This window comes from Ranitomeya imitator, chromosome 8 (assembly GCF_032444005.1).
Source record: "Ranitomeya imitator isolate aRanImi1 chromosome 8, aRanImi1.pri, whole genome shotgun sequence".
In the NCBI taxonomy this organism is placed as follows: domain Eukaryota; kingdom Metazoa; phylum Chordata; class Amphibia; order Anura; family Dendrobatidae; genus Ranitomeya; species Ranitomeya imitator.
Window position 1 is genome coordinate 166434263 of NC_091289.1, and position 69634 is coordinate 166503896.

The 69634-nt window shown below is 41.8% G+C and overlaps 1 protein-coding gene across 1 annotated transcript; it reads left to right on the forward strand.

Moving 5' to 3' along the window:
• The first annotated feature begins 391 nt into the window (after positions 1-391).
• LOC138648235 (histo-blood group ABO system transferase 2-like) lies at positions 392-40662 on the forward strand. Its single transcript, XM_069737790.1, has 6 exons — positions 392-699; positions 4597-4725; positions 13942-14058; positions 27842-27892; positions 34873-35001; positions 36674-40662. The coding sequence occupies exons 1-6, from the start codon at positions 632-634 to the stop codon at positions 37356-37358; spliced, it is 1179 nt and encodes a 392-aa protein (XP_069593891.1). The 5' UTR covers positions 392-631; the 3' UTR covers positions 37359-40662.
• The last annotated feature ends 28972 nt before the right edge of the window (positions 40663-69634 follow it).

A 69634-nucleotide genomic window follows, 5' to 3' on the forward strand; every position in this document is an offset into this window, starting at 1 on the left:
CGCCGTACATGAGAGCAATTTGGGCAGGGGCCCCTCGGGGCCGGATAAACTGTCCAGATTGCCCTCATTATTAGCTGCCCTGCAGGGGCCCCCTGGAGCCTCTGGGCCCCGGTGCAGCCGCACCGGTTGAACCGGCGGTATGTCCGCCCATGGTTTCAAATACATACACTTTAAATTAGGAATATATTTTAGATGTGCCTCAGGTTAGGCGAGTAAAGAGTAAACCAGATTTATTTGTACTGATTCTACTACGTGTGGGGGGTGGGGAGCGCCGTTTTGCAGTTCACCTCAGGCAGCAGAGAGGCTAGGTTCACCGCTGCACATACGTGACACATACCTCCCGTCGACTACACACCCTTTAGCCAAGCTACAACATGTATGCATAACATTCAGTTGAATCACTAGGAGGAGGAGGAGAAGGTTCTACCTTGGCCTCGCCGCTGCACGAGAAAACCATTGTCTTCTGAAATCCTGAGAGTCGCTCATTGTAACTGCCCACATCAATCATTCCTAGAGCTCAATAATTGTTTGCTCTAACTCTCTGAGAGCTGTACATCGTTTTACCCTTTGCATATAAGAAGATGTAACTCTGACACTCACCCAGAATACATGCACAGAGGCTGGTAGGAACATGCCGTCACCCAGGTCTTATGTCATTGGAGCCCTGGTCGTTTTCATACTGTTTATATTGGGATTTTGGTAAGTAGTTTCTCTATATTATGGTTGCCTTTTTTAATTATTAGTTTGCATGTATTCTCAATAAAAAAAAATATATATAAACTAGATGGCAGCCCGATTCTAAAGAATCGGGAGTCTAGAATCCATATATACTTTATTTATTCAAATGTAAGAATAATACAATTAATAAATAATAGTAAGAAAGAACAAAAATAATAGGCAGTATATGGAGAAAACACCAAACAAAAGTTCAAAATTGGTGTGAAAATGTCACTGAACCACTTCACAACTAAATATATATAGTTTTGGTAAATGGTATTATCATTTTTTTGACGAAATTCGGCAAGAGCTTGAAGAGCAACGTCACTGGGCCCGCCTCCACGCAGTAGAAACTTGCTGTGAGGTAAAAATTCAAAAATCACACGAAAATGGCGGGCGGAGTGTGTCACAGTACGGCACGTTTCTGATTGGTCGCTCGCAGCAGGCGGCAACCAATCAGACACTGGACACTGTTGACGTCACTTATCTCCGGACATTAGCTCCGGACATTAGCTCCGGACATTAGCTCCGGACATTATCTCCGCACATTAGCTCCGCACATTAGCTCCAGACATTAGCTCCGGACATTAGCTCCGGACATTAGCTCCGGACAAAGCCACGGAAGTTGGCACAAATTGCAGGAAGTAGTATTCTAGGCAATTATATCTAATATATAATTGCCTAGAATACTACTTCCTGCAATTTGTGCCAACTTCCTGTCCGGAGCTAATGTCCGGAGCTAATGTCCGGAGCTAATGTCCGGAGATAAGTGACGTCAACAGTGTCCAGTGTCTGATTGGTTGCCGCCTGCTGCGAGCGACCAATCAGAAACGTGCCGTACTGTGACAGACTCCGCCCGCCATTTTGGTGTGATTTTTGAATTTTTACCTCACAGCAAGTTTCTACTGCGTGGAGGCGGGCCCAGTGACGTTGCTCTTCAAGCTCCTGCCGAATTTTGTCAAAAAAATGATAATACCATTTACCAAAACTATATATATTTAGTTGTGAAGTGGTTCAGTGACATTTTCACACCAATTTTGAACTTTTGTTTGGTGTTTTCTCCATATACTGCCTATTATTCACTGACTGTTATACTGAGAGACTGCCGTTTATTAACCTCTTCTTTGCCACATTGGGTATATTGCTCTATTATTTGCCACATAAGGACATTGTCCATTATTGCCCAGCAATTTCTTAAATAACAAGAATTGTCAAGAGCTGGTAAGTGCAGCCATTTTTTGTTCTTTCTTACTATTATTTATTAATTGTATTATTCTTACATTTGAATAAATAAAGTATATATGGATTCTAGACTCCCGATTCTTTAGAATCGGGCTGCCATCTAGTATTAGATATATATATATCTAATATGTAAAGCTGAATGTGTGTGTGTGTGTGTGTATGTCCGGGATTGGCATCTGCACCGTCGCAGCTACAGCCACAAAATTTTGCACAGTCACACGTCTGGACCCCAAAAGCGTCATAGGCTATGTTGAGAGGCGAAATTTTAACCCTGCGCTTTCCAATTCACCAAACAATTTTGTCCCTATCTACATAATGGGGAAAAAGTGAAAGGAAAAGTGTTGGAGGCGTCGCAGCTACAGCCACAAAATTTTGCACAGTCACACGTCTGGACCATGAGAGCATCATAGGCTATGTTGTGAGGCGAAATTTTAATCCCGCGCTTTCCAATTCACCAAACAATTTTGCCCCTATCTACATAATGGGGAAAAAGTGAAAGGAAAAGTGTTGGAGGCAAATTGACAGCTGCCAGATGTGAACAAGGGGGACTTAAAGAATGAGAGCGATGGCGCCAAAGAGTATATACCGTACAGTTGCTAAGGTGGGGCCCCGACATGGGATACTCACCACACACATGGATATGAAAATACACACAAAATGCGCCACACACTACCACGTGCTTGAACACATATTACCCTCAGCACACATTTCACCACACATACACCAACCTCGCCACATAAAAGTCGAAACACAAAAGTCGCCGCTCAAAACTCGCCACGCGCAAAACTCACCACATGCAAAACTAGGCTCACGCAAAACTCGCCACATGTGCAAAACTCACCTCATGGGAAAACTCGCCACACGCAAAACTTGCACCCGCGGAAAAATTGCCACATGCACAAAAGTTGCAACACATGCTAAAGTTGCCTCACACAAAACTTGCACATACTCAAAAGGCACCACACATAAAACTCGCCACGTGCAAAACTCGCCATGAGCAAAAACTTGCTGCACACAACTTGCTACACTAACCTGTCACATGCAACTCGACACACAAAAAGTTGCTACATGCATGTCGCCACACAAAACTCATCTCACAAAAGTCGCTACATGCATGTCGCCACACGTAACTCAGCACACAACTTGACACACGAAACTCGCCCTAAAACACACACAAGTCTGGTATTATCCTTCAAAAATAAAAATCTGATTAATAAGCAGACAAACTACAAGAGCAACAAATGTACCATATAGGAAATCCGGCAGCTGTCAGTCACATGACCTGTCTATTATGTGTATGTGTGAGCTAATATATACTGCCAGGGAGGAGGGCTTCCTGTTGGCTGGGGATTTATCAGGCTGCCAATTTAGCTTACAAATACTGAGGTAAAAATATTGACCAAATAACGTGTGAACGAGGTCTAATACAGGAGGAAATGACACACATATATATACTATGTACAGGGGAGATAACACACAGGTATATACTATATACAGGAGAGATGACACACAGGTATATACTATATAGAGGAGGAGATGACATACAGGTACATACTATATACAGGAGGAGATGACATACAGGTATATACTATATACAGGAGGAGATGACATACAGGTATATACTATATACAGGAGGAGATGACACTCAGATATATACTATATACAGGGGAGATGACACACAGGTATATACTATATACAGGAGGAGATGACATACAGGTATATACTATATATAGGAGGAGATGACATACAGGTATATACTATATATACAGGGGAGATGACACACAGCAGGTATATACTATATACAGGGGAGATGACATACAGGTATATACTATATACAGGAGATGACATACAGGTGTATACTATATGTAAGGGAGATGACAAACATGTATATACTGAGGTGAAAATGAAAAGGTGTGAGTGCAAAATGAGAGGAGTGAGGGAAATAGTGGAGTGATCGGAAAATGACAGATGTGAGGTCGAAATGACAAGTGTTAGGGGGGAATGAGATGAGTGAGGGGGAAAATAAGAGGAGTGAGGGGAAAATGAGAGGTGTGAGGGAGAAAATGAGAGATGTGAGAGGGAAAATGAAAGATGTGATTGGGAAAATGAGAGGCGTGATGGGAAAATAAGAGAAATGAGGTGCTATAACTAACCACAGATATTTACTATGCCCAGGCAACGCTGGGCTTTTCAGCTAGTATATATATATATATATATATATATATATATATAATTCTTTATGGTGGTTTCATCCATTCTGTTTAAGCAGGAGGCTGATTACATACCTGCATATTATTATTATGCATTACTTATATAGTGCTATCATATTCCACAGCAATTTACAGACATTATCATCGCTGTCCCCATTGGGGCTCAGAATCTAGATTCCCTATCAGTATGTCTTCGGAGTGTGGGAGGAAACTGGAGAACCCAGAGGAAACCCACACAAACACGGGGAGAACATACAAACGCCTTGTAGATGTTGTCCTTGGTGGGACTTGAACCCAGGACCCCAATGCTGCAATGCTAACCACTGAGCCACCATGTTGCTGCATATCAATAATGGTGGCACATATATTTGTGAAATACATGTTATTCTACCACAGTTTTCCTTCATTTCTGTCTCTCTAATTCCAGCATGCAGAACGAAGACTTAAAGTTTCCATTTAAACAAAAAATAACTTTTGATTGGTCAAAGAAAGCGGAGGAGTCTATAGAACTGGAGCACTGTATGAAGAAACTGCTTGAAAATGCTACAAATAACAGGTAAGTCACCAGGTCCGGCTCCAGGTTTTTGAGGGCCCCGGGCGTAAGAGTGTCAGTGGGCCCCCCCTTTAACACATACCACAATTCATGATGCACAGATACAGCAGAGAAATATAGGTGTGGTATAATGCCAGATTTCACTTCTTACATTACATGAGTGGGGCTTCATAGCCGGCGCTCCTCTGCTGGTTTGTGATGACTTGCTGCACAGACTCATGGCCAAAGCTGCTAATTACAGGCTATGCCTGACCCCTGTGGCATGTTGTTATGCTGCAATAACCAGCGAGATTGTTTATTTTGTGTTTTTTTTTTATATACCTGCAAAATCCCATTAAGCCGGTTTCACACGTCAGTGGCTCCGGTACGTGAGGTGACAATTTCCTCACGTACCAGAGTCACTGACACACGTAGACACATTGAAATCAATGCATCTGTGCAGATGTCATTGATTTTTTGGGGACCGTGTCTCCGTGTGCCAAACACGGAGACATGTCAGTGTTCGTGGGAGCGCACGGATTACACGGACCCGTTACAGTCAATGGGTCCATGTAAAACACTTACCGCACACGGACATTGTCCGTGTGCAGTCCATGTGCCGTGCAAGAGACAGCGCTACAGTAAGCGCTGTCCCCCCACTGGTGCTGAAGCCGCGATTCATATCTTCTATGCAGCAGCGTTTAGTGTAGAGAAGATATGAATAATCCTTTTTTTGTTTGTTTCTCGTGTTTAACATAAAGATCCAGGTCCCCAACCCCCTCCCACCCCATGTGCGCCCGCCCACTGTTATTAAAATACTCACCTGGCTCCCTCGCTGGCTGTCGCTGTTTCCTGTCCTGGCCGCACCTTCTACTGTATGAGCGGTCACGTGGGGCCACCGATTACAGTCATGAATATGCGGCTCCACCTCCCATAGGGGTGCCGCACGTGTGCCACACTGATGTGCCACAGAAACACATGGGCACACGGACATGGATAATTCCGGTACTGATTTTTCCGGTACCGGAATTATCTGGACGTGTGGGACTGCCCTAAGTTTTATTCCCTTTAAAAAAAATTGCGTTCATGTCAGTTCCTTAAAATAAGAAAGCTACTGCCTCCAGCTACCATCCAGATGTCAATACCGTGCACAGGAGTATTTAAAGGGCCTTTATTTGTGTCTACAGATAGTAAAGGGAGGATTTCAGGCAATAAATCTGCATTATGGGATTGTTAATTAAGCAATTACCTAACTTCAAACTGGAGTTTCTTGTATAACTACACAGAGCTATAGGGCAAAACTACTGTAAGCTATGTGCATAGCAACTGTGATAGCGCGACACTCCCAGCCAGGCACCGCCACAGGGCTGGATGCAGTACACGCATTTTGCAGGGGGGCCATATCGCAGGTGTGCAGGGGGGGCAATATCGCAGGTGTGCAGGGGGGGCCATATCGCAGGTGTGCAGGGGGGGCCATATCGCAGGTGTGCAGGGGGCATATAACAGGTGTGCTGGGGGCCATACCACAGGTGTGCCGGGGGCCATATCGCTTGTGTGCATGGGGCATATAACAGGTGTGCAGTGGGGCCATATCGCAGGTGTGCAAGGGGGCCATATCGCAGGTGTGCAGGGGGGCCATATCACAGGTGTGCAGGGGGCATATACAGTTATATGAAAAAGTTTGGGCACCCCTATTAATCTTAAGCTTAATGTTTTCTAAAAATTGTTTTTTTGGCAACAGCTATTTCAGTTTCATATATCTAATAACTGTTGGACACAGTAATGTTTCTGCCTTGAAATGAGGTTTCTTGTACTAACAGAAAATGTGCAATCTGCATTCAAACAAAATTTGACAGGTGCATAAGTATGGGAACCTCACCAGAAAAGTGACATTAATATTCAGTAGATCCTCCTTTTGCAAATATAACAGCGTCTAGTTGCTTCCTGTAGCTTTTAATGAGTTCCTGGATCCTGGATGAAGGTATTTTTGACCATTCCTCTTTACAAAACAATTCCAGTTCAGTTAAGTTTGATGGTCGCCGAGCATGGACAGCCCTCTTCAAATGATCCCACAGATGTTCAATGATATTCAGGTCTGGGGACTGGGATGGCCATTCCAGAACAGTGTAATTGTTCCTCTGCATGAATATCTGAGTAGATTTGGAGCAGTGTTTTGGATCATTGTCTTGCTGAAAGATCTATCTCCTGCGTAACTTCAACTTTGTCGCTGATTCATGAACATTATTGTCAAGAATCTGCTGATACTGAGAGGAATCCATGCGTCCCTCACCTTTAACAAGATTCCCGGTGCTGGCATTGGCCACACAGCCCCAAAGCATGATGGAACCTCCATCAAATTTTACTGTGGGTAGCAAGTGTTTTTCTTGGAATGCTGTGTTTTTTGGCCGCCATGCATCACGCCTTTTTGTATGACCAAACAACTCAATCTTGGTTTCATCAGTCCATAGTACCTTCTTCCAAAAAGAAATTTGCTTCTCCAAATGTGCTTTTGCATACCTCAGCCGACTCTGTTTGTGGCGTGCTTGCAGAAACGGCTTATTTCGCATCACTCTCTCATACAGCTTCTCGTTGTGCAAAGTGCGTTGTATAGTTGACCAATGCACAGTGACACCATCTGCAGCAAGTTGATGCCGCAGCTCTCTGGAGGTGGTCTGAGGATTGTCCTTGACTGATCTCACCATTCTTCTTCTCTGCCTTTATGATGTTTTTCTTGGCCTGCCACTTCTGGCCTTAACAAGAACTGTACCTGTGTTCTTCCATTTCCTTACTATGTTCCTCACAGTGGAAATTGACAGGTTAAATCTCTGAGACAGATTTTTGTATCCTTCCCCTGAACAACTATGTTGAATAATCTTTGTTTTCAGATCATTTGACAGTTGTTTTGAGGAACCCATGATGCCACTCTTCAGAGGAGATTCAAACAGGAGAACAACTTGCAAGTGGCCACTTTAAGTAGCTTTTCTCATGATTGCATACACCTGGCTATGAAGTTCAAAGCTCATTGAGGCTAGAAAACCAAAAAAAGTGCTTTAGTAAGTCAGTAAAAAGTAGGTAGGGGTATTTAAAACAAGAAAATGATAAGGGTGCCCATACTTATGCACCTGTCCAATTTTGTTTGAATGCAGATTGCACATTTTCTGTTAGTAAAATAAACCTCATTTCAAGGCAGAAACATTACTGTGTCCAACAGTTATTAGATATATGAAACTGAAATAGCTGTTGCAAAAAAAAAAATTGTTATAAAACATTAAGCTTAAGATTAATAGGGGTGCCCAAACTTTTTCATATAACTGTAACAGGTGTGCAGAAGGGGGGGGGGCATATCGCAGGTGTGCAGGGGGCATATAACAGGTGTGCAGGGGGCCATATCGCAGGTGGGGCCATATCACATGTGTGCCGATGGCATATAACAGGTGTGCAGGGGGGGCCATATCGCAGGTGTGCAGGGGGCATATAACAGGTGTGCAGGGGGCCATATCGCAGGTGTGCAGTGGGGCCATATCACAGGTGTGCAGGGGGCATATAACAGGTGTGCAGGGGGGGCCATATCGCAGGTGTGCAGGGGGCATATAACAGGTGTGCAGGGGGCCATATAGCAACATCACATGGTACAATATCCAACAGGTCAGTGACTGCAATGTGCCAACTAGTGACATGGCAGCAACCTTCAATGGGGGCTCCTGGGATGCAGGTTGTATGGAGACAGATAAATAGGTGATGGAGAGAGATACAGAGTAGACTGAATAATATATAGAGTTGATATAAAAGAAGACAGACTGGAGAGATGAATGCTCAGCACTGAGCTCATAGAAGCTGGTACCTACCAGGCCTCTCCTCCTCTCACTGGCAAACTTTGTGGCCGGCTCCTGGCAGGTCGGCTGGTGTGCAGGCAGTGTCGGTGGGCAGACACTCCGCTCCCGAGTGCGGCTCTCTGCACGTTTCCAACCGTCTTCATTGCCCTGGAGAGACGGGGGGCCCACTCACGCTGTCTGGGATACAGCGTGCTCAGACTACGCGGTGACCGTCCGCCGGACTGTGTGATGTCAGGTGGAGGAGAGTGCTGAGGCTGGAGAAACCGGGAAATGGGCAGGAGGATCATGAATAGTGCCTGCCACTCCCAAGTGCGGCTCTCAGCACGTTTCCAACCATCTTCATGATCCTCCTGCCCTTTTCCCGGTGTCTCCAGCCTCAGCGCTCTCCTCCTCCACCTGACATCACACAGTCTGGCGGACGGTCACCGAGTAGTCTGCGCACGCTGTATCCCAGACAGCGTGAGTGGGCCCCCCCATCTCGCCAGGGCCCCAGCACTTGCCCGGGTGTGTCAAGTGCTAATGCTGGCCCTGTAAGTCACGCATCAATATAATAAACTGTGTTATCTATAAATTAGTAATAAATTGTTGAAAAAATAAAGTGACAACTTTTACTGTCACTAAACAATCTGGGGCAAATGGCAAGTAGCGTTTGTGGAGACACAAGATGGACAGGTGTTAGACGCCACGTATGGAATCAGCGTAGTTACCATTGTTACTGGGAGAACTGTCATTTTTGGGGCACTATTGTTGCCATTTTAACCCTTTTCTTGGCCAAAAGAGCTTTTATTTTTTATCTTTCTTTTTTATTCTCCTCCCCGTCTTCCAAGAGACACAACTTTTTTTTTCAGCCACAATAGACGTATACATTTGTTCTCAAAAGTTTTCATAACCCAGCAGAATATTTGCTTTCTTGGCCTTTTTTCAGAGAAGATGAAAGATAACATCAAAACTTTTTCTCCACTCATGGTTAGTGGTTGGGTGAAGTCATTTATTGTCAAACTACAGTGTTTTCTCTTTTTAAATCATAATGACAGCCCAAAACATCCAAATGACCCTGATCAAAAGTTCACATACCCCATTTCTTAATGCCGTGTATTGCCCCCTCTAACATCAATGACAGCTTGAAGGCTTTTGTGGTAGTTGTGGATGAGGTTCTTTATTTTTTCAGATGATAAACTGCCCACTCTTCATGGCAAAAAGCCTCCAGTTCCTGTAAATTCTTGGGCTTTCTAGGATGAATTGCGAGCTTGAGATCTCCCCAGAGTGGCTCAATGATATTGACGTCAGGAGACTGAGATGGCCACTCCAGAACCTTCACTTTGTTTTTCTGTAGTCAATGACAGGTCGACTTGGCCTTGTGTTTTGGACCGTTGTCATGTTGAAACGTTCATGTGCGTCTCATGCGCAGCTTCCAGGCTGATGAGTGCAAATTTTCCTCCAGTATTTGCTGATAACGTGAAGCATTCATCTTTCCTTCAACTTTGACCAAGTTTCCTGGGCCTTTGTAGCTCACACATTGGCTCTCATCAACACTGATTGGCTATCATTGCAGGTGAGGGCCTGCTACAGGCCGCTATTGCTTCCATCTTATCTTAGGATAGGTCATCATTTTCTGATTGGCCGAGGTCCGGCACCCTCGCTGATCAGCTCTTATCGGTGTCGTCAGCGGCCGCCAACCATAAGAGCTCACTTGCCTAGCTGATCTGTCTTCTGGTAGTGGCTGAGGCTTGGTGTTGCACATCTCCCTCTATTCAAATCACTGAGAGGCGGATGTGTAGTACCCTGCGATGGCCACTATCAGAAGGAGGAGCAGCTACGCAAGTGAGTACCTCTGGCCGACACTAATAACAGCTGATCGAAGTGGTGCCGGGTGTCGGACCCGGCAATCAGGCATTCATGACCTATTCTAAGGATAGGTCATCAATGTAAAAGTAGTGGACAACCTCTTTAAGTTGCCCATTTATTTTGCTTGGCTGTCTTCATTTGTCTCAGAGACTTAAACGTAGTCGTAAAAGGCATGCTGCTCTATTCAAATCAAAGACGCAGGACCCCATTCTGCTAATTGTAGAGGTTGCAGAGGTGAGACCACCACCAATCTATCAATTGTTGCCTATGCTTCGCATTGTTTGTATCTTATTATAAGAGGAATATCATTTTAACTCGAAACCACAAAATATTTAGTTACTAAAATAAAACTAAAATGAGTCGGAGCACATGTAGGCATAAATGCAATGTGTAGGTGCACATTCACACTGTGGCCATTTAACAGACAGAACCTAGGATAAAAAAAAACAAAATGAGTAAATACCCTGTCGTAAGTAAGTTGATGAATAGTAATAGTATATGTAAATAACATAGAAGACTTAATTGACACTATGATAATCAAAACAACGTAAAAGCCATCCAACCACGACAAGGTGTACCCAATCAGGATGGTCCCAAACTCTAGTATCGCCCTCTTTATGTTTCAGCAGACCTCAAAATAGATGGGGGCAGAGCAGGACGCAGACCTGACTGTTCTGCACATGCCCATGGAAAGCTATATAGAAAAAATGCACAGCCCAAAAGGAGGAGCCACGTCTCTGTATGCACAAAGTGTAAAAAAAACTGTAGTTCATTAACTTGACAAAAGAACTCATCTCTGTAAAGTTTAGATTAAAGGGGGAAATGTAGAGTCCCTTGAAGACTGAGCATATTGATCACCTGTTCTACAATCTGCTCTTTGATAAATGTATTTAATTATTAAGTTCGACATATTGATAGTTAAAGTGAGTGGGAATAATTTACTGTTCATTATGATGAGGAAATAGATTGAAGCAGCTTTGTTCAGCAGCTGTTAATTAATTCTATCTATGCAATCACTAGTCAGGAATGATTAGCTGGTGTGTAGGTTTGTATTGACGCTAATTGGAGAGTTCAGATGCAACTTGTAGAAAACAAACATAAAAATGGAGTATTAACAAGTGGCACATGGTCTTAGTATATTAAAGCAAGATACTAAGACAAAGTGCACATGGAGTTTGTTTAGTATTGTTTTCGAGTGAGTCCGTTCTACAAACACACCTGAAAAATTGTTGAAAAACACCCCAAAAACTTTATCCATTCATTTCTATTGTAAAACCTCTTTGCTGGTCATATGCTTGGTCTTTTGAGTTTTTTCTTCTGCTTCTTGCTTTGAAAAACACCTGGTGGGAGAAAAAGTGCATGTCACTTATTTAAGGAATGTTCACACTGAGTTTATTTTTAGGAGATTTGGGAGCAGACACTGAGCTGAAAATTCTCCATATCCTGTTCAAAAATGTAAAACCTCTCAATATGTTGGAGTTTCCGCTCAGTTTTCTCTCCAAAAACTCAGCAAAAATACTCAGACCCCGATTCATCAAGCATTTTACACGTCAGTCTTGATAATAAAACATGGTAGAGGTGCGAGGCATCGGCTTCATTAGGCGGCACATGTCTCTTAATGAATTAGGTGAGGCACAAAGTTGGTTAACCTGCCTGTGTGCTTTGACACAAATCTTACTCCTGTCACGGACTTGGAGTAGGATGTGTGGCATAAAGAATGAAGCAAATCATCAAGAATTTGATGAGCGGGGTTGCCATATCTTGTCATGGCCCCGTTACGCCCCAGATCCAACAACTTTGCCAGTTGAGTAAAAAATTTACGTGAAAATGCCCCAAACCAAAAAGTAACAATATAATGGGCATCACTTGTATATTAATGGAGTGATAACTAAAATACACTTAAAACAAATGTTCAAATTTGGGAAGTGTAACCATTCCTTGTACGTGTCTTTTTTTCTTTTTGAGAATTTTGACAATGACTGATCAATTATGGCAGATAAAGAGGCAAATTTCCCAGATAATAGATATTACAAAGTTGTTTATTTTCATGTGTACTATTGATTTGAGATAAAAATTAAAACGACGGTTATGCTTTAAGCATCTCCTGATGGAAAATGTTCCGCTAGCACCGCCGCTTCAGGAAAAAGACTGCTGACTTTTTCCTAAAGCAGATAAACCTAGGAAAACCTTGCAGGTCTGCCAGTGTTTCACAGACGTCATGTGGACATGTACTTGTGGAATTTAAGGAGTTTTTGTTTCCCGATGCGGTTTTGAAGAGTTTTTCAAGAATTTTTACTGTTTTCTTTCCTGAAGCTTTTGCTGCAGCCTTTTTGATTTTACTCACACATGACGTCTTTAAAACAAAGATAAACACGGATGTGTGAAACCGGTCTTAGGCTGGTTTCAGACTTGCATTCGGCAGGGCTGCGGATGAAAGCCTTCTTCCTCCGTTAAGCTTCACCCACTGCCGCGCCTCTTCCTTCAGCTCCATCTACGTCTGCATGCGTCCTGCATACCCTATCTTTAACATTGGGTACGCAGGCCATGCAGATGTATGCGGATGCCTCCGCATGCGTCTTTTTGAAGACCCCTCTCTACATACCCTTTAATGGACAAGTGAGTCAGTTCACATGTATTGATGTTTAGGTTTACCATTTTACTTTAACTCAAATTTTAAAGTTTTAAAAAGTTTTCTTTTTTAAAGGGTCACTTTCATTTTACACTTTTTTCAATCGCACATATCAAAATAAAAAAACCTCTTAATATATCTTATTAGAAAATAAACTTTTTTCTCTAAAACTGATCATTCATTCTCTAAATTCTTAATTCCCGGGTAAAATCTGTCTTAAGTGAATGTACATTTTCCCATTATTAATATATGGAAAGATGGCTGTGATCGATGAGAAGAATAGCAGAGCTGCAGTAGCTTCAACAGTGATTTGATCAAAACTACAGCAAGAAGTCCAGGAAATAATCCAGTTTTAGAATCAGTCTCTGCACCCATTTTACGATGCCCTCAGAGTGAAAAACAAAAAGCTGGTAAATTCCTTTTATATCTAATTAACGTAGCTAATAATAAATCCATGAGAATTTACCTTTAAAAACAACTGAAGCTTAAACAAATAACCATATATTTGAATTAATTTGCTTTTATTATTGAAGTATACCAATTAACATATAGTATATTATACAAATTACATAGAGCAATACCAGGATGCCCCACAAATGCCCAATCACACCAGTATATCACTGTGGACAATATCTGTGTAGTCCATATATTTTGACCATAATATCTCCTGTAGGACCAGTAAGCTCGGTAGCTCCAACCGACGCAGACGGATGTCGCTAGAAGAGGTCAGGGTAGAGATGTAACGTTCAAAGTTTTAGAAAATTTTTCAAGAAAGATATGAGAAAACCCGAAATGGAAAGTTGTCAATCAATTTATACTTTTGATGGAGTAATAACAAAGGGACAGAACAATACAGACTTCTTCACCTATAGCTTCGTCACAGCATATTTACAGCTTTCAATAAGAGTTTTCCTTTCATTCCCTCATTCGCAGCATTCAGAAATCCGAAATACAAGAACCACATATTGATTGTTCACAGAAAGTGATGGAAAAGTTTATAGAACTGGAGCACTGTGAGAGGAAACTACTTCTGAACGGTGGAAATAACAAGTAAGTCCAACATTGATATAATAAACTATGTGCTGTAAATAAGTTAGGAATAAATGAATAAATTGAAAAAAGTCAACTGACAATTTAATGTTACTGTCCCTACATAATTGTCAGATACCTTGAAGGCTAGAGAGGTGTTAGACACTAATTATGGGAGCAGTATGACTAACATTGCAATTGGAAGACCAATGGGACATACCAGTACGTCCAATGTCAATAAGGAGTTAAAGATCTCTCGAAAAAAAAAAATTGATGCCCTATTCATGAGATTGGCGATAAATGTATAGTTTTTGGCGGTTTGATGGCTGGAAGCCCAGTGATCTCGAGAACAATGAAGCCGTATCCTCCGTGTGAATGATCTGCTGCCGGAAAGTGTGTGTATTCTGACTCCATAACTAAGCTGAGAGTGTAGGGCGCTTGAGACACTGTTTCTATGGCTGTCTCTATGTACATTTACTCAAGTGATATCGTTAGATAACTTGAACTTGACGGCATGAGGCATGTATGAAGATTCCAGAATAAGATTTATTTTCCAGCTGAATTATTGTGGTTCTGCACACATGCAGTAGCTAAAATAGATTTTTTATGAACCTGAGCTGAAAATACATGGGCTCCTAAAATGGTTGACAGACAGTGAATGAAGAAGGGAGGGGTTACTGACATCGGAGACAGAGAGAGAGGAAGGACAAACTTCTAAAGAGGGCAAACCTTATGGCAGAGCAACGAAACAGCACAATATACAAACACAATGATTTTGAGTATCATTCCAAATACAGATATTTATTTTGATTCACATTGATAATTTTAAGGTTTTATTGTTCTCAACGCATTCCACTATGTAATGAATAAAGATTTGCAACTGGAATATTTCATTCAGTGATATCTATAATGTGGTGTTTTAGTGTTCCCGTTATTTTGTGAGCAGTGTGTATATATGTGTGTATATATATATATGTGTGTGCCTTTAACAACACACACTGGATGTCTCCACACCTCCAGCCACAGACACTAAGTGAGAAACTCGGTGTTACAGAACCCCCAGGACCAAGAATATGTTATGCAGTATATATTATGTATAATAGGTTCCATGTGAAATGCATCAGTCCACAGGCTGCGCCCCTGGTCAGAGGGGACAAGATATTCTCCTTCTGACCTCCCCCACCTTTGTAATTCCCACAGTAAATATCAGCAGGCTCCGGCGCCCTGCGGCTATTGTAATGTATGTCTGGTCTGCTTTTTCTATTGGCCTGCCCTGTGTATCTGTGTTATATATTCTGTGTGCTGTGAATAAAGTGTGTTCTTTTAGACTGGAAATACGTGGAGTAGCAGTCAGCTTTTATATGCTCTCACGCAATCAAGGAATTCCAGCCAGCGTCCTTCATTCAGAATCCAGCAAAAGCAGAGTGGACCTCCTGAAACACGGGGCGTGCTGTAAGAGGTACTACAGCACAGTAGACCCCGTTACACTCGGCCTCCATTTTATCTGCCAAACCACACCCCTGGGATTTGGGATATGTGAGCAGTCCTTCCCATCCATCTCTTATGACCACTCTTAAAACCTGGCCCTGGAATGGCCTGATACCTCTCTCAGCACTATAAGGGCTGGAGCATGCTTCCCAGCTCACATCACCACAGCTAATAGCCGCGATGACACATATCTCCCCTCAAAGACTCGTCCGGCGACCATCTTACAATATATATATATACATATATATACATACATATATATACATTCATACACACACACATGTGATCAAAATTGTTGGTACCCCTCGTTTAATGACAGAAAAACCCACAATGGTCACAGAAATAGCTTGAATCTGACAAAAGTAGTAATAACTAAAAAATCTATGATAATGAACAAATGAAAGTCAGACATTGCTTGTCAACGATGCTTCCACAGACTTAAAAAAAAAATTAAAACTCATGAAATAGGCCTGGAAAGAAATGATGGTTCCCTTAACTTAATATTTTGTTGCACAACCTTGGAGACAATCACTGCACTCAAACGATTCGTGTAACTGTCAGTGAGACTTCTGCACCTCTCCACAGGCTACGTGTGTACAAGCATATTCACATAAGGTGCACATATACAACGACATGTAAAAAAAATGAACCTACACATGCATTTACACATAGCGTCACATATATACAGTACAGGCCAAAAGTTTGGACACACCTTCTCATTTAAAGATTTTTCTGTATTTTCATGACTATGAAAATTGTACATTCACACTGAAGGCATCAAAACTATGAATTAACACATGTGGAATTATATACTTAACAAAAAAGTGTGAAACAACTGAAAATATGTCTTATATTCTAGGTTCTTCAAAGTAGCCACCTTTTGCTTTGATGCTGCTTTGCACACTCTTGGCATTCTCTTGATCCAGACTACTGGATCCCATGATAAATCCCTGAGTGGGAACAAATGCGTCGGGAGGTGATATTTTTTCCTAATAATATCCCCATAATCATATAACTGCCTCTACGTCCTGATGAGCTTCACATAGGGGTTTCTAGCAAACTTTTGTGAGAGAGTTCCAATTTTTCTAAAAATAGTCAGTTTCGCGACAAGGTAACATGTGACTCGCCCTGTTTGTATTAGTAGGTGCATACCACAACATGTTTTCTTAGTTTCTTGTCTGCAGGCTTAACTGCACTATATATACACACTTTAATGAGTCTGTGAATAGACGACTAGTGCAAGCTTGAAGCCTCAGCTACAAGTGCATCTCACAAAATTAGAATATCATCAAAAAGTTAATTTATTTCAGTTCTTCAATACAAAAAGTGAATTTCATATGTTATATAGAGTCATTACAAACAGAGTGATCTATTTCAAATGTTTATTTCTGTTAATGTTGATGATTATGGCTTACAGCCAATGAAAACCCCAAACTCATTAACTCATAAATTAGAATACTTTATAACACCAGCTTGAAAAATTATTTTAAAATCTGTAATCTTGGCCTACTGAAATGTATGTTCAGCAAATGCACTCGATAGTTGGTCGGTGCTCCATTTGCATCAATTACTGCATCAATGCGGCATGGAGGTGATCAGCCTGTGGCACTGCTGAGATGTTATGGAAGCCCAGTTTGCTTTGATAGCAGCCTTCAGCTTGTCTGCATTGTTGGGTCTGGTGTCTCATCTTCCTCTTGACATCTTCTCTATGGGATTAAGGTCAGGCGAGTTTGCTGCCAGTCAAGCACAGTGACACTGTTGTTTTTAAACCAGGTATTGGCACTTTTGGCAGTGTGGACAGGTGCCAAGTCCTGCTGGAGAATTACAATTCCATCTCCAAAAAGCTTGTCGGCAGAGGGAAGCATGAAGTGCTCTAAAATTTCCCGGTAGACGGCTGCACTGACTTTGGTCTTGATAAAACACAGTGGACCTCAAGCAGCTTGGATTGTGGGCTCTTCACTGTTCCTCCAGACTCTGAGATCTTGATTTCCAAGATCAAATATTAATATGACTGTGTCTGGGTAGAATTTACCACTAGAACCCTGATAAGGCTTACAGGTCCTTCTAAAAAAATTAGCATATAGTGTTAAATTTCATTATTTACCATAATGTAATGATTACAATTAAACTTTCATATATTATAGATTCATTATCCACCAACTGAAATTTGTCAGGTCTTTTATTGTTTTAATACTAATGATTTTGGCATACAACTCCTGATAACCCAAAAAACCTGTCTCAATAAATTAGCATATTTCACCCATCCAATCAAATAAAAGTGTTTTTTAATAACAAACAAAAAAACCATCAAATAATAATGTTCAGTTATGCACTCAATACTTGGTCGGGAATCCTTTGGCAGAAATGACTGCTTCAATGCGGCGTGGCATGGAGGCAATCAGCCTGTGACACTGCTGAGATGTTATGGAGGCCCAGGATGCTTCAATAGCGGCCTTAAGCTCATCCAGAGTGTTGGGTCTTGCGTCTCTCAACTTTCTCTTCACAATATCCCACAGATTCTCTATGGGGTTCAGGTCAGGAGAGTTGGCAGGCCAATTGAGCACAGTAATACCATGGTCAGTAAACCATTTACCAGTGGTTTTGGCACTGTGAGCAGGTGCCAGGTCGTGCTGAAAAATGAAATCTTCATCTCCATAAAGCATTTCAGCCGATGGAAGCATGAAGTGCTCCAAAATCTCCTGATAGCTAGCTGCATTGACCCTGCCCTTGATGAAACACAGTGGACCAACACCAGCAGCTGACATGGCACCCCACACCATCACTGACTGTGGGTACTTGACACTGGACTTCAGGCATTTTGGCATTTCATTCTCCCCAGTCTTCCTCCAGACTCTGGCACCTTGATTTCCGAATGACATGCAAAATTTGCTTTCATCAGAAAAAAGTACTTGGGACCACTTAGCAACAGTCCAGTGCTGCTTCTCTGTAGCCCAGGTCAGGCGCCTCTGCCGCTGTTTATGGTTCAAAAGTGGCTTTACCTGGGGAATGCGGCACCTGTAGCCCATTTCCTGCACACGCCTGTGCACGGTGGCTCTGGATGTTTCCACACCAGACTCAGTCCACTGCTTCCTCAGGTTCCCCAAGGTCTGGAATCGGTCCTTCTCCACAATCTTCCTCAGGGTCCGGTCTCCTCTTCTCGTTGTACAGCATTTTCTGCCACATTGTTTCCTTCCAACAGACTTACCATTGAGGTGCCTTGATACAGCACTCTGGGAACAGCCTATTTGTTGAGAAATTTCTTTCTGGGTCTTACCCTCTTGCTTGAGGGTGTCAATTATGGCCTTCTTGACATCTGTCAGGTTGCTAGTCTTACCCATGATGGGGGTTTTGAGTAATGAACCAGGCAGGGAGTTTATAAAAGCCTCAGGTATCTTTTGCATGTGTTTAGAGTTAATTAGTTGATTCAGAAGATTAGGGTAATAGGTCGTTTAGAGAACCTTTTCTTGATATGCTAATTTATTGAGACAGGTTTTTTGGGTTATCAAGAGTTGTATGCCAAAATCATCAGTATTAAAACAATAAAAGACCTGACAAATTTCAGTTGGTGGATAATGAATCTATAATATATGAAAGTTTAATTGTAATCATTACATTATGGTAAATAATGAAATTTAACACTATATGCTAATTTTTTGAGAAGGACCTGTATAAGAAATGGCAAAATTGTTAAAAATGATCCAACCAAAATTCTTGAAACTTCATAAATGAAATAAAAAAATATAATTTTTTTTTTCAAAATTGTTCAGAAATTTTTTGGGCAGCAGAATTGGCATTTTAGCAGGAAAATCTTTTGTACAGTGGATGGTTGCCAACTACATGCATGACCAGGTGACCACTATGTGCTTCCTGAAGAGTCAGCAATTTTTTGTGTGCAAGGCCCCTGGGCTGTGCAGGTCAGAAAGGGAAAAACTGTTAAACTGTTTTAAAGGGGATCGGTGTAATAAGAGAAAAATATCAGTTTTCTAATTGGTGAATCTTTTTGCACAGTGTACTGCTACCAACTAGTGAAGAGCGAGTATACTCGTTGCTCGGGTTTCCCGAGCACGCTTGGGTGATCTCCGAGTATTTGTTAGTGTTCGGAGATTTAGTTTTCATCGCCGCAGCTGAATGATTTACGGCTGCTAGATAGGCTGAACACATGTGGGAATTCCCTAGCAATGAGGCAACCCCCCCATGTACTCAGACTGGCTAGTAGACATAAATCATTCTGGAAAACCCGAGCAACGAGTACACTCGCCCATCACTATTACCAACCTCACGCATGGCCAGGTGACCCCTATTTGCTCCCTGCAGGGACAACAAATCCTCGAGTGTTCGGACACTGCCCAGGGCATGTCAAAATGGGAAAAATTATAGCACTGGATTGTTTAAAATATTCAAAACTAAATTATTTGAATTGCATAAGTGCAATTTTCTTCCACAAAATTAACAATTTTACACATGTGCAAGGCAGCAGCTCCAATTTCAACATGTGACATGGTGGACCAGTTGGTTTATCTGCCAATGCAAAAACTGATGTACATCAGCAAACAAAGATGCAATACCTGAATAGCCAGGTTCAGTGCTACCTAGACACTTTTCAAGCAGATACGACGTGCCCCTATCTCATTGATTTCTCTGTCATCAAATTGTACCAGTGGCAAGAACTAGCCTAGTTTACTATGGGCGTTCAGCCCCAGTGTAATATCAGAGAGGATGTTCTTCATGGCTGACTGATCTTTACAGAAGCTCCACCATGGCAGACCCATGAGTTTCACTTGAAACTAAGCCGTTTAAATACCGCTATAAAAGATTCACAGCTGCATGTAAGGGATTAACAGCAGCGATCGGAGAACAACCAGCAATTAATGGAGAAGATGTAGGCTCAGCTCCTAAGCCCTCATCATACATGGCGAACAGACTTTGGAAATACCAGTACAACCTTGTTGTGAATTCTGTGGCTGAATTCACTCCTGTGGTCACAAGTGGTACTGCAGCTTCTGAGCTTCTTCCCTCAGGTGTTCTGGTGAGCTCGTTAACTGCTTCGTTACTTAACTCCGCCTGATGCTGCTATCCCTGCTCCTTGTCAATGTTCCAGTGTTGGATCTGAGCTTCTACTGCTTGTTCCTGTGACCCGCTGCTCTGTATAGCTAAGTGCTTTTTTGCTATTTTGTTGCTTTTTTTCTGTCCAGCTTGTCTTTTGTTTTGCTGGTAGCTCTGAGAAGCAAAGGGTGTACCGCCGTGCCGTTAGTTCGGCACGGTGGGTCTTTTTTGCCCCCTTTGCGTGGTTTTTGCTTTAGGGTTTTTTGTAGACTGCAAAGTTCGCTTTACTATCCTCGCTCTGTCTAAGATTATCGGGCCCCACTTTGCTGTATCTATTTCATCCCTACGTTTTGTCTTTTCATCTTACTCACAGTCATTATATGTGGGGGGCTGCCTTTTCCTTTGGGGTATTTCTCTGGGGGCAAGTCAGGCCTATTTTTCTATCTTCAGGCTAGCTAGTTTCTTAGGTTGTGCCGAGTTGCCTAGGTAGTTGTTAGGCGCAATCCACAGCCGCTTTTAGTTGTGTTTAGGATAGGATCAGGTGTGCAGTCTACAGAGTTTCCACGTCTCAGAGCTCGTTCTTTTGTTTTTGGGTATTTGTCAGATCACTGTGTGCGCTCTGATTGCTAGGCACACTGTCTTTCTGCATTGCCTTCATTACACCTTTCATTAGCAGACATAACAGTACAAGGAGCCAACTTATGATTCTCAATAGAGGGAAAGAAAAAGTTCTGACATCATTTTTTTTTTTCTCTGCTCTGTGTTCATTTTTTTTTTTCCCCCTAGACATTTGGGTGATTCTGGACACAGGTGTGGACATGGATATTCAGGGTCTGTGCTCTTCAATGGATAATCTCGTTTTAAATGTACAGAAGATTCAAGATACTATTGATCAGAAATATATGCTAGAACCAAGAATTCCTATTCCTGATTTGTTTTTTGGAGATAGAACAAAGTTTCTAAGTTTCAAAAATAATTGTAAGCTATTTCTGGCCTTGAAACCTCATTCTTCTGGTAATCCTATTCAACAGGTTTTGATTATTATTTCTTTTTTGCGCGGCGACCCTCAAGACTGGGCATTTTCTCTTGCGCCAGGAGACCCTGCATTGAGTAGTGTCGATGCGTTTTTCCTGGCGCTCGGATTGCTGTACGATGAGCCTAATTCAGTGGATCAGGCTGAGAGAAATTTGCTGGCTTTGTGCCAGGGTCAGGATGATATAGAAGTATATTGCCAGAAATTTAGGAAATGGTCAGTACTCACTCAGTGGAATGAATCTGCGCTGGCAGCTTTGTTCAGAAAGGGTCTCTCTGAGGCTCTTAAGGATGTCATGGTGGGTTTTCCTATGCCTGCTGGTTTGAATGAGTCTTTGTCTTTGGCCATTCAAATCGGTCGACGCTTGCGCGAGCGTAAATCTGTGCACCATTTGGCGGTATTGCCTGAGGTTAAACCTGAGCCTATGCAGTGCGATAGGACTATGACCAGAGTTGAACGGCAGGAATACAGACGTCTGAATGGGCTGTGTTTCTACTGTGGTGATTCCACTCATGCTATTTCTGATTGTCCTAAGCGCACTAAGCGGTCCGCTAGGTCTGCCGTCATTGGTACTGTACAGTCCAAATTCCTTCTGTCCATTACCTTGATATGCTCTTTGTCGTCGTTTTCTGTCATGGCGTTTGTGGATTCAGGCGCTGCCCTGAATCTGATGGATTTGGATTATGCTAAACGTTGTGGGTTTTTCTTGGAGCCTTTGCGGTGTCCTATTCCATTGAGAGGAATTGATGCTACACCTTTGGCCAAGAATAAGCCTCAGTACTGGGCCCAGCTGACCATGTGCATGGCTCCTGCACATCAGGAAGTTATTCGCTTTCTGGTGCTACATAATCTGCATGATGTGGTCGTGTTGGGGTTGCCATGGCTACAAACCCATAATCCAGTATTGGATTGGAATTCCATGTCGGTATCCAGCTGGGGTTGTCAGGGGGTACATGGTGATGTTCCATTTTTGTCGATTTCGTCATCCATCCCTCCTGAGGTCCCAGAGTTCTTGTCTGATTATCAGGATGTATTTGAAGAGCCCAAGTCCGATGCCCTACCTCCGCATAGGGATTGTGATTGTGCTATCAATTTGATTCCTGGTAGTAAATTCCCTAAAGGTCGATTATTTAATTTATCCGTGCCCGAACACGCCGCTATGCGCAGTTATGTGAAGGAATCCCTGGAGAAGGGACATATTCGCCCATCATCATCACCACTGGGAGCAGGGTTCTTCTTTGTAGCCAAGAAGGATGGTTCGCTGAGACCGTGTATTGATTACCGCCTTCTTAATAAGATCACTGTTAAATTTCAGTATCCCTTGCCATTGTTATCTGACTTGTTTGCTCGGATTAAGGGGGCTAGTTGGTTCACTAAGATAGATCTTCGTGGTGCGTATAATCTGGTGAGAATCAGGCAAGGAGATGAATGGAAAACTGCATTCAATACGCCCGAGGGTCATTTTGAGTATCTAGTGATGCCGTTCGGACTTGCCAATGCTCCATCTGTGTTTCAGTCTTTTATGCATGACATCTTCCGTGAGTATCTGGATAAATTCCTGATTGTTTACTTGGATGACATTTTGATCTTCTCAGATGATTGGGAGTCTCATGTGAAGCAGGTCAGAATGGTTTTTCAGGTCCTGCGTGCTAATTCTTTGTTTGTGAAGGGATCTAAGTGTCTCTTCGGTGTGCAGAAAGTTTCATTTTTGGGGTTCATCTTTACCCCTTCTACTATCGAGATGGATCCAGTTAAGGTCCAAGCCATCCAGGATTGGATTCAGCCGACATCTCTGAAAAGTCTGCAAAAATTCCTGGGCTTTGCTAATTTTTATCGTCGCTTCATCTGTAATTTTTCTAGCATTGCCAAACCATTGACCGATTTGACCAAGAAGGGTGCTGATTTGGTTAATTGGTCTTCTGCTGCTGTGGAAGCTTTTCAGGAATTGAAGCGTCGTTTTTGTTCTGCCCCTGTGTTGTGTCAGCCAGATGTTTCTCTTCCGTTCCAGGTCGAGGTTGATGCTTCTGAGATTGGAGCAGGGGCGGTTTTGTCACAGAGAGGTTCTGATTGCTCAGTGATGAAACCATGTGCTTTCTTTTCCAGGAAGTTTTCGCCCGCTGAGCGTAATTATGATGTGGGCAACCGAGAGTTGCTGGCCATGAAGTGGGCATTCGAGGAATGGCGCCATTGGCTTGAAGGAGCTAAGCATCGCGTGGTGGTATTGACTGATCATAAGAACTTGACTTATCTCGAGTCTGCCAAGCGCTTGAATCCTAGACAGGCCCGTTGGTCGTTATTTTTTGCCCGCTTCGACTTTGTGATTTCGTACCTTCCGGGCTCTAAAAATGTGAAGGCGGATGCTCTGTCTAGGAGTTTTGTGCCCGACTCTCCGGGTTTATCTGAGCCAGCGGGTATCCTCAAGGAAGGAGTCATTGTGTCTGCCATCTCCCCTGATTTGCGGCGGGTGCTGCAAAAATTTCAGGCGAATAAACCTGATCGTTGTCCAGCGGAGAAACTGTTCGTCCCTGATAGGTGGACTAATAAACTTATCTCTGAACTTCATTGTTCGGTGTTGGCTGGTCATCCTGGAATCTTTGGTACCAGAGAGTTAGTGGCTAGATCCTTCTGGTGGCCATCTCTGTCACGGGATGTACGTACTTTTGTGCAGTCCTGTGGGATTTGTGCTAGGGCTAAGCCCTGCTGTTCTCGTGCCAGTGGGTTGCTTTTGCCCTTGCCGGTCCCAAGGAGGCCTTGGACACATATTTCGATGGATTTCATTTCTGACCTTCCCGTTTCTCAAAAGATGTCAGTCATTTGGGTGGTCTGTGATCGCTTTTCTAAAATGGTCCATCTGGTGCCCTTGGCTAAATTGCCTTCCTCCTCTGATTTGGTACCTTTGTTCTTTCAGCATGTGGTTCGGTTGCATGGCATTCCTGAGAATATTGTTTCTGACAGAGGTTCCCAGTTTGTTTCAAGGTTTTGGCGAGCCTTTTGTGGTAGGATGGGCATTGACCTATCCTTTTCCTCGGCTTTCGATCCTCAAACTAATGGCCAGACCGAACGAACCAATCAGACCTTGGAAACATATCTGAGATGTTTTGTTTCTGCTGACCAGGATGATTGGGTGTCCTTTTTGCCGTTGGCTGAGTTCGCCCTTAATAATCGGGCCAGCTCGGCTACCTTGGTTTCTCCATTTTTTTGCAATTCTGGGTTCCATCCTCGTTTCTCTTCAGGACAGGTTGAGTCTTCGGACTGTCCTGGTGTGGATTCTGTGGTGGACAGGTTGCAGCAGATCTGGACTCAGGTAGTGGACAATTTGACCTTGTCCCAGGAGAAGGCTCAACTTTTCGCTAATCGCAGACGCCGTGTGGGTCCCCGACTTCGTGTTGGGGATCTGGTTTGGTTATCTTCTCGTCATATTCCTATGAAGGTTTCCTCTCCTAAATTTAAACCTCGTTTTATTGGTCCGTATAGGATTTCTGAGGTTCTCAATCCTGTGTCTTTTCGTTTGACCCTCCCAGACTCCTTTTCCATACATAATGTATTCCATAGGTCGTTGTTGCGGAGATACGTGGCACCTATGGTTCCATCTGTTGAGCCTCCTGCCCCGGTTTTGGTGGAGGGGGAATTGGAGTATATTGTGGAGAAGATTTTGGATTCTCGTGTTTCTAGACGGAAACTCCAGTATCTGGTTAAATGGAAGGGTTATGCTCAGGAAAATAATTCCTGGGTTTTTGCCTCTGATGTTCATGCTCCCGATCTTGTTCGTGCCTTTCATGCGGCTCATCCTGGTCGGCCTGGGGGCTCTGGTGAGGGTTCGGTGACCCCTCCTCAAGGGGGGGGTACTGTTGTGAATTCTGTGGCTGAATTCACTCCTGTGGTCACAAGTGGTACTGCAGCTTCTGAGCTTCCCTCAGGTGTTCTGGTGAGCTCGTTAACTGCTTCGTTACTTAACTCCGCCTGATGCTGCTATCCCTGCTCCTTGTCAATGTTCCAGTGTTGGATCTGAGCTTCTACTGCTTGTTCCTGTGACCCACTGCTCTGTATAGCTAAGTGCTTTTTTGCTATTTTGTTGCTTTTTTTCTGTCCAGCTTGTCTTTTGTTTTGCTGGTAGCTCTGAGAAGCAAAGGGTGTACCGCCGTGCCGTTAGTTCGGCACGGTGGGTCTTTTTTGCCCCCTTTGCGTGGTTTTTGCTTTAGGGTTTTTTGTAGACTGCAAAGTTCGCTTTACTATCCTCGCTCTGTCTAAGATTATCGGGCCCCACTTTGCTGTATCTATTTCATCCCTACGTTTTGTCTTTTCATCTTACTCACAGTCATTATATGTGGGGGGCTGCCTTTTCCTTTGGGGTATTTCTCTGGGGGCAAGTCAGGCCTATTTTTCTATCTTCAGGCTAGCTAGTTTCTTAGGTTGTGCCGAGTTGCCTAGGTAGTTGTTAGGCGCAATCCACAGCCGCTTTTAGTTGTGTTTAGGATAGGATCAGGTGTGCAGTCTACAGAGTTTCCACGTCTCAGAGCTCGTTCTTTTGTTTTTGGGTATTTGTCAGATCACTGTGTGCGCTCTGATTGCTAGGCACACTGTGTTTCTGGATTGCCTTCATTACACCTTTCATTAGCAGACATAACACAACCTATGTTGGTAAAGAGTTATCTAATTAAAAACATTCATGATTGACCTATCAATGAGATCGGTGATAAATGTATAGTTGGTGGGGATTCAACAGGTGGGAGCCACCATCACAATAAAAACACAATCATTCAAATACAAAGAAAATTAAATGTCTCAACACTGTCGGTAATTATGGCTGGAGATCTGAATGCTATGTATTCCACATGATATGGAATGCCAGTAAATAAAGGTGGTGTTCTGCTTTTAAGTTCCTTGAATGGGGAAACAAAAAAATATAAAAGTCCACAAAAAAGAGAAGCTGGCACTCACCACGTTAAAACACTTTTTATTCAGGTCCTTTTAAAACACACAGGCAGGAAGGAAGAGGGAGAGAACGGGTGCGGCTGGCCAGACGATTTGTGTATAGAGACCGGTGGAAGCATCTGACCAGCCGCACCCTCGATCGCCCTCTCCCTTTTTTGCCCGCAGGTTTGAAAAGGAACTGAGTAAAAAGTGTTTTTACGTGGTGAGCGCCACCTTCTCTTTTTTTTTTTAACAATACCATGTCTTACAAGTTAATGATCTGCTATCGGAGGGTGTGTGTATGTGTCAAACATGGACATATGGCAAAATTTATAGGAGCTTACAAGTCTGGGTCATGAAGTCCAAAGGTAAAGTGAATTATTGCAATTAGAAGATTTCAGCACTCAATTATTCGTTATTTAGCACCTTTTTCCTTTGACTTGCTTCAGCTATTCACTGTTCCTTTGACCAGTCTGTTTTATGTATAATTACTTTCTATTATGCAGCCCACTTTGCATAGGGCAGATACTTAGATACTTTATGGCGGTATTAGTTATTCGATGTCTCACAATATTTAAATATGTATATTATGATAATTAAACCCTTTGACAATTCTGCCATACAGTTGTGTGCAACCAGCTTTAGGCTGAATTCAGAAGTATGAGCTTCATAGTTTGTTCATTGACCACAATGCCTCGAGCAACCCCGAGTCTCCCGACCTGATCTATCAAAGGCATATATGAGGCTGACAATTTCGACAGATTGGGCATTGTGAGTTCAATCTGAATGCTGAGCTCTGTATAACCCCGCCCACACTACTGATTGGTAGCTTTCTGTGTACACTGTTCATAGACAGAAAGCTGGCAATCAGTGGTGCAGGCGGGGTTATAAAGAGCTCATGAATATTGAGGACTACCTGGCATCAGGTTTACTAGTCCTCTAGTGATAATCTCCTGCTGATAAAACAGTGATTTTAATAAAACTACACAAAGCATCCCAGTAATTGACACATTGCTGGAATCTGGGTCTTATGTTGCACTCAGATTAGGTGGCAAAAATCTGTTGACAGATTCCCTTTAACTTTTTGTTGACCCCTATGATCGACACCCCCTATTCCAAAAGCTTTCCCTATTCCAAATGCTTTCCATGCAGTCCTGTCATCCAGGCTGGGACTGCTCCTTGGCAGCCATTGCATTCATCACTGCAATTCATTGTTGGATGTTCTGTGCTATTGTAGATTGTTTATTCTTTAGTGGTTTTGTTACCTGTACCTTGGAGGCTATGGATTTCCAACACATTTGAGCTTTTTTTTTTCAATTCTTCTCACAGGGAACAAAATGACCAACAGTCTGGAAATGAGAATCCTAAACCTGCGTACAGGTAAATGGCAAAATCTGCAGTTATTACTAGAATTTTGATTGGTGCCACACTGGTCATTGGTTGTGTCAGGTTTTGCAGCTCAATCGCGGTACCTGAATGCTCCCATGAAAATATATTATAATGTAACTATATAAAGGCAAGATTATCCAACACACCGACCATTTCAATTTTGAATCTTCAATTTTTTTTATCTATTCCAATAAAAACACCAGTAAAACTCCTACATAGCATTTTCAACATATTCCGTTCTTACTTCAGTAAAGGAGCACTCCTACCATCAAAGTTTTTATCCTCTTAGTATATTGTAATCATCATAATACATTGCATTGTGTGCTTACAATTGCTCATTTTGGTTTTCTACCCAGCTAATTCTTCTGTTTTCCATTAGGTCTATGATATCACTTAACTGAAAACTGGCTAGGTGAATCCTTCCAAGATCTAGGTAGAAACAGGAGGTCAATTTTTCATGTATGAGTCATTAGTCTGCAAAAGTCTTTAGCAGGAAGAGAATGGAGCAGCTGGGTCAGGAGTTGAAGAGGGGAATGATTAATACAGGTACAAGATTCTTCCTGCTTCTACGCAGTTAGGTAGGAGAAAAAAGGATCATCCCCGCGCTGCCAAAAGAATTCCAAAAATTGATAAGACCCTATTTGCGCTTTTGTGTCTCCCTCTTTTCTTTGTTTCTACACAGAGCAGAGAAAAGAGAAGAACTAGCTGGGTAGAAAGGCAAAATGAGCAATTGTAAGTATACAATGCTATATATATATGATGATTGCAATAAATTAAGAGGATAAAAACTTTGATGGGAGGAAGTGAGCTTCTTTAAAAATTCCTTTACACATTACTTCCTATATATGTCTAGCAGCATGTGCTCGACGATTCATGTGGAATAAATATATTAACCATATATCGTCCAACAAAAACATAAAACAAGACTTAAAAACTTTTAGATGCACATAAACCTCTTACCCTTAACAAGAACATATACAATTCTCAGAATAAATTTGTATACCCACTTTGAAAAACAATTTTTTAATCAATACCTCACTGAACACAAGAACAATTTCCAAAATGTTAACAATACTGAGTTTCATAAAACATTGTTTAACCCAAAACATGAAAGCAAAGTTAATAATATAACTTTAACCCCTTTCTGACATCGGGTGTAATAGTATGCCAATATCGGACTCCCTCCCTTTGATGTGGGCTCCGACGCTGAGTCCACATCTTTTCCGGCACATGTCAGCTGTTTTGATCAGCTGACATGCCTCTAGCGATCAATCTGTGACTGTTAACTAGTTAATTGCTGCTGTCAATTTCTGACAGCAACATTTAACGCACGCTTCCAGCAAGCGCGCTAGAAATCCTGCTCATCTGTGACCAGTCACGCGATCATGGGTCACCGATGGGTTGGCATGACAACCAGAGGTCTCCAGCAGACCTCTATGGTTGTCAATGCCGGATTGCTATGAGCGCCGTGCGGTGGTCGGAGCTCATAACAAGTGAGCATTTCTGCAACATATAAGCGATCTGATCATCGCCTGTATGTGTGAGGCCCCAGGGTCCTGGTCGTCACATTGGCATTGCTTTCCCCACAGGGAGAGTGGTGTCACGCTTGGAAGCGATGAAGGATATCTTTCACCAGGTAAACACTACATACAACACGTTCACACTCCAGACCAGAAGGGGGGGTTCTGAACCCGGATTCAGGGTGAACTCCCCTTGATATATTCTGGTTTTGGAGGGAAAGCAGACAGTTCATCCCAGACAGCAGACAGTGCCGACTGTCAGGGGACCTGGAGAGAGCAAATGGCAGTAGGTGCCAGAAAGTGTGAAAGGGCCATGTAGTCCAAGGTACTACAACTCCAGGAGGAAGAAGGAAACAGAAAGGAAGAACAGCTTGTAGAAAAAGTGCAGGAGGGAAAAAGCGCAGGAGAACCACACCAGTGGAGCAGAGCTGAGAAGTGGCTACCTGCCTGGCTAGTGCAGATTCCGGTAGCCGGAAAACATGGCCGTGATGAACTCTATAGTGGCATAGCTGAAACTGGCTGGACAGCTGGATTGTACATCACCTGTCCGCATTGATACCCAGGAGACACAGTGATATCTATAGGGCCCGGGTCATGATAGAGACCCTGTAAAAAAGCCTAGTTCACCTGTCATACGGGTTGTGTCCTAACCTTTATGGGGGACAGAGAGGAACTGTGAGGACCTTATTGAAAGCCTTAGGCAGTAAGGGATTACAACCCGACCGCACTTAGAGGAAGGCTTTGATTTCCACCTGTAAGGGAGACTCTGGATTCGCTTCCAAGCCGGCCGGACCCTGTCTGTACCTGTTGTCTGGTGCCCTGGACTGCGGTTGCCTGAAGTCTACAGTAAACCAGGTAAAGACATTACAAACCTGTGTCCTCATTCTTCATCGCACCACCCACCATCTTCACCATACATTGGAGCCCTGGGGTCTTACTTCACCTGTGGGAAGTTATATCATCTAGCTGCCATACCCTCACCCCAGAGGACCCCTTTAAGCAGCATCGGTCCGTACTGACCACAGGTGGCGTCACAAACTTTATTCATAAGACCGTTTCCTTTAATTGGGTGCCCAGGGCCACGGGGTCACAGCCACCGTGACATCCCCTTTAAGTACCGGACCTGGTCCCGAGTACCCCACGGCCCAGGCGGGTGACTCATATGTAACAGAGCCGATCGTATTATGGCAGCCTCTAGTCTCCCATGGATACTATTGAAGCATTTAAAATAAAACAATAAAAAAATATATCAAACACACACATATTTGGTATTGTTGTTTTCAGAATCACCAGCCCCCTTTGGCTCCATTCAAAATAAAACAATAAAAAGATATATCAAACGCACACATATTTGGTATTGTCATGTTCAGAATCGCCAGAACTATCAAAATTAACCCGATCGCTAAATCACGTAACGAGAAAAAAAAAGTAAAAACGCCAGAATTACTTTTTTTGGTTACCGCGACATTGCATTAAAATTCAATAACTTGCGATCAAAAGATCGTATCTGAACTAAAATGATATCTTTAAAAATGTCAGCTCAGCACACAAAAAATAAGGCCTCACTCAACCTGAGATCTTGAAAAATGGAGACGCTACAGGTGTCAAAAAATTTTGGAATTTTTGTTCACCACTTAAATAAAAAAGAATCTATACATGTGTGGTGTCTATGAACTCAAAATGACCTGGAGAATCACAATGAAAGGTCAGTTTTGGCATTTAGTGAACATGGTAAAAAAACAAACCAAAAAAGAGTGGGACCTCACTTTTTTGCATTTGAAATTTTTTTCCCATTTTCTAGTACATGATATCTTAAAACCAATGGTGTTGTTAAAAAGTACAACTCGTCCCACAAAAAAAAAACCCTCACATGGCCATTTTCACCAAAAAATAAAAGTTATGGCTCTGGGAAGAAGGGGAGAAAAAGATGAAAATGCAAAACCAAAAATACAGTGCCTTGCAAAAGTATTCGGCCCCCTGAAACTTTTCAACCTTTTCCCACATATCATGCTTCAAAAATAAAGATACCAAATATAAATTTTTGGTGAAGAATCAACAACAAGTGGAACACAATTGTAAAGTTGAACGAAATTTATTGGTTATTTTGGTTATTTTAAATTTTTGTGGAAATTCGAAAAGTGGGGCGTGCAATATTATTCGGCCCCTTTAACTTAATACTTTGTTGCGCCACCTTTTGCTGCGATTACAGCTGCAAGTCGCTTGGGGTTATGTCTCTATCAGTTTTGTACATCGAGAGACTGAAAGTCTTGCCCATTCTTCCTTGGCAAACAGCTCGAGCTCAGTGAGGTTTGATGGAGATCGTTTGTGAACAGCAATTTTCAGCTCTTTCCACAGATTCTCGATTGGATTGAGGTCTGGACTTTGACTTGGCCATTCTAACACCTAGATACATTTATTTGTGAACCATTCCATTGTAGATTTTGCTTTATGTTTAGGATCATTGTCTTGTTGGAAGACAAATCTCTGTCCTGGTCTCAGGTCTTTTGCAGACTCCAAAAGGTTTTCTTCAACAATGGTCCTGTATTTGGCTCCATCCATCTTCCCATCAATTTTAACCATCTTCCCTGTCCCTGCTGAAGAAAAGCAGGCCCAAACCATGATGCTGCCACCACTATGTTTAACAGTGGGGATGGTGTTTTCAGGGTGATGAGCTGTGTTGCATTTATGCCATACATATCATTTGGCATTATTGCCAAAAAGTTCAATTTTAGTTTCATCTGACCATAGCACCTTCTTCCACATGTTTGGTGTGTCTCCCAGGTGGCTTGTTGCAAACTTTAAACAACACTTATTATGGATATCTTTGAGAAATGGCTTTTTCTTGCCACTCTTCCATAAAGGCCAGATTTGTGCAGTGTACGACTGATTGTTGTCCTATGGACAGACTGTCCCATCTCAGCTGTAGGATCTCTGCAGATCATCCAGAGTGATCATGGGCCTCTTGGCTGCGTCTCTGATCAGCCTTCACCTTGTTTGAGATGAAAGTTTAGAGGGACGGCCGGGTCTTGGTAGATTTGCAGTGGTATGATACTCTTCCATTTCGATATGATCACTTGCACAGTGCTCCTTGGGATGTTTAAAGTTTTGGAAATCATTTCGTATCCAAATCCGGCTTTAAACTTCTTCACAACAGTATCACAGACCTGCCGGTTGTGTTCCTTGGTCTTCATGATGCTCTCTGTGCTTCAAACAGAACCCTGAGACGATCACAGAGCAGGTGCATTTATACGGAGACTTGATTACACACAGGTGGATTATATTCATCATCATTAGGCATTGAGGACAACATTGGATCATTCAGAGATCCACAATGAACTTCTGGAGTGAGTTTGCTGCACTGAAAGTAAAGGGGCCGAATAATATTGCACGTTCCACTTTTCAGTTTTTGAATTTCCACAAAAATTTAAAATAACCAATAAATTTCGTTCAACTTCACATTTGTGTTCCACTTGTTGTTGAGTCTTCACCAAAAATTTACATTTGGTATCTTTATGCTTGAAGCATGATAATAAAGTTGTGACACACATATTACACACATGTAACACACAGATTCTAATACAAAGGTACCAATATTGGTATTAATATATCATGTGTGCATGTTTGGACTAAAAAATAGGGACAACTGTCAACAGAAATCCTAATGCTCCACAAAGAAACACAGTCCATAAATCCCAGTAAAAATACCTTTATTAAATATATAAATTTAAAATGTACACAGGAAAACATACATCGGGACGAGTGGGGGCTAGTAAGAGAGCTGTACGGCAATGTAACAAACAGGGCTACAGGGTACTCCCCACCGTATCAGCACATCATGTATAGTGATATAAATATAAACCCCAATGGGTAAATAGGGCAAACGCACACAACAGGACTCTGGTAGCTCTAATGCGGCCAATAGAGAGTATATGAAAAATAAGGTGCAAGTGCACATGCAGCATAGAAAGCACTTAGTACCAGCCAAGTATCAGCATAGAATGTATAAGGAAGGCATTTACCTGATGTTTGCTGACCGGTAGGGGGACCTGAGCCAACCCCGACGCGCGTTTCGGAGCCTGACAGGGCTCCTTCCTCAGGGAGTGTGCCCGATAGGTGCCGCAATGTCTTTATAAACGCAATGGTACCGGAACTCACCCACAACATGTGGCACACTGCCTGCCTATGAAGCATGATATGTGGGAAAATGTTGAAAAGTTCCAGGGAGCCGAATACTTTCGCAAGGCACTGTACCTCTTGTCGTTAACGGGTTATTTACAAAATCTTCAAATCATCAATTTTACTCAAATTAGTTGATGCAAAAATGAATACACCCCACATTAAAAACTACTGTATTTAGTATTTTGTACGAACTCCATGACTTTTAAGGACAGCATCAAGTCTTCTAAGCACGAAATGAACAAGTTGGTGACGTACTGTAAAATCTATATTTTTCCATTATTCAACAACAAACTTTTACAGCCTGGATACTGGATGGGGAGTGATGACAACTTTTTTCTCCAGAATTTCCTATATGTGTTCGGTTGGGTTGAGATCAGGAGACACTTGACCTCTGAAAGATTTTCATCCTGTTCGTCTTCAGAAACCAACAGTGGCCTTAGAAGTGTGTTTTGAGATCATTGTCATGTTGGAAAAAGTGCATGTCTACCAACATGGAATGATGGTAGAATCTTCTCTTTCATGATAGAGCAGTACATCTGTGAATTCATCAATAAAATATAGCTCTCCTAGACCAGTAGCACTCATGTAGCTCCACATCAAGACACTGCCACCACCATGTGGCACTGTAGGCGCCATGTATTTTTCTTAGTAATACTCACCTTTGCTACATCATGCAGATATGAAGCCATCAGTTTCAAAAAATGTATCGTGGTCTCATCACTCTAGACTATAGAATCCTAGAATCCTTATTTTTTTAGCCTGGGCCGTCACAAATTGTAGGCAAGCTTTTTTTGTGCATGGGCCTTAGGAGAAGGTTTCATCTTAGATGACACCCATGCGTACCATTCCCCTGCAGTGTTTGCAGTATTGTGTTCACAGGAAACACTCAGCCCAGTTTGGCTTTCTACTTTAGCTAACTGCAGTACACTTGCATGTCGATTTTATTCAACCCTTCTCATCAGAAGATGCTCCTGTTTAGGTGATAATTCTGTGGTCGGCTGGACATCTCTGTGTGATGGTTGCAGTTCAATTTTTGTGACATTTTGGCAGATCAGCATTTAACAGGTTAACAGCTTGGGGCAGATGATGGCTAAATGTCACAGCCATCATCTGCCAGAAGAGAAGTTTCTGCCAGACGTGAAGTATCTTATTTTATATGTTCTTCAATGCTAAGGCCTCTCTATTTGAGATAAAGTAATGTAGCTACACACACATATGGAAAGAGTGTGGTATCTGTTATTTTGGTATCATTCTATTTTTTTTTATCAACAGGAAATTGGGTCTCAATGTTCTCACTCCTTGGCTCGCCCCAATTATCTGGGATGGAATATACAACATTAAGATTTTAGATAAGCAACACAGTGGTACAAGAATTGGATTGTTTGTATTTGCTGTCAAAAAGTAAGTATACATTGGAAACTAATAGTTTGCAACACTACACGATGTGTCGTTCAATAGTTTGCTTGCAGTCCGACCACTTTTCAGACATGTGCACTGGATGCTCAGTAATGGATCGTTTAGTGTGAAAAGGCTGCTACTGTTCTTGACAGCGAGAATCCGTTTTAAACAGGACGATGAGCTGCCGAGAATGATTATTTTTGGTTAGACATCAGGTAGCACCCATAACAGCTGACAGGCAGGGGTGCTGTTTGCTGTGTTTTTGCACTTACTCATTGCTCGTATCTTTTGCTGGTGCTATAATATTCATTAAAAAAATCATCAGAAAAACTGGAATACATTTTCTGGAACAAACTATAGGTTTTTTTTGAGACACAAACAACTTTTGATCAATTTTTGTATCATTTTTGTTAGGAGGCATGAAGAAAAAACCAATACATTTGTAATTGTTAATAGAATGGTTACTATGTTCACCATACAATATAGTTTAAGTTACCAGTATAGTGAGTGTTGATAAGATTACTGCGATACCCAATTTATCTATTTTTTATGCTTTACTACTTTTACACAAGATAATGAATTTATAAGTAAATATAATAAGTAAAGTACCATATGTCCCTTGCTATGGCCCTGCATTGCACTGGCTCCCCTGTGGTCATTTTTGGTGTGACTGGGGCGTCTTTGCTGCGTCCCGGTGTCAGAGTCCTGGCCGGGTGCTAGTGGATGCCTTCTCTCCGGGCTACACACCTCTCGCTGGTTTTACTGAGGCCCCTCCACTCCACTATATATAGGCAATATTATGCAACACATCAACCATTCAAATTATGAATCTTCTAGTTTTTTAATCAATTCCAATAAAAAGACCAATAAAACACCTTCATAGCATTTTCAACATTTTCTGTTTTTACTTAATTAAAAAAGCACTCTGGCCCTAGCGGGGGTCACCGGGTTTTCCCGCTAGGCCGCAAGTCTCTTCCTGACCTAGTCTGTTAAAGCCCTTTGAGCCTCCCACGCACCAACCTGTCCCCTCCCAACCTTTGCGCCTAATGCCAACCGATCCCGATACCGTGGTGGCCCTGCTCACTTCCACTGTTCCTCTGCAATCACAGGCGTACCTCTCCTGTCACAGTCTCCGCATGGCTCTTTTCGGCTTGACAATCGGTGGAAGTCTCTCAGGCTCGCGGCGGGGAGCACTGGGCCCCAGAAGCTTGACCAGTGCAGGTTACAGATTCTGTCTCTGATCAGTGTAAGTGGTACTTGGAGGTCTCCAGCGGAGAATCCGGACCTTGCCAGGTGGTGACCAGCAGACTTCCCGCATTGGTCTCTGTGGTGTCTCTGAAGCAAGTTTGCCCGCTCCCTTCCCTGGTGCCAAATCCCTTGAGTGTGCAGAGCTTTTATACCAGGGAAGTCCTTCCTATGATAGGCGATACTGCCAAGATTTTTTAAATTTACTTCCAGAAAAGTGTTAATTTGCTAATTAAACCCGGAAACTGATAACAGTAAGATTATAGTAACCTGACACGTCAATATAACACAGTATAATTGCTGTAAAATTTGCTTGAAGTCTAGAATGATATAAATTAGAATGCAAAAGTATTTGGTTTTCAGTAATGTAGAAGTGACTTCAGGTTGAAGCCAATAATTGTATAAAATTAAGTCAATTTATTCTTTACAGGTATATCCAATTCCTTCTACCGTTCTTGGAGTCTGCGGAACGCTATTTCATGGTTGGTTACAATGTTACATACTATGTATTCACGGACAAAGTTAATGATGTAGTTAAACCCAAAATGGCCGATGGACGCATCTTGCAACTACACGATGTGGCTGCTGACCAACGCTGGCAAGATGTCTCCATGAGAAGAATGGAAACCCTCACGATTTTCACCAAGGAGTATATGCCCAACGAGATAGACTATCTGATATGCGCCGATGTAGATATGGTATTCAATGATGATGTAGGAGTTGAAATACTTGGAGACCTGGTAGCTACTCTCCACCCAGGATATTTTCTTTCTGAACCTAAGTTCTTCACATATGAGCGTAGACCAATTTCTGCAGCATATATACCACAAGGGGAAGGAGACTTCTATTACATGGCCGCTCTGTATGGTGGAAAAGTGGAAGAAATTTACAAACTTAGTATGGAATGCCAGAAAGGTATTATGGAGGACAAGAAAAAAGGTATAGAAGCTGTGTGGCAGGAGGAATCTCATCTGAACAGGTATCTGTTCTACAATAAACCTACTAAGATACTTTCACCCGAATACATCTGGGCCAATGGACTGCCTCATGGTGAGTTAATCAAGAGGAGGCGATTCTTAGCCGTGCACAAAAACCATCAACAAGTGAGGAACTAAGATGCTGTCTTGAAATATATAATGTGTTCCCGCAGTAAAGACCTAGATGCAGTTCTAACTTTATGTATACATGCTATAAGGTGATTTATGGCATTCTCCCAACAAGGACATTCAACTTTATATTTAATCTAGTATAATACTTCGAGTGGAGAAAAACATTGCAAAGAGCAAACGATGTTGCTGCATTCAACATGATGCGTATGTTTCTTTGCTATAGTAATCTGACATTTAAGAAAATTTTCTTTACTGCTGTTGTCTTCGGTCTGGGGAGACCTATTTTGAACTTTGGTATTTTTTTGGAGTGTTCAAGATACGGTTCTGAAACTTGTGGTTGATTGACTTAAATGAGGTTGAGTTGGTTGGCCACGGGTTTCAGAGCCGCATCTTGAATATTTTAAAGAATATTGAAGTTCAAGGTCGGTCGTTTTTGACCGAAGACAACAGCAGGGTTAAAGGGAATCTGTCAGCAGGCTTTCACACCACAAACTATGTATATGTGCATGTAGCTTTTTCCCAGACAAGTCCAACAATACCTTTACAAGGCCAGTCTGTTCCTCTGTTACTGAGAAATCAGCATTTTAATTGATATGCAAATTATTTTGAAGGGCTATGGTAGATCTGAATCATTTGTCCCTCAAACTCTATTCCCCCCAGTGTCACCTCCTCCTATTTAACTAATTGCTTCTTGCCTGAAATCACATAGAAGCTGTCAGTCAAGCAGGCGGAGGCGCATTGGGCGTGGAATAGAGCAGGTGTGACAGAGGCTTCAGGTCTATCATAGTCCCCCAAACTCATTTTGCAGAGGGTGACCCTTCTTGCCTCTGATTTGCTCCTTCAGAAGGCATCCCTTCGATGGAAACAATCCAGTGAACTTAATTGTAAGCCTAGATCCCTGCATAGGGGTTAAAAGGAAAAGGTTGGGTTCCTCTGAAATCTGCCAAACGGAGTGGTTTGTTTCTTGTCTATCCGAGGTACTTTTTTGAGCCTGTGGCATCTGACTGTCATGACAAAATACATGCACATATAAATAGTTTGGGCTGTGTAATAGTGCTGACGGATTCTCTTTAACCCCTTCAAGATGCAGCCCTTTTTCGTTTTTGCGTTTTCGCTTCCCTCCTTCCCAGAGCCATAACTTTTTTATTTTTACGTCAATATGGCCATGTGAGGGCTTAGTTTTTGTGGGACGAGTTGTACTTTTGAACAACATCATTGATGTTACCATGTCTTGTACTAGAAAATGGGAAAAAAATTCCAAGTGTGGTGAAATTGCAAAAAAAGTGCAATCCCACACTTGCTTTTTGTTTGGCTTTTTTGCTAGGTTCACTAAATGCTAAAACTGACCTGCCATTATGATTCTCCAGGTCATTACGAGTTCATGGATACCAAACATGTCTAGGTTATTTTTTTTATCTAAGTGGTGAAAAAAAATTCAAAAGTTTGCTAAAAAAAATTGCGCCATTTTCCGATACCCGTAGCGTCTCCATTTTTCGGGATCTCAGGTCAGTTGAGGGCTTATTTTTTGTGTGCCGAGCTGACGTTTTTAAAGATACCTTGTTTGTGCAGATACGTTCTTTTAATCGCCCGTTATTGCATGTTAATGCAATCTCGCGTCGACCAAAAAAATGTAATTCTGGCGTTTCTAATTTTTTTCTCGCTACGCTGTTTAGCGATCAGGTTAATGCTTTTTTTTATTGATAGATCGGGCGATTCTGAATGCGGCGATACCAAATATGTGTATGTTTGATTTTTTTATTGTTTTATTTTGGATGGGGCGAAAGGGGGGTGATTTAAACTTTTATATATTTTTTTTTTCATATTTTTTAAAACATTTTTTTTTACTTTTGCCATGCTTCAATAACCTCCATGGGAAGCTAGAAGCTGGCATAGCCTGATCGGCTCTGCTACATAGCAGCGATCACCAGATCGCTCCTAAGTAGCTGAATTGCAGGCTTGCTATGAGCGCTGTCCACAGGGTGGCGCTCACAGCAAGCCGGTATCAGTAACCATAGAGGTCTCAAGGAGACCTCTGGTTACTATGCTGACGCATCGCTGACCCCTGATCATGTGACGGGGGTCAACGATGCGTTCATTTCCGGCCGCGCGGCCGGAAGCGGTAGTTATATGCCGCTGTCAGTGTTTGACAGTGGCATTTAACTGGTTAATAGCGGCAGGTGAATCGCAATTCCGCCCGCCGCTATTGCGCGCACATGTCAGCTGTACATAACATCTGACATGTCGCGACTTTGATGTGGGCTCAGCTCCACAGCCCACATCAAAGGGGGAGACACAACATGCCCCGTACTAGTACGGGACATGTCGTGAAGGGGTTAATGTGCATCTTCTGGAAGAATTTTATGGCTTGTGTAACTGAAAGGGAGGCACATAACACAGGAATTCACATGTTGGTGTTTTTATTTTGGGTCATTCAGTCATAAACGCACCCTCAGACACTGCTCTACGCATCATTTGTCTTTTTCTATATAGCACATTTTAAGAACCAGGAGAATGACTGAAGACATTATACTGCAGTACTAAGCATTGTAGCTGTGAATCCAGCACTAGGAGATAAATCATTTAAAATAAAACAGCAACACTGTCAGTAATTCTCTGATACCACTACTCTCTCCTTCTCCTTCCACCTTTCCTCTCTATCGACTTTAATATGCAGCTGTAATCTGATCCCTCAGTTAACTGGCAGACCATCTTTTTTGTTCACTATGACAGATTTTAGCTGTTTTCCTGAATCAATGGTGAGTTAAAGTGGTGTTGTAAGAGGAAGAAGTAGCTCATAAGTGGAGAAAGAAGAATATTTATTAGGGTGTATTACAAAGTTTCCTTTTTTTTTACTTTTTTTGTTGATTTGTGCACAGTTTTTTAAAATGACACAGACTCACAAACTCTTTAGGAATGAAAGCACTTTGTTACATTTTACTGTAAATGAAATAAGCAAGTATATTTAATGTAGATGCATAAGTATTTTTCTGTAAAATCAAGATTATTTTTCTAGGGAAACTCATATGAAAATGTAACAGAAAAAATATTTACACCGTGAACAAAAACAGATATGAAAATGGTTGTTAGTTTGTGACCAGGAATTGGTGGAGGATGTGTAATCGGATGTAGCGTGGCGACTATCCACCTTATTTACTTCTTTTTCTGTTGAAAATAGGTTTCTCCATTGTGTTCCCAAACGGGTTGCCTATTTGTGAAATACCTATTAACACAGTTTCCTGAATTTCTCTCCCATTGAGGCTGTAAAAAATGAATTTATTTTATAAAGACTATTAAACATCTAACCAACAAAGACCTAACAAAGGAGCACATATTTTATTGAGCGGGGCAATATTTAGTGTGAAAATAGCCTATCCATTGGAAGGGGTTCTATAGGGTTAGTCAAACATTGCTGCTCTCTTCTACAGACAGCACCACATCTTGCTATGAAGCCTGGTACTCCTCTGGTACTCCTAGCTACCATACCACACACATCTCCACGTCTCATGGACAAGTGTGACTAATGTTCTGGAAGAATGCAGCCTTGTTTTGTAATCTTAGACAACTCCTTTAAGTGAGTACAAGCGACACTGTTGTGTTAAAGAAGCACTCCGACTTCTCCGCAAACAAAAGTTACAGTTCTCCATAGAACTTTATGAGCATCAACTGTCATCTATCTCAGGAATAGGGAAATCTGTATTCACTGAAAAGAGGTTTTACGAATGAGTTGAGAATGTAGAGAGTGAAAGATCAGTCCAGGAGGAGAAGGAAGCAGATTTATCTGACATATCAAAAAGTTTCTTATTTTCAGTAGAGATGAGCAGATCGATCCGCTGAGGATTGAGCTCAAGTCGAACATTGAGATTCTCAAAAAAAAAAAAAAGAAAGTTGCCCAGCACCATTTCCTACACTGCTGAAGCACCAGAGAGTGGGCAAATGTATTTCTGAGTTGTCCTGCAAGCCTTCCATAATGCCCTGCACCTTTGACATCTAGCAGATTATCAGATCTTGTACAGTGGTTGTCAGTTCCTCGGCCATCAAAGATCAGCAGTTCCCAGAGGAGCACAGTTTGTACAAGAGTTGTTTTCCATCTCCATAGTCATTGGGTAAGTCTCTATCTTCTGTAGAGTGTAAGCTCTTATCGTCAGCAGAGTCCTCTGTCTTCTATAGAGTGTAAGCTCTTATGGTCAGTGGGGTCCTCTCTCTCCTGTAGAGAGTAAAATCTTATGAGGTCTGCTCTCTCTCTGATATACAGTGTAAGCTCTTATGGTCAGTGATATAAAGGCACAGATGATTGGCCTCGGGGAGACCAAAACATCCAACACCGCGGAGACACCATCACATGTTTCTCAACGCAGTGATTCCAGAACACTGCCCCCATCCCTTATGGGAAATATGCAGATGCATGTAAAGAAGCTGCGGAGACACCATCACGTGTTTCTCGACGCAAGCAGTGAATAGCCAGGCCTTTCCCCGGGAAGGAACAACCACGGGAAGGGCAGCATCCTATGAAGGAAAGCCACCTATGCCAAGCATGGTATCCATCCACAGACAGCTGTTTCGGGGTTTTTGCCCCTCATCAGTGTGGAGTAGGAATCTGGCTATTAGGAGCAGTGCCTAGTAAAAAGGCTATAAAGGCACAGATGATTGGCCTCAGGGAGACCAAAACATCCAACACCGCGGAGACACCATCACGTGTTTCTCAACGCAGTGATTCCAGAACACTGCCCCCATCCCTTATGGGAAATATGCAGATGCATGTAAAGAAGCTGCGGAGACACCATCACGTGCCTTTATAGCCTTTTTTTTGCGTCGAGAAACACCTTATGGTCAGTGAGACCCTCTCTCTCCTGTGGAGTGTAAGCTTTTATGGACAGTGGGGTCCTCTCTCTCTCCTGTAGAGTGTAAGCTCCTATGGTCAGTGAGGCCCTCTCTCTCCTGTAGAGAGTAAAATCTTATGAGGTCCGCTCTCTCTCTGATATACAGTGTAAACTCCTATGGTCAGTGAGACCCTCTCTCTCCTGTAGAGTGTAAGCTCTTATGGTCAGTGAGGTCCTCTCTCTCCTGTAGATTGTAAGCTCTTATGATCAGTGAGGTCCTCTCTCTCCTGTAGACTGTAAGCTCCTATGATCAGTGAGGTCCTCTCTCTCCTGTAGATTGTAAGCTCTTATGGTCAGTGGGGTCCTCTCTCTCCTGTAGACTGTAAGCTCTTATGGTCAGTGGGGTCCTCTCTCTCCTGTAGACTGTAAGCTCTTATGGTCAGTGGGGTCCTCTCTCTCCTGTAGACTGTAAGCTCCTATGGTCAGTGGGGTCCTCTCTCTCCGTAGAGTGTAAGCTCTTATGGTCAGTGGGGTCCTCTCTCTCCTGTAGAGTGTAAGCTCTTATGGTCAGCGGGGTCCTCTCTCTCCCTCTCTTCTGTAGTGTGCAAGCTCTTATGGTCAGTGGGGTCCTCTCTCTTCTGTAGAGTGTAAGCTCTTATGGTCAGCGGGGTCCTCTCTCTTCTGTAGAGTGTAAGCTCTTATGGTCAGCGGGGTCCTCTCTCTTCTGTAGAGTATAAGCTCTTATGGTCAGTGATGTCCTCTCTCTTCTGTAGAGTGTAAGCTCTTATGGTCAGCGAGATCCTCTCTCTCTTTTGTAAAATGTAAGCATTTATGGTCAGCAAGGTCCACTGAATGCAGCCATGTTTTTTTTAATTTAATTTATTTTAGCAAAGTTAGGGTCATGTCTACCACCCCATCGCGGTCAGAGTACAAGCCGCAAATCTACAACATTTTGAATGCACCATTGAATTAGATCAGACTGTAAATCATGACACACCTCTGGATCAATGCAAGAAAAGCAAAGCAACATTGTAGCTAGATTGCATTTAGTCATAAAATGATGGAAAAAGGTGAGCACTTAAAATAGCCATTATGTGACCTGAATGACGTTTTATAACAAACTAGCCCTTATTAAAAAAAACACTAACATTCTTAACATTTGACAAGCTTTTCTTAGTTGTAAATGTTTCCTAGGTTGATTGATTTACTTGTATTATTCATGCAGACCCATTGTGTATGTGACAGGTTTACTGTAACAAGTTACTCTAGTTCTTTCAACAGAATCTATTTGCTTTATTTGCCACATTGTCATTTCAGTTTTGAAGGCATAATAATGTTTGCTTTACTGTGGTGTAATTGTTCTTATCTTGGACTAGGTAATGCTAATAACATAGTAACATAGTAACATAGTTAGTAAGGCCGAAAAAAGACATTTGTCCATCCAGTTCAGCCTATATTCCATCATAATAAATCCCCAGATCTACGTCCTTCTACAGAACCTAATAATTGTATGATACAATATTGTTCTGCTCCAGGAAGACATCCAGGCCTCTCTTGAACCCCTCGACTGAGTTCGCCATCACCACCTCCTCAGGCAAGCAATTCCAGATTCTCACTGCCCTAACAGTAAAGAATCCTCTTCTATGTTGGTGGAAAAACCTTCTCTCCTCCAGACGCAAAGAATGCCCCCTTGTGCCCGTCACCTTCCTTGGTATAAACAGATCCTCAGCGAGATATTTGTATTGTCCCCTTATATACTTATACATGGTTATTAGATCGCCCCTCTGTCGTCTTTTTTCTAGACTAAATAATCCTAATTTCGCTAATCTATCTGGGTATTGTAGTTCTCCCATCCCCTTTATTAATTTTGTTGCCCTCCTTTGTACTCTCTCTAGTTCCATTATATCCTTCCTGAGCACCGGTGCCCAAAACTGGACACAGTACTCCATGTGCGGTCTAACTAGGGATTTGTACAGAGGCAGTATAATGCTCTCATCATGTGTATCCAGACCTCTTTTAATGCACCCCATGATCCTGTTTGCCTTGGCAGCTGCTGCCTGGCACTGGCTGCTCCAGGTAAGTTTATCATTAACTAGGATCCCCAAGTCCTTCTCCCTGTCAGATTTACCCAGTGGTTTCCCATTCAGTGTGTAATGGTGATATTGATTCCTTCTTCCCATGTGTATAACCTTACATTTATCATTGTTAAACCTCATCTGCCACCTTTCAGCCCAAGTTTCCAACTTATCCAGATCCATCTGTAGCAGAATACTATCTTCTCTTGTATTAACTGCTTTACATAGTTTTGTATCATCTGCAAATATCGATATTTTACTGTGTAAACCTTCTACCAGATCATTAATGAATATGTTGAAGAGAACAGGTCCCAATACTGACCCCTGCGGTACCCCACTGGTCACAGCGACCCAGTTAGAGACTATACCATTTATAACCACCCTCTGCTTTCTATCACTAAGCCAGTTACTAACCCATTTACACACATTTTCCCCCAGACCAAGCATTCTCATTTTGTGTACCAACCTCTTGTGCGGCACGGTATCAAACGCTTTGGAAAAATCGAGATATACCACGTCCAATGACTCACCGTGGTCCAGCCTATAGCTTACCTCTTCATAAAAACTGATTAGATTGGTTTGACAGGAGCGATTTCTCATAAACCCATGCTGATATGGAGTTAAACAGTTATTCTCATTGAGATAATCCAGAATAACATCCCTCAGAAACCCTTCAAATATTTTACCAACAATAGAGGTTAGACTTACTGGCCTATAATTTCCAGGTTCACTTTTAGAGCCCTTTTTGAATATTGGCACCACATTTGCTATGCGCCAATCCTGCGGAACAGACCCTGTCGCTATAGAGTCCCTAAAAATAAGAAATAATGGTTTATCTATTACATTACTTAGTTCTCTTAGTACTCGTGGGTGTATGCCATCCGGACCCGGAGATTTATCTATTTTAATGTTTGTGTGTATTAGAGATGAGCGAACCAGAACAGCAATATTTGGGGTAAGTACCAAATACTAGGTTTCACTTAGTGTCCGGTGCAGAACTCCAAACACAGACATCTCCTGAAAGTCAATTTTACAGTTCGAGAGAGAGAGATTTTCCAGCTCCAAAGTCATAGAATTCGAATAGAGTTTAAATTCAGTCACCCAAACCAAACTTTTGATTAATACGGGTCCACTCATCCCTAGTGTCTGTATATGTGTATATATGTGTATATAGATAGATAAATATATGAATTTAGAAAAATGCATGATGCCTACAGTGAAGCATGGTGGTGACCGGGTCCTTATGTGGGGCTACATGAGCACTGCACTTTTCCAACATGACAATGATCCAAAACACACATCTATTGCATTTCTGAAAAGCTGGGTGAAAGTGATTCAGCGGCCAAATGTCTCCTGATCTGGACAAAATTCAACATCTATGGGGAATTCTGAAGAGACAAGTGGTCATCGCTCTCCATCCAGCATCCATGCTGTAAAAGAGGTTGCTCCTAAAGAATGGAAAAATATAGATGTTATAATATGATGCCAACTTGTTCATTCCATGGCTAAGAGACTTGGTTGTGTCCATAAAAACATGTAGGTAATCAAAAATATTAGATGTAATAGTTTTTGATTTGTGGTGCACTCATACAGTCATGGTTGAAAGTGTTGGCACCCTTGAAATTGTTCCAGAAAATAAAGTATTTCTCCCAGAAAATTATAGCAATTACAGATGTTTTGTTGTACACATGTTATTTCCTTTGTGTGTATTGGAACAACACAAAAAAGCAGAGAAAAAAATACAAATTGAACATAATTTCACGCAAAACCCCCAAAATGGCCCAGACAACATTGTTGGCACCCTGAGCTTCATATTTGATTGCACACCCTTTGGAATAAATAACTGAAATCAATCACTTCCTACACCTATCAACAAGCTTCTTACACCTCTCAACTGGAATTTTGGACCACTCTTCTTTTGCAAACTGCTCCAGGTCTCTCATATTGGAAGGGCACCTTCTCCGAACAGCAATTCTGAGATCTCTCTACAGGTGTTCAATGGGATTTAGATCCGGGCTCATTGCTGGCCACTTCAGAACTCTCCAGGGCTTTGTTTCCATCCATTTTTGGGTGCTTCTTGAAGTATGTTTGGGGACAGTGTCCTGCTGGACTGTAGGTACTGTCTTCTTTCATTGGAAGGCCTCATTTAATTTTTGACTAGCAGTAGAATGATGTGTTTTTGCCAAAAATCTCTATCTTGATCTCATCTGTCCACAAGATGCTTTCCCAGAAGGATTTTGGCTTACTCACGTACATTTTGGCAAACTGCAGTCTAGCTTTATGTCTCTCTGTCATAAGTGGGGTCTTCCTGGGTTTTATGCCATAGCGTTAAATTTCAGTCAAATGTCGATGGATAGTTCACACTGACATTGATGCACCCTGAGCCTGCAGGACATGTTGCATTTCTTTGGAACTTGATTGGAGCTGTTTATCCACCATCTGGACTATAATGCATTTTAACCTTTCATCAATTTTTTTCAGCGGTCCACTTCCAAGGACATTAGCTTAAATTAGATTTTATCTGTTTTCGAGTGGGATTTTCATATTATCCACACTTGTTACTTGCCACAGGTGAGTTTGAATGAGCATCATATGCTTAAAAAAAAAGTTGTTCACCCACAATTTTTTAAAGGTGCCAATAATTATTTCTGATCTATTTTTGGGGTTTTATGTGAAATTATGTGCAATTTGTCTTTTTTCTCTTTTTTTGTGTTGTTCCAATACACACAAAGAAAATTAAAATGTATAAAAATATTTGAAAATGTTGGAAATTGATCTTTTGTTTAATGAGATATTGAGTAAAATCCAGTGTACTCATTTTTGTGGAAAACTGTATGTTAATATATACACCAGCGAGCAAATGGGTAACAATGTTTTGAACTTCTGACTTTCAGGCTCCATATCTCACCATCCACTACTACTTTGAGCTTGAAACTACCATACTTTTATTGACAATCATCTAGGCTATCTCACACATAAATTTCACTTGCAGCTATTTAGCATATGATTAGTTATGCAGATTCTTGTCATGTCACTGCATTGTTACAGTTTTGCTCCCGGTGGTGGAAAAATCTTTTTCCTCCTGTGTACTACAAATTACAATCGTTTTTTCACATTCTCTAATAGCTCAGTGTGTTATTAGGATGATTTCCAAGTGAAAGGTCACTAGTTTGAATAGAGGAGCAGCCATGAAGAAGATGTCCCAAGAAAAAAGAAACTGCATCATTCAGCTTATTAGTAGCCGTCTTTCAGCCAAGAAAATTGCCAAACTGCATTATGTGAGTGCCATGACAGTTGGAAACATACAAAATGAAGTCCATTCATTCATTCAGAAGCCAAGAGGTGGACATCCAGGCAAAATATTAGAGTCAAGAAGTCTGCTCGTGACAAGGTCTATCAGTTGGCGTGCGACAAACACTGCAGTGGAGGTGGCTTGTATGCTTCATAGTAGTGAGAACACAGTTGTCCATCTAAACTCCATGCATTCCATAAGTCTAGAATGGTGGTCCGAAAAAATGGTGAAGAAGCTTTGACTTCAATATCGTCATAAGAAGTTTGCAAAAGTACAAAGTTTGCAAAAAGTACAAAAAGTGGACAGTAGAAGATTGGAAATTGCTGATTTCCAGCATTGAGATGAAAGTCAATAGAATAGGCTCTGATGGGTGCAAATGGGTCTGGAAGATACAAGGGAAAAAGGGGTTAACACATCGGGAAGTTGAAAGAACTGTCAAGTTCAGTGGAAGAAGCCTGATGATATTGGGTTGTTTCACAGCCAAAAGCATTGGATACTTGACCAGGATCGGTGGTGGTCTCAATGCTGAGGTACATGTGAGTATTCTACAAGACAAGTTACTTCGTATACTCGAGTACAGTTGGTATGAAAAGGAAGACATAGTGATTCAGCAGGACAACGACCCGAGGTATACATCAAGATTGATGAAGAAATGGAGCAATTTGATTCATGCTTACATGGACTGGCTTCTGGTCCAATCCTACATGATAGCTTGTCTTTACAAGGCTTCACATAGCGTCATAACTTCACTGGGCCAATTAAGCACCAGAGGCGCCCAGCATGCCAGGCCGAGAGTGCAGAAGTAAAGTCTAGCTGTCATGAAAAGGGTTTGACTGGTACTAGAAGTTATTCAACTAAATTAGCATCAATTCTTTACACTTTTATTCATTGTAGGGTTTTGTACTCTCTCAGGTTGAGGTCAGCACAGTAAGCGGTTTCATAAAAATGTTCAAGGGACTCTGTCACCTGAATTTGGCGGGACTGGTTTTGGGTCATATGGGCGGAGTTTTTGGGTGTTTGATTCACCCTTTCCTTACCCGCTGGCTGCATGCTGGCTGCAATATTGGATTGAAGTTCATTCTCTGTCCTCCGTAGTACATGCCTGCGCAAAGCAATCTTGCCTTGTGCAGGCGTGTCCTATGGAGGACAGAGAATAAACTTCAATCCAATATTGCAGCCAGCATGTAGCCAGCGGGTAAGGAAAGGGTGAATCAAACACCCAAAAACTCCGCCCATATGACCCAAAACCAGTCCCGCCAAATTCAGGTGACAGGTTCCCTTTAAGTTAGGTTTATTTAACTTCATAAACTTGCTTAAGCATAAGCAAACAGGAGATAGCCTTCTCCGACACAAGGTGAAAACAAATAAAAAATAAACAGTCCATTAGTACTGCGGGCTTCCCCGCTCAAGTCAATGTCTTTAGCAAACACACTGGAAGCCTCCATACCTCCATACCCAGGAATGCCCTAATAATGCTCTCAGCACTATATGTGCTGGACCATGCTTTCCGAGCTCACATCACCGAAGCTAGGAACCTCGATGATACATATTTCCCCTCAAGGACCTTTCCGGTGGCCATCTTACAAAATATTATATCAAAGTTGACTCAACACATCAATTCCAGCAGGACTATCTGATGTGTATGGGGGCTTCCAGAGAATCGTCCAACTAATGATGTCAGGGGAGAGAAAGACGGACAGTTGGAATTTCAACTCTGAATCTTTTTGTTTTCAGGAAAGATAAATTACGGATAGAGGTGTCTGGCAATTGCGTCCTCCTCTCATCCTGCTGAAAACCCAAGCGCTTGGAGTTGTTGGTAGAGATGGCTGCCTGCCGAAAGCACATTCAGTCTCCAACTATCTCAGGTGTATGGCCAACTTAACAAGAATAGGGTAAGCTGCAATACAGCCCATCAACAACAGTGGCGCTATTTTGGAACTTTTTTTTCTGATCCCAGACAACCCTTTTAATCCACCTAAGATTAAGTGCCAATTCGTAGGAAGTCATGTTTGGTTAAAAAGTGTGTAACTTACAATGAAACAACATGTGACGATGTGAAAACCTGGCTCAATTCATCTTCCTTTAGTCTATAATAGAAGCAAGGACACCTGTGATGACTACATAAGAAAGCATTGGTACTGAGTTCTTTGGAGGCCAAAATGCCCTTTTTGATTCTTCTGCTTTCTATTATATACACCAAATCCATTTTTAGATACATTTGCCTCCTACCAGGCTCAGAAGGCACACCGGACTCTGCGGGCTCCTCAGTAGTGTCTTGTATCAGGCAGCAACAATTCAGATCACAGTGGGGGCAAGTTGCTAAGTGTGTAATATATTGTATGAAAGTGCAGAAAACGGTAGAAAACGAGAATAAAAAATGTTGCATCCACATCTCAGTCTTTTACAGGTTTATTGAACTTTGAAGTGAGATGGAAGGATGCAGTTGCTATTTCCAGACAAAATTGTTGACAATATGTTCTGGGGACAGTTTGCTACTAAGCACTTTTATATATCAGATATTAAAAATATTATCAACCAGCAAAGAAAAAGACTAAAGTGAATCCTCAGTGTCTGATATTCATGCAAAACAATGGAAGATGGTGCAGGCTGCATCAAGGCTATGGACGTTGGGCACAGTAATACCCTTCTTCAGGTCTAATTGACGTCATGGCTTCTCATTTTCGCACATTGTTTGACATCACTATAGTAACAATCCATAATATACAGTACAGACCAAAAGTTTGAACACACCTTCTCATTTAAAGATTTTTCTGTATTTTCATGACTATGAAAATTGTACATTCACACTGAAGGCATCAAAACTATGAATTAACACATGTGGAATTATATACTTAACAAAATAGTGTGAAACAACTGAAAATATGTCTTATATTCTAGGTTCTTCAAAGGAGCCACCTTTTGCTTTGAAGACTACCTTGCACACTCTTGGCATTCTCTTGATGAGCTTCAAGAGGTAGTCACCGGGAATGGTCTTCCAACAATATTGAAGGAGTTCCCAGAAATGCTTAGCACTTGTTGGCCCTTTTGCCTTCACTCTGCGGTCCAGCTCACCCCAAACAATCTTGATTGGGTTCAGGTCTGGTGACTGTGGAGGCCAGGTCATCTGGTGTAGCACCCCATCACTCTCCTTCTTGGTCAAATAGCCCTTACACAGCCTGGAGGTGTGTTTGGGTCATTGTCCTGTTGAAAAATAAATGATGATCCAACTAAACGCAAACCGGATGGAATAGCATGCCGCTGCAAGATGCTGTGGTAGCCATGCTGGTTCAGTATGCCTTCAATTTTGAATAAATCCTCAACAGTGTCACCAGCAAAGTGTCCCCACACCATCACAACTCCTCCTCCATGCTTCACGGTGGGAACCAGGCATGTAGAGTCCATCCGTTCACCTTTTCTGCGTCGCACAAAGACCCGATGGTTGGAACCAAAGATCTCAAATTTGGACTCATCAGACCAAAGCACAAATTTCCACTGGTCTAATGTCCATTTCTTGTGTTCTTTAGCCCAAACACGTCTCTTCTGCTTGTTGCTCATCCTTAGCAGTGGTTTCCTAGCAGCTATTTTACCATGAAGGCCTGCTGCACAAAGTCTCCTCTTAACAGTTGTTGTAGAGATGTGTCTACTGCTAGAACTCTGTGTGGCATTGACCTAGGCTCTAATCTGAGCTGCTGTTAACCTGCGATTTCTGAGGCTAGTGACTCAGATAAACTCATCTTCAGAAGCAGATGTGACTCTTGGTCTTCCTTTCCTGGGGCGGTACTCAATGTGAGCCAGTTTCTTTATAGCACTTGATGGTTTTTGCAACTGCACTTGAGGACATTTTCAAAGTTTTCCCAATTTTTCGGACTGACTGACTTTCATTTCTTAAAGTAATGATGGCCACTCGTTTTTCTTTACTTAGCTGCTTTTTTCTTGCCATAATACAAATGCTAACAGTCTATTCAGTCGGACTATCAGCTGTGTATCCACCAGACTTCTGCACAACACAACTGATGGTCCCAACCCCATTTATAAGGCAAGAAATCCCACTTATTAAACCTGACAGGGCACACCTGTGAAGTGAAAACCATTCCCGGTGACTACCTCTTGAAGCTCATCAAGAGAATGCCAAGAGTGAGCAAAGCAGTCATCAAAGCAAAAGGTGGCTACTTTGAAGAACCTAGAATATAAGACATAATTTTAGTTGTTTCACACTTTTTTGTTAAGTATATAATTCCACATGTGTTAATTCATAGTTTTGATGCCTTCAGTGTGAATGTACAATTTTCATAGTCATGAAATACAGAAAAATCTTTAAATGAGAAGGTGTGTCCAAATTTTTGGTCTGTACTGTATATTAAAAAGAGTTTAACAAATTAAATAAAAACTAAAATACAGATGAAAGCAAACAAAAAAATCCTATTTAAAAAGGGTCAAATCACATTTATTGTTAAAGCTGTGTGCTCCTAATGCATGTGAATGCTATATCAACTCAGCCTCTTTTACAAGTCTATTGTTGCCTTGTAGATGGAGATTAACTCATTTTTGATTCCAGCAAATAGCGGACTTTTGCTGTTAAGGTATGTTCACACATTGCACTTTTGCTAATTTTTTTCTGCACTCAAAACCTTCCTCCTTCCCAAGAAAAACGATGCATGCTGAATACATAAATTTGTTGCCTAATAGATCTTTTTTGAATTATTGATGTAACACTCAATTGATTACTATATCAATATTTGATTGTACTTTGCATATTACCATTTCCAGTAGTGGTGAGCGAACGTGCTCGGATAAGGTAGCATGCTAGGGTGTTAACCGAGTGACTTTGACATGCTCCAAAAATATGTTTGAGTCCCAACATCTGCATGTCTCAAGGCTGTTCATCAGCTGCAACACATGCAGTTATTGCCTAACAAACAGACAATCCCTGTATGTGTTGCAGCTGTTGAAAGCCGCAAGACATGCAGTCTGTGTGGACTCGTACATATTTTTCGAGCTTGTCAAAGTCACTCGAGCGTGATCGGATAACACCTTATCTGAGCACAGTCGCTCATCACTCATCACTAGTGATGAGCGAATATACTCGTTGCTTGGGTTTTCCAGAGCACGCTCGGGTGGTCTTCGAGTATTTGTTAGTGTTCGGAGATTCAGTTTTCATCGCCGCAGCTGAATGATTTACAGCTATTAGCCGGGCTGAATACATGTGGGGGTTGCCTGGTTGCTAGGGAATCCCCACATGTAATCAAGTTGGCTAATATCTGTAAATCATTCAGCTGCGGCGATGAAAACTAAATCTCCGAACACTAAAAAATACTCGGAGGTCACCCGAGTGTTCTAGAGAAAACCCGAGCAACGAGTACATTCGCTCATCACTGCTCATCACTAATGTCCAGTATCCAATATATATTACATCAATATGCATGATGTGTTCCTCCACCTCCATTGTCGTTGTTTTACTTTTTTTTAATATCCTTTAATTCAAAATTTTAATTTAACAATCAAACTAAAGACAAAATACATTCTAGTCCATCAGCTGGTACTTAGGAAATAGAGGAGCACCATAATCTAAGTCCAATTTGGCAAATCAACTGAATTTTGACCTTGAATTTGTATTATAACTTGTTACCTTAAAAGAGGAAAGATTGGAAGGAGCCAATACCACTATCAAAAAGCATGTATATTTCTAGGCATCCTTTCTGTATTCCCCTGTCTCTGTTCCACAAAGGGTCTCAGTTGATGGACAAGGAGGACTTGTCCAGTGGAAAGTGAACTTCCCAACAGGATTTTATTTGAGATATGACCCTGCCCCAATATTTAGTGGGGACCGCACATTCACATACCCCATGCCTTAAGTTGGTTGATGGAGTATTACATTTAGGGCATTCTATTATCCTACCAGGAAAATTGCTTGATGCTGGAATATTAAGTGTGTGCATTAGTTTAAAATAGGTCTCACGTCATTTTTTACTTAGTATATGTTTCCTTACACACTTCCATCCTTGTAATATCACCTCTGATATGTTCGTGTCACCCGTCCACCGTTCCCTGATTCTGAAGAGTCTTTTGGGATCTAGTTTCAGAAATGTGTGCCTTATATTATTGTAGAGGGAAGGTACGCTTACTACGCTATTATATTATCAGGAGTATGTTGTATGGCGACAAAAAGAGAAATGATCCAGCTGGAGGTGGAGGCAGTTCAGACTTTGTGAGACTTTATTAGACAACTAAAGCGATAAAAAGTTCTTCAACAAGAAAAATCTTTACATAGCAAACACCTGGCACACCAGTGAGGAGGATCAACGCGTTTCAACTATGAAGACTTAAGGTACCGTCACACTAAGCGACGCTGCAGCGATACCGACAACGATCCGGATCGCTGCAGCGTCGCTGTTTGGTCGCTGGATAGCTGTCACACAGACAGCTCTCCAGCGACCAACGATGCCGGTAACCAGGGTAAACATCGGGTTACTAAGCGCAGGGCCGCGCTTAGTAACCCGATGTTTACCCTGGTTACCATCGTTAAAGTAAAAAAAACAACCACTACATACTTACCTTCCATGTCTGTCCCCGGCGCTCTGCTTCTCTAGTCTGGCTGTGAGCACAGCGGCCGCAAAGCAGAGCGGTGACGTCACCGCTCTGCTTTCCGGCTGCCCGGTGCTCACAGCCAGACCAGAGAAGCAGAGCGCCGAGGACAGACAGCGGTAGGTAAGTATGTAGTGGTTGTTTTTTTTTTACTTTAACGATGGTAACCAGGGTAAACATCGGGTTACTAAGCGCAGGGCCACGCTTAGTAACCCGATGTTTACACTGGTTACCAGCGAAGACATCGCTGAATCGGTGTCAAACACACCGATTCAGCGATGTCAGCGGGAGAGCCAGCGACGAAATAAAGTCATGGCCTTTCTTCCCCGACCAGCGATATCACAGCAGGGGCCTGATCGCTGCTGCCTGTCACACTGGACGATATCGCTAGCCAAGACGCTGCAACGTCACGGATCGCTAGCGATATCGTCCAGTGTGACGGTACCTTTACTCATGATCTACCTAATAGTGCAATAAGAGCATATATACATAGTGTGCACAAGGCATTGATTGGACAAACAATTAAAAATGCAAAAAAAAAAAAAAGGGAAAGAAAACATGCACAAAGCTAACTTAACTAGTCTCAGATTCTGTGGAATAGAAAAGGTTTACAAACCTCCGAGAGGAGGGAATTTACAGCAGAAACTTTTTAATCGGGAAACTTATTGGATGTTTATGTTAGACACACGTATTCCCTTTGGCCTTAATGCTAGACATGATTTAATAAAGCAATATTAATTAATGTTCAAGTAATGTTCTAGCAATGTCTCTCAAGGGTATTTCATATATCAATCTGTTATTTTTATGATTATTTTAACTGGTGATTCCCCTTTTTCTTTCCCTTTTTTTTTCTTTTCTTTTCTTTCTTTTTTTTTGCATTTTTAATTGTTTGTCCAATCAATGCCTTGTGCACACTATATATATATATGCTCTTATTGCACTATTAGGTAGACCATGAGTAAGACTTCATAGTTGAAACGCGTTGATCCTCCTCACTGGTGTGCCAGGTGTTTGCTATGTAAAGATTTTTCTTGTTGAAGAACTTTTTATCGCTTTAGTTGTCTAATAAAGTCTCACAAAGTCTGAACTGCCTCCACCTCCAGCTGGATCATTTCTCTTTTTGTCTTCATTTGCTGTGGGCGCTCACCCCGAACCGTGCTGGGCGTTGGAAGGTCTGGGGATTTCGTCTAAGACCGGTAAGCTGACTACATTCCTTTTTTCTTTATGTTGTATGGCTTCTTTATCTAGAGAGTGAAGCCTAGAAAAACAAAAAGAGCGAGCCTGTAAGACATGTAGAAAACATTTGTTGTCAATAAAAAATTTCTCCATAATTTCCTATGGTTTGAGCCATCTTTTTTTCTTCCATTTGAATAATGTCTCGTTCTTTTCTCAGGCCATCGGTGGTTGGTCGAAGGATATAAGTTGGTTCTGTCCTGTGGGGAAATTCTTGGTGATGTAAAAATATGCATATGTTTAGATATTTGAAATGGGAGATTAAATGCTTTTCTAACTATTTTCCAGCATGCCATGGCTTCCCGTATTAATGGAGAGGATTTGACCTTCTAGGGAAGTTTAGCTTGCTGATATTGACGGGATAGAATAAGTCTCATGGTGCGACAAGTTTACCAATCTTACCAATCTACCACAGACTGGCTGCGTTATAGGCCCTAATGTCTGGAAAGTTTCTCACCCCTTTTTCTTCTGGGTAATATTAGTTTTTGCCTTGATGGACCTGGGACAAGGTAGGGACTTATTCTCCATCAAGCAAAGTTGCAAAGTTGACCTTCAAAAAAAAAAAGCAGTCACTAGTGTTTTCGAACCTAGTCTGGCCAAGCAGAGAAAGAAATGTTCCATCTTCTGTCCATTGGTAGTTGTTCAGGATGGCGATCTGCCTTGATGTCACGGCATTCTTTGGGATTTTGTGTCGAGTAGGGTCTTTCTTCCTCACGGTTCTTTCTGCTTCCATTTGAACAGTTATATCTCTATGTCCACAGTTGCACAGGAATTCTTCCGTATCCGATTCAACCTCATGGGACGACTTGTAAATGATAATGTCTCAATTCTCCTGAATGATCTTGAGAGTGGCTGGGTATTAGAACAAAAATCTTTTCTCGACTAGAACAAAGTTGATTACACATTGTTCAAGGTTCTCAGTGGAGTAGTCTTCAAAAACAAGATTCTCATGCTCTTGATTTGGAGAGGTTGGCATCTTTTCCTGTAAGCTCTCATGTCAGATTTTTCATTACAATCTAGAAACTTCTAGACCTATAGTGCCACCTATAGGAAGTAGCTATCCTAAAAAGTCAATATCCACTCTCCAATGATCTTTGTCACATGATTTAGGATAAAAGACAAAACCAAATTGAGTTTCTGCTTTTGGCTTTTATCCAAAGTCATGTGACAAGGTTTGTTGGATAGTCGATATTGATTTTTATGATTACGACTTCATATAGATGGCACTAGAGTTCTAGTCCTCTTCCTCTCTGAAGAGACAATTTGCACGTTACCTGTTATATATTTTTTTGAGTCTTCACTAGAGTCTTTGTAGGTTCTACTCTGACAAAGGCAGACGCTGAAACGCGCATCGGGGCAGGGATCATCCTTGGGACTCCTTTCACATTGCATAAGGTAAATACCAGGTGGCTATTTATTTGACCCATATAAGTCAGCAGCATTTTGATTACAAACATCTTCTTACTATGTATCAAATCTTCTGATTACTGCTCTAGCCACTTTGTTTACTCCACATTTGCGCTTTATTTTTCAATTTTGGTATTTTACCTTGCACATTGATAATTCTGCTGATTGTAATGTTTACCTTTACTTGCGGCACCTATATACAGGGTGGGTCATTTTTGTGGATACACCTAAATAAAATGGGAATGATTGGTGATATCAATTTTCTGTTTGTGGTACATTAGTATATGGGAGGGGGAAAACTTTTCAAGATGGGTGGTGACCATGGCGGCCATTTTGAAGTCAGCCATTTTTGATTCAACTTTATTTTTTCCAATGGAAGAGGGTCATGTGACACATCAAACTTATTGAGAATTTCACAAGAAAAACAATGGTGTGCTTGGTCTTAACATGACTTTATTCTTTCGTGAGTTATTTACAAGTTTATGACCACTTATAAAATGTGTTCAAAGTGCTGCCCATTGTTTTGGATTGTCAACGCAATGTCAATATCACCAACCATTCCCATTTTATTTAGGTGTATCCATATAAATGGCCCACCCTGTATGTTATTCATGACCATTGTGGTTATAACAATTTTGATACTTTCTATTGCTGATGCCACACTTTGCAATCAATGTTGTCCCTTGTGTAGTGCCCCTTTTGGTATTTTTTCCCCTCTCTACCTCACGTTGTTGCACATCCCCTAATAAATATTGTTATATATTCAATTATTGGACTTTTTTATTTTTTTCTCTTTTTACCTGTTTTATATTGGTCCAGTGGACCTGGTGGTGCATTGATTGTTTACTGGAGAGTACCGCTCTGATTATAGGGGTTCTTTGAATGTTCAAGTTGTACTTGTTTCCATTTTTTATAAATATTTTGTCTGAACCAAATTGTGACTTTTCTCTGTTAGTCTGCAAGCCTCTTGGGATTCTATTGCATTCATCAAATGACCCTATAGCATTCATGGTCCAGCACATACAGATTTCCAGTTTTGCCAAATGTTTTTTTTTGTTTGAGAATTTTTGTGCTAAATAATTACTTGCAATTCATCTTTTCAACTACATTGTGGAAAGAATGCACCTGTGGCTTCCCTCCTTGAGTTGCACCTGAAGCTCCCTATATATTTCCATTGTTTTATGCTACAATTCCAGTGTGCACAGGCCTAAAGTAAACAATGATAAGAATCCAGCAGCAATCTGGAGTCAAGGACAGTAATACAGCAGTTAACTATTCATTCATCAGCAAACAATCGCACTCGCGGTGACCTCAAACCAGTGAAGCTTTTTGATCACTGAAGCAATTGGTGCTCAGCTCTCATGAAAGAAACCGACATTTAACCATCTAGCAAAGAAGAGAGCAGCACGCACCATTGTGAATCCTCAAGTTATTTTATTTCAAACCTGAGCACTGTCCCCATTGGGGCTCACAATCTAGATTCCCTATCAGTATGTCTTTAGACTGTGGGAGGAAACCAGAGAAAAACCAAACAAACAAGAGGAGGACATACAAACTCCATGCAGATGTTGTCCTTGGTGGGATTTGAACTCAGAACGCCAGCGCTAAAAAGCAACAGTGCTAACCACTGAGCCACCGTACATTACTAACCACTGAGCCACTTTTATGTATCATTCTTATATGCTCGAGACACGAAAAGAGCTTAAACCTGAACCAATAGATTAAAAATGTTCCATAAATGTGACATATAGGCACCTTATGGTTTTTCCCCTATAAAAAATAAAAACACATTGACTGATGGCATGAACAAAAAATTTGTCGTAAATGTGATAAATTGTCTTACCTTCTATGAAACTTCACCCATCTGTAGTCAATTAGATCTAACATTGTGTTTTCCAAATGATCAACTTCATTTCTAACCCCTTCCCGACATTGGACGCATGGATACGTCCTGCCGATTTTACGCACACAGGAACTGTGCTTGTGCTATCGCCGTCGGGTGTTCAGCATACATCACAGCTGACACCTGACTCTCACTGCCAGGAATGATGCCCACTCCGTTCCTGGCAGTTTTACCCCCTAAATGCAGCGATCGATTTCGATCAATATACTATACATTATATGTAATGTATGTTTTCATGATCCTTTTTGTTGATGAATATGGAAATTTAAAGGGAACCTTGCGCAGGCGTGGACATAGAATGAACTTCAATCCAATATTGCGGCCAGCATGCAGCCAGCGGGTAAGGAAAGGGTGAATCAAACACCCGAATACTCCGCCCATATAACCGAAAACTGGTCCCGCCAAATTCAAGTGACAGGTTCCCTTTAATAATATTCTGAAGCTGCCAGCTGGCTGTCAGTCAGTGGCGGGGCGCGGTTACAGATGCTGCTTCCTATGTACTAAGAGTTGACTGAGAGCTGAGTGATGTACGGAGAAGTGAAAAACAGCAATTCTGGTGCTTCAATTTCTTTTTCTTTTCCAAACTGGTTAATTAATTTTATATTTTAATATTTTTTAATTATCAAAAATTAATTAGATAATTAGTTTTAATTATTCTAATTTTTAATTTCTATATTTTTATATTGGGAAAAGTGGGGAGTGGAAGTAATTCCATGTAATTTATATATTTTTTGTTAATATTTTTTTTAAAACTTTTTTTTAACTTGCTGTGTGCGATGCGGGCTCAGCTCTTGAACCCGCTTCATACACCTGCACTCAAAAAGTGACAAAATTCTACGTTGCAAATCACGAAAGGCTTCATTTTTGTCTTTCTAATTCAAGGACATTGTCTTAGCAGCGCTTTTAGAGAAAAGTTTCTATGAAAGATTAGGGTATAAGGTTGGAAAAAGTTTATGCCAAAGAAAGTCTGTCGACAACTTTGCTGTTTAGCCTTTGCCTAAGCATTAATTAAAATAAAGTTCAGTATGCAAGGTGTTATAATCCTAAACCCCTGTGAGTTTATTAGGCATTCTGGGAATGGAGAAACAATAATGAACATAGCGATGAAGATAAATTGCTTTTTATGAATGTAAACTGCGGTTTTTCCACTGCGCACAAGCTGAAAATCGTGGTGACATATTGACATCGTAAAGCATGAGAAAATGGAATGGGCTCATAAATTACACTGAGATAAGATTTAGTGTACAATGCAGGTACTATGGAGAACAGATCTTTGGTTCTCGGTTTCGAGGGGGCCACACGGACAGTTACCTTGACAACCAATGTCATGTCCATGCATCGTAATAATGATTGATGGGTAATATAGCGTTATGGCTAAAAAAGTATAAACAGCTGTGTAAAGGGTAAAGGGACACAGTAATATCCCAAAGGACACTGTGATAAAAAAAAAGGTTTGGATATTCACAATTTAATATACTGATATGTCCAATCTTCCAAAAGTTAGGCCTTCCAGTTTTGAGCCAACTTAAAGGGGAATTTTCACTGGATTTTTAAGATTTAAACCGAGCACCTTCTCCAATTGTCGCTGTGACGCTGATTCTGGAACAATTTTTCTTTTTCTTTTGTGCCCCTCCATTCCAGTCATATCCCCCTGGAAATAAAGATGCAGATGTAGCTTTGCACAGAACATCTCTGTGGGCGTATGCTTTTTTTCCCCTATGACACTAGCCAATCAAAACACAGCCACGCCCACAGAGATGTTCTGTGGCATACGCCCGGTTAGTTGATGGGAATTTTGCCATATTTATTTCTGATTCTTGATGATGATTCCATCACTACTAAAGAAATGCTGAAAACATGATCTGTTGGGGGGACTGGAGTTTGGGATACAGTGCTCTAAAGGAACAAAAGGCCAATGAAATGATTAACATTTCCAAATAAGTTTTTGTACTGTAAGGGCGGGCTTACACTGGCCGATTATCGAGAACAAGAACGAGCTTTCCTAGTATCCTGATAATCAGCAAAATGCTTGTTCATCAGATTAAGCGATCTTTTGCCATGCTTAAAAGATAATCTTGCTCAGCAGCACATCGTCCTGTAAAAACAGGTCATGTGCTGCCGAGAACAATAATCTATATGCATAAAATGATCTATTACTGATCGGTCTGTGTGCATCTGAAGTGCAGTCGTCCTGTGTAAACAAACTACGGTATTTAACGACCGCCAATCGGCAAACATTTAACCGATCAATGATCGTTTAATGCCGCAGGCGGCTGATGTTAACTAGGCCAAAAAATCAGTAGTAATGGTTTCCTAATGGCTAATTATACAAGCCCCATTGGTATTGATGCAATTTAGGTCTAAATTGGACTAATTTTTCTTCTGATCTTCACCCATTTCATGAAGACAAATCTGTGCTTGCTTATGGCAAAACTTCTGGACTTGTAACTTTACCGTGAAAAATTTGTATTAATTCAATCTTCCATAAACCTGTAATACCGAGTTTAATAGAAACTAACTCTGTGGATCTGTGGACTTGAATATTTTATTTTATTAAAAGTCAAGGTTTGCAGTGTTAATATTGGATCAGTAGATCATGTAAGTAGTATCAGCACTGACAATAATTAGAGGAAAAAAGTCTAAAGCAAATGCAAAACACAAACAAGAAAATAAAAGCAAGTTGCGCACTGAAGATGATAATGCAGCAATAAGCAAATGATTACAATTTTATAGCAAAATTTAGAAAGTTAAACTAAATTATTTTTACTATTTTTTTATTGGTCCGGTATTTTTTTTTTTTTTTTACGATCTTGTAAACAATTTGGTTACAAAAAGAAACTTTCCTTCGTGGCATATTGTTCAGACCTCAGCACTTGACTAACTCTCTGTAGATGTCATTGAGGTAGTTCCTACTGTCAAGTTAAATCTGTGCTTAACTATTACATGACAGCATGCTAATGCCGCGATGACAGGACCCATGGGTGGTGTCAGCAGATGCATCGCTGAATATGTAGGTAAAGATGACTAAGATAGCTGAGTGACAATCTCTGGGCGAGTTCTAAAGGCATCTGAAACCGATAGAACTTGAGGACAAGAATATTTACTAGTGACTATTTTTTAAGGGAAAATGCTCTTTAGTTCCATTAGTAAATGCTATTAAAGTCCTGAAGTGTTCATTTTACAGAGCGAGACATGCAATGAATATAAAGGACATTAGCAAACAGCTTAAAAGTTTGTACACTTTTTTACAAGATTTAGGGTATGTGCATACAATGTCTTCTTCAGGTCGTTTCCACCTGGAACCGTCCTGAAAAAGAACTGCGAAACCACCTAAAAAAATTAACAGAATGCTCAGCAATTTTTAAAATATTCAGTCATGTTCAGTCTTTTGTTACTTCTTTTAACCACTTCAGGTGTCATGATCCGTTCCAGGGTTTATTAGTGTCTGCCCTTTTTTGGACGGATCATGTCAAGGGTTAACTTTGCTCTGCCTAATTCTGGGTTCAGGTTTGCTATTTAGCTCCCATGAATCTTGCTGGCAGTGCCAGCTATAGTTCTGTCTTCGGCTTGGGAACCTGACTCTGGAAACCCTTGGTTTGTCCTGCTGTGAACCCTGACTTGTCCTGTGTCTGTTATCCCCCTCTGTCTGCCCTTTCCCTGCGTTTGTCTATTCTGCTTGATTCTCTGATTCTGACCTTCTGGCTTGGCTATTGACTCTGTCTTGATTTGTCCCTATTGTACTGTATTTTGCTTGCCCTGGTTTACTGATCCCTTGATACGTTCTGACTATCCTTTCTGTTTATATCCTTTTTGTACTGACGTGTTATCTTGTGCCCTGATTTGGCTTTTCTGACTACTCTCTTGCCACTAGGTGGCATCTGTTCAGCTGCTCAGTGTGTGCAGTCTCACATCCCTATAAAACTCCCCCTGGTGAAGGTTGCGCTGTACTGCACTGCAGCTGCATGACATCAGGGTTCAGAAACTCTCTAGTTACAGTTTAAATTATAGAAAAAAAGACGCTTGCAAAATCACCGGAAAAGCCGCTTCAGGAAAAAGACTGCCGGTGTGAGAAGTGGCTTTGCCTAGGAAGACCTTGGTGGGTGCACTGGCATTTTAAAGATGTGTGTCCGTACCCTTAAAGTGGCGCACCTAATACATCTCTGACCTCTGTGATACATACATTTGGTGGCTAATTTTTATTGTAGGCTCCTATTTACACATTGCTCGATATCCTTGTGCGATTATCATATTTTATGATTGTTATCAATGTTGTAGGAGCCATTATTACAGAAGTACAGGGTGGGCCATGTATATGGATACACCTAAATAAAATGGGAATGGTTGGTGATATCAACTTCCTGTTTGTGGCACATTAGTATATGGGAGGGGGAAATCTTTTCCAGGTGGGTGGTGACCATGGTGGCCATTTTGTAGTCGGCCATTTTGGATTCAACTTTATAAATGGCCCACCCAGGTGTATCTATATAAATGGCCCACCCTGTATACAGTATGTTACTATGTTTTTTTGGGAGCAATTATTTAGAGTTGGCAATATATAAGTCATGTTATGTCTGTGTTAGAGGCTTAACTAAAATGCGTGTTTTTGAAGGGAATGCATAATCAGAATTTTACCTATCCATTATTTAGATTGTACATTTTTTTTAATGTTTCTGACATTTTTTTTCCTTATCACAATCTTTACTAAAAGTAAAAATTAGCAGTCTTGCAATTTTCACAGTGGCCACTGAGGCTTTTTTAGGCTTCTGTATCTACATGCAATGAACGAACTCTGACCCTATCTTTTGTATTGAAGCATCTAATGAGCTTGTGCAAAAGTCATTGTGAAGGGATGTGGAGCAGGGTCAGCTGTGATGTCACATATTGTGAATGATGTATAGAGGTGTGACCTATCATTGTAAGGAGTCTACTGAAAATTCATCCTGAAAGGATAGGACTTTTGAGTCAAAAATAGCCCCCATGGCCAGTGTGAAAATTGCAAGATTACTTTTTTTTTTAATGGAGATTGTGATATTAAGAAAAAAAAGTTAATTTTTTTTAAAATTACAAGTAGCAGAAAAACCTTATTTAACCCCTTCAAGACCCAGCCTATTTTGACCTTAAAGACCTTGCCGTTTTTTGCAATTCTGACCAGTGTCCCTTTATGAGGTAATAACTCAGGAACGCTTCAACGGATCCTAGCGGTTCTGAGATTGTTTTTTCGTGACATATTGGGCTTCATGTTAGTGGTAAATTTAGGTCAATAAATTCTGCATTTATTTGTGATAAACACGGAAATTTGGCGAAAATTTTGAAAATTTCGCAATTTTCACATTTTGAATTTTTATTCTGTTAAACCAGAGAGATATGTGACACAAAATAGTTAATAAATAACATTTCCCACATGTTTACTTTACATCAGCACAATTTTGGAAACAAAATTTTTTTTTGTTAGGAAGTTATAAGGGTTAAAATTCGACCAGCGATTTGTCATTTTTACAACGAAATTTACAAAACCATTTTTTTTAGGGACCACCTCACATTTGAAGTCAGTTTGAGGGGTCTATATGGCTGAAAATACCCAAAAGTGACACCATTCTAAAAACTGCACCCCTCAAGGTACTCAAAACCACATTCAAAAAGTTTATTAACCCTTCAGGTGCTTCACAGCAGCAGAAGCAACATGGAAGGAAAAAATGAACATTTAACTTTTTAGTCACAAAAATTATCTTTTAGCAACAATTTTTTTATTTTCCCAATGGTAAAAGGAGAAACTGAACCACGAAAGTTGTTGTCCAATTTGTCCTGAGTACGCTGATACCTCATATGTGGGGGTAAACCACTGTTTTGGCGCACGGCAGGGCTTGGAAGGGAAGGAGCGCCATTTGACTTTTTGAATCAAAAATTGGCTCCACTCTTTAGCGGACACCATGTCACGTTTGGAGAGCCCCCGTGTGCCTAAAAATTGGAGCTCCCCCACAAGTGACCCCATTTTGGAAACTAGACGCCCCAAGGAACTTATCTAGATGCATAGTGAGCACTTTGAACCCCCAGGTGCTTCACAAATTGATCCGTAAAAATGAAAAAGTACTTTTTTTTCACAAAAAAATTCTTTTAGCCTCAATTTTTTCATTTTCACATGGGCAACAGGATAAAATGGATCCTAAAATGTGTTGGGCAATTTCTCCTGAGTACACCAATACCTCACATGTGGAGGTAAACCACTGTTTGGGCACATGGTAAGGCTCGGAAGGGAAGGAGCGCCATTTGACTTTTTGAATGAAAAATTATTTCCATCGTTAGCGGACACCATGTCGCGTTTGGATAGCTCCTGTGTGCCTAAACATTGGCGCTCCCCCACAAGTGACCCCATTTTGGAAACTAGACCCCCCAAGGAACTAATTTAGATGCCTAGTGAGCACTTTAAACCCTCAGGTGCTTCACAAATTGATCTGTAAAAATGAAAAAGTAATTTTTTTTCACAAAAAAATTCTTTTCGCCTCAATTTTTTCATTTTCACATGGGCAGTAGGATAAAATGGATCATAAAATTTGTTGGGCAATTTCTCCCGAGTACGCCGATACCTCATATGTGGGGGTAAACCACTGTTTGGGCACTCGGCAGGGCTCGGAAGAGAAGGCGCGCCATTTGACTTTTTGAATGGAAAATTAGCTCCAATTGTTAGCGGACACCATGTCGCGTTTGGAGAGCCCCTGTGTGCCTAAACATTGGAGCTCCCGCACAAGTGACCCCATTTTGGAAACTAGACCCCCCAAGGAACTTATCTAGATGCATATTGAGCACTTTAAACCCCCAGGTGCTTCACAGAAGTTTATAACGCAGAGCCATGAAAATAAAAAATAATTTTTCTTTCCTCAAAAATGATTTTTTTAGCCTGGAATTTCCTATTTTGCCAAGGATAATAGGAGAAATTGGAACCCAAATATTGTTGTCCAGTTTGTCCTGAGTACGCTGATACCCCATATGTGGGGGTAAACCACTGTTTGGGCGCACGGCAGGGCTCGGAAGGGATGGCACGCCATTTGGCTTTTTAAATGGAAAATTAGCTCCAATCATTAGCGGACACCATGTCACGTTTGGAGAGCCCCTGTGTGCCTAAACATTGGAGATCCCCCAGAAATGACACCATTTTAGAAACTAGACCCCCAAAGGAACTAATCTAGATGTGTGGTGAGGACTTTGAACCCCCAAGTGCTTCACAGAAGTTTATAACGCAGAGCCATGAAAATAAAAAAAAAATTATTTTCTCAAAAATGATCTTTTAGCCTGCAATTTTTTATTTTCCCAAGGGTAACAGGAGAAATTTGACCCCAAAAGTTGTTGTCCAGTTTCTACTGAGTACGCTGATACCCCATATGTGGGGGTAAATCACTGTTTGGGCACATGCCGGGGCTCGGAAGTGAAGTAGTGACGTTTTGAAATGCAGACTTTGATGGAATGCTCTGTGGGCGTCACGTTGCGTTTGCAGAGCCCCTGATGTGGCTTAACAGTAGAAACCCCCCACAAGTGACCCCATTTTGGAAACTAGACCCCCAAAGGAACTTATCTAGATGTGTGGTGAGCACTTTGAACCCCCAAGTGCTTCATAGAAGTTTATAATGCAGAGCCGTGAAAATAATAAATACGTTTTCTTTCCTCAAAAATAATTATTTAGCCCAGAATTTTTTAATTTTCCCAAGGGTAACAGGAGAAATTTGACCCCAATATTTGTTGTCCAGTTTCTCCTGAGTACGGTGATACCCCATATGTGGGGGTAAACTACTGTTTGGGCACATGCCGGGGCTTGGAATTGAAGTAGTGACGTTTTGAAATGCAGACTTTGATGGAATGCTCTGCGGGCGTCACGTTGCGTTTGCAGAGCCCCTGATGTGCCTAAACAGTAGAAACCCCCCACAAGTGACCCCATTTTGGAAACTAGACCCTGAAAGGAACTTATCTAGATGTGTGGTGAGCACTTTGAACCCCCAAGTGCTTCATAGAAGTTTATAATGCAGAGCCGTGAAAATAATAAATACGTTTTCTTTCCTCAAAAATAATTATTTAGCCCAGAATTTTTTATTTTCCCAAGGGTTACAGGAGAAATTGGACCCCAAAAGTTGTTGTCCAGTTTCTCCTGAGTACGCTGATACCCCATATGTGGGGGTAAACCACTGTTTGGGCACACGTCGGGGCTCAGAAGGGAAGTCGTGACTTTTGAAATGCAGACTTTGATGGAATGGTCTGCGGGTGTCACGTTGCGTTTGCAGAGCCCCTGGTGTGCCTAAACAGTAGAAACCCCCCACAAGTGACCCCATTTTAGAAACTAGACCCCCCAAGGAACTTATCTAGATATGTGGTGAGCACTTTGAACCCCCAAGTGCTTCACAGACGTTTACAACGCAGAGCCGTGAAAATAAAAAATCATTTTTCTTTCCTCAAAAATTATGTTTTAGCAAGCATTTTTTTAGATTCACAAGGGTAACAGGAGAAATTGGACCCCAGTAATTGTTGCGCAGTTTGTCCTGAGTATGCTGGTACCCCATATGTGGGGGTAAACCACTGTTTGGGCACACGTCAGGGCTCGGAAGTGAGGGAGCACCATTTGACTTTTTGAATACGAGATTGGCTGGAATCAATGGTGGCGCCATGTTGCGTTTGGAGACCCCTGATGTGCCTAAACAGTGGTAACCCCTCAATTCTAACTCCAACACTAACCCCAACACACCCCTAACCCTAATCCCAACTGTAGCCATAATCCTAATCACAACCCTAACCCCAACACACCCCTAACCACAACACTAACCCCAACACACCCCTAACCCTAACCACAACCCTAATTCCAACCCTAACCCTAAGGCTATGTGCCCACGTTGCGGATTCGTGTGAGATATTTCCGCACCATTTTTGAAAAATCTGCGGGTAAAAGGCACTGTGTTTTACCTGCGGATTTTCCGCGGATTTCCAGTGTTTTTTGTGCGGATTTCACCTGCGGATTCCTATTGAGGAACAGGTGTAAAACGCTGCGGAATCCGCACAAAGAATTGACATGCTGCGGAAAATACAACGCAGCGTTCCCGCGCGGTATTTTCCGCACCATGGGCACAGCGGATTTGGTTTTCCATATGTTTACATGGTACTGTAAACCTGATGGAACACTGCTGCGGATCCGCAGCCAAATCCGCACCGTGTGCACATAGCCTAATTCTAAAGGTATGTGCACACGCTGCGGAAAATGCTGCGGATCCGCAACAGTTTCCCATGAGTTTACAGTTCAATGTAAACCTATGGGAAACAAAAATCACTGTACACATGCTGCGGAAAAACTGCACGGAAACGCAGCGGTTTACATTCCGCAGCATGTCACTTCTTTGTGCGGATTCCGCAGCGGTTTTACAACTGCTCCAATAGAAAATCGCAATTGTAAAACCGCAGTGAAATGCGCAGAAAAAAACGCGGTAAATCCGCCATAAATCCGCAGCGGTTTAGCACTGCGGATTTATCAAATCCGCAGCGGAAAAATCCGCAGAGGACCAGAATACGTGTGCACATTCCTAACCCTAACCCTAACCCTAGCCCTAACCCTAGCCCTAACCCTAGCCCTAACCCTACCCCTAACCCTAACCCTACCCCTATCCCTACCCCTAACCCTAACCCTACCCCTATCCCTACCCCTAACCCTAACCCTAGCCCTACCCCTAACCCTACCCCTAACCCTACCCCTAACCCTAACCCTACCCCTAACCCTAACCCTATTCTAACATTAGTGGAAAAAAAAAATTTTCTTTATTTTTTTATTGTCCCTACCTATGGGGGTGACAAAGGGGGGGGGGTCATTTATTATTTTTTTTATTTTGATCACTGAGATAGATTATATCTCAGTAATCAAAATGCACTTTGGAACGAATCTGCCGGCCGGCAGATTCGGCGGGCGCACTGCGCATGCGCCCGCCATTTTGGAAGATGGCGGCGCCCGGGAGAAGACGGACGGGACCACGGCTGGATCGGTAAGTATGATAGGGTGGGGGGGGACCACGGGGGGGGGGATCGGAGCACGGGGGGGGAATCGGAGCGCGGGAGGGGTGGAACGGAGCGCGGGGAGCGTGGAACGGAGCACGGGGGGGCTGGAATGGAGCACGGGGGGCTGGAACGGAGCACGGGGGGGGGTGGATCGGAGTGCAGGGGGGGTGATTGGAGCACGGGGGGGTGATTGGAGCACGGGGGGAGCGGACACGAGCACGGGGGGGAGCGGAGCACTGGACGGAGGGGAGCCGGAGCAGTGTACCGGCCAGATCGGGGGGGTGGGGTGGGGGCACACTAGTATTTCCAGCCATGGCCGATGATATTTCAGCATCGGCCATGGCTGGATTGTAATATTTCACCCGTTATAATGGGTGAAATATTACAAATCGCTCTGATTGGCAGTTTCACTTTCAACAGCCAATCAGAGCGATCGTAGCCACGAGGGGGTGAAGCCACCCCCCCTGGGCTAAACTACCACTCCCCCTGTCCCTGCAGATCGGGTGAAATGGGAGTTAACCCTTTCACCCGGTCTGCAGGGACGCGATCTTTCCATGACGCCGCATAGGCGTCATGGGTCGGAATGGCACCGACTTTCATGACGCCTACGTGGCGTCAAAGGTCGGGAAGGGGTTAAGCAAGAGGTAATTTTTCTCCTGACACAATCCATTTAAGACTTTAGTTTGACTGATGTGGCAAACTGCACACTGCATTAGGGCGTTCTTGTACATGTGAGATGTTAATTGGTTGTTCGCACACAATGAGGTTTTCCAAAATGAATGTGACAACTTCAAAGTTTTATAATACACAATGGGTATAAATGGTCCAATGACTCTTTAAAATCAGCTGTTTTCTTGTAAATGGCGAAAAGACTTTTTAAAACTGGATGTTTTTTCAATTGGATTACAATTAATAATGTAAAATTAATTAAGGGTAATTCTATGTCAGACAGATATTTT

Excerpts from the sequence above, each read along its gene's own strand:
- LOC138648235 (XM_069737790.1), top strand. The coding sequence starts at position 632 with ATGCCGTCACCCAGGTCTTATGTCATTGGAGCCCTGGTCGTTTTCATA. Across the intron at positions 14,059-27,841 it reads CTGAACGGTGGAAATAACAA|GGAACAAAATGACCAACAGT; the intron begins GTAAGTCCAACA and ends TTCTTCTCACAG. Across the intron at positions 35,002-36,673 it reads TTTGTATTTGCTGTCAAAAA|GTATATCCAATTCCTTCTAC; the intron begins GTAAGTATACAT and ends TATTCTTTACAG.